Genomic DNA, 56854 nt, shown 5'->3' with positions numbered 1-56854 from the left:
ATTAAAATGTCTAATGATGTACAATCACTAATTAAAAATTGCTGGGATGTTATTAAAAATTTAAAAATCTTCATTCGTTTTGTTTTGGTTATCAATTATGAGGAAAACAATTAGGTTCCTTTTAACAGAGTATGATGATTCACCATATAGACTATGACGATTGACGAAAACCGCGAAACTGTGTTATCAAGACATGGTCAATGTATTTAATTTACAACCTTTGTAAATGATAACTATTTTCCAGACAAATTCTATCTCTACAGGTTAAGAACTACAACCGCTGTCTAAATATTTGATGTATGTGTCATATCACAGAGGTTGTAAGCACAATCAATTAAGAACCTCGTTTCATATCACACGCAAATCGATCATTTAAAGGTTTATTCATCTGTAGCCTAAAAACTTAGGTTATTTGTTTAGATCTTAAACGATAATAAATCTGTTATTGAAGTCAGCATGCTCAGTTTCTCAAATTCTCAAGCTTTTTCTTAACGTATGGTGGGCTGCTTCGTGATAAAGACATTCTGGAAACAGCAACCGTTTTAAAGTTCAGGCTGTATTTGAAAATTTTGAAAAATATTTTAGTTAATTATCTTTAATACAATATCCAAGCTTTTAATAAACTCGCTACAATATTTTCCCAAATGAACAGCCTTTTGGCAACGGTGAGCCATTACAAAAAAGCTCAAATAGGGAAGCGGGAAAGGATGTGTCAATTTTAAACTCAAATTTATTGGACTTTCTATCTAACTCGCGCGTATTTGATATCTCGATAAGTCAATTTGGCATCAGCAAAGCCTAAAGTTAACAATGTCACTTGCTGTAATATATTTTACTTTAGATTGTACAAAAAACAAGGCTAATAATGATATTGTACAGATATTTGTAATTAAATGGTATCCCTATTAAGTAATAGATAATAGAGGAGATTTGGTTGTAGCCAAATATGACATGGCCAGTTGTATCACGTAGTAAAGTTTAAGTTTCCCTTATATCCTCTTAAAATTACCAACACGACAACATTACCAATATTGCATCAAGACATTTTTAAACGTGCTTAAAATAATGAACAAAAAAGGAAAAATTACTGGCTGGTGTAAAGTTCACATGAACTAACTTTGGCTGGTATCCTGTTTAAAAAGAACAACGTTGGTGTCAGACTTGTTCGTATAATGTAAAAGGTTGATTGGAAAAGGAAAATCATAAATTGCATCTCTAAGAAATCAATAAAAGTTAAAGTTGTTTAATCCATGTATATCCGGATTATAATTTTCGTGTATTCTATAAAGTAAGGAAATAACAAACCAGTTTATATCCGTGTTTTTGTCACAGGTGTCCAACATTAGAGTATTTTAAGCTTTTTTTTTTACCCGTTCAAAAGTTATCTATATATGGAATTATCATCGAGCCCTTTTGAAACAGGCGTTAGAGGAAGGAACGATTTAAATGCATTAGGAAGTTATTCTACTCATAAGTTAAATAGTGTTCCCGGGTAGTCTGAAAGGTTAAGTAAAAAATAATTGAAACGAATTTCAACGAAGTTCTTTTGATGTCTTACTTTTAGTCATACGCTGTCATGCAAAGCAACTCAATTGGATAGACTTCTATCCACACTTAATCAAATTACAGCTAATCAGTTAACGACTATGGACTATCTGATTTTACATGTTGGTGGCTTGCCAATGTTTGAAATTCTGTTCAATTCGTATCTGCTAGATGTCATTTGGAATCTATAATGATTTTTCAGGTCAAAAGGTATTTATTATAGCACAGGGTTGCATGTACGAACACGTTGGTTCATGAGTGAAAGCACACCATTTATATAAACAGCAATTTTAAAAAACTAATTTTCTGAACTTTGCAAAAACACTGGCTGAACTTTGAAAAAACACTGGCTTAATCCCACAACCATTTGAAGCACACATAATCCTAATGTAAGCATACTTTTAACACATATAGGTTCCCTCTAAAAGTTCAAGGAACAGATATAATGAGATATACATTAAATTTGAAAAAAAGCAAGGGCAAGCAAGTGACTAGCCGTAATATTGTTTTAGTACAAGAGACTGCAGACAATTACGTTACATTGTTTGCTGTTATGATAAATTTTCCTATGACCTCAACGTCGTCCCGCTATAATCTAATTGTCTATTAATAAATAAACTAAATGCATCATTCTCACAAACAATAATATGATTTTGAGGTAGTTGACATTATATTATTCAATTTAATGACCTTTACTTTGATTATTACAGTACACGTCGTTGGTTTAGTCATTTCAGCCATATTTGAATAATCTGGAATAGTCCCTATAATGGTTCTGGTAAACAAATCGACATATTCACTCATAACATATATTCTTCTCTACATTATAATAACCGTATTTTGTCTGCGCATCAGAAAAAATTCGTGTAACGGAAACACTAAAATATTAATGATCATCATGATCATGTCACGACATCAACCTGAAATTACATCTCTTTCTGTAGGAACAGTTGATATTTTGAATTCTAATAATGTCAAATTGTTAGGAGTTTTTATAGACTCAAAATTATGCTTTGACTTACAAGTAAAAGAAATGTGTAAGAATGTTTCACAAAAAACGAAAGCTTTTCGCACGCATTAGTAATTCTCCTAATCCAATTTAACTATTGCCTTCTTAGCGAACTCAATGGATTCATCCACGGGCTATTGAATTTATTTTTCATACAAGATATGTCTTTTCAGGATCGCGTTTTTTTAAATTAAACATAAAAAAAATTCTAATGGAAAGCGTTTTTAGATTGATGCCCTAAAAGTTGTCTAACAGTACAAACTGATCAACCGATATCTGAACCATTCCAATTAGTTAATTTCCTTTATATTTATGAATAACTTTGATATCAAATGTCTCAGTCTTAGCCTTATAATTACCAAAACGTCTAGGCATTCATATCCAGTCAATTTTATGTAGAAAGCAGTAAAGTTAGAGATGCAAATAATAACTTCATTTCATTTTATTTACTCTAGATTTATTTACGTATCTTCTTTAGTCGCTTTACTGTTAATAACATGTTAGATGGATCTAGTAAGAAAATCTGGGCCAAACCTAAATGTTAAGTTAAAACAAGGGGATCTTCCCCTAAATTTACAATTAGGTGGCGATCGTGGTTAAACAGACGAAACCACAGCGCCGTGTTTTCAAATATAATCCAAAACAAGAAGCTCAAGCGGTTTTAACACTCACACTAAGGCAACAGATAAATAAATTTCTTGAAAAAAATAAATCGATACGGCGCCCTAACTAAATTTGTTGCTACCTCTGCGGAAATTTTACCCTAACGTATGCCCAATAACCCCATCAAACAAGTTGGCAGAATGAATCGAAGCAAAATAATTTACTCATTCAATGCTTACAATAATACAATACAAACTGTTTTATCTATCTATTACGTGAGGTCAAAAGGATAGTCCGAGCTTTTGACATCGATTCGCTAACCAAGGGTAATATTTCTCAAAACAGTTCATGTTGTGTTAATTAACTGATAGCTATCTTTGAAAAGTTTGTATTACTTTCATCGGGCAAAAATTGTGGTGTTAGCCTTATTTAAAAATGCCTGTATATGTGTTGGTCATCAATGCGCTGGAATAAACTACTTAAAATGGTAAAAAATAATAAATTGATAACTGATATTTGGTCCTTAGCATCAAATTACAATGATTACGCCGAACTATTTAAGTTTTTAAATTTGCGAATGTTTTTCACCCTACATAGAGTTGTATTATTTTATACGTCGATCGCTTCTGGCAGCTTTCTTTTGACATCCTTAATATTAAGTTATACCTGCAACTACTTTAAGGGAATTTATTTTTTTAGTAATTAATTTTCGCAAATTTTACGAGTCTATGTCAATATCTTAAAGTTATTGGGAAAGTTGCTATTCGTCAAATTTGCAAAAATTGATTCTCGTAAAATTTGATTTATTTTCAATTTTGAAAATTTGGTTCACACTATTTTTTTCTACTGATTCACCTAGAACAAAATATAATATGTATGTGAATTTCAACTCTTCACCAGAAGCTTGCATAAAATTCTGTGAAAAACAGTAAAAAAAAATTCGCAAAATTTATGTAGCGAGATATTAAGACTTGCTAAGTTAGTTAAGAATATTCACGCGAAACATAAATTTTATCCTTGTAAAAATTTCGCGGAAATTAATTCTGGTAGGGCAGTTTAAAAAATTAAAACCCGATTTTCCGAAACTACTTTCTTCGACATTGTATCAGATACTTTAAATAAAATATCACAAAGATTATCTAGATAGAACAACTAGCTACATGAGCACAATTTGCGATCATCTTCGACTCAATACTTTCCTTTCTCTGTGGATAAACAACATGTTTCCATAAGATACATTGGATGCGCATGAAAGGCTTGGTAAAGGTCTGCTACATTCTAATGTTCTCTACGACGTTAAAATAAAGTAGCGAAAAACCCTGGTTTATTTACTTTGACTAAGAAATGAAAAAGCTGCAAACCAAATGTCCATAGTATTTTCTTATGTGAAGGAGACTGAAAAAACACCACAACTTCATTTCTTCCTTAAATTTTGTATTCCTTTACATGTCATACTTTATAAAGAAAGATTACTGACACCAACTAGCATATCGATGAAATCTTTTTCTGGTTACGAAAGGAGCATTCCACTCTCCCAGGTGGAACTTGCGTCTTCGGATTGGTTGCTATTGTTGTTGAGCTAGAAGCAGTTGTTGTTGCTTTCCGCGACTTTGTTGTAGTTGGCCTTCTTGTTGTAGTCATAGTTTTTTTCGCCGTTGTAGTCGGCTTTTTCGTTGTGGTTGTCGTTGTTGTTGTGGTTGTTGATGGTGTGGTTGCTATTGTCGTTGTTGATGGTGTTGTTTTTGGCATGGAAGGGCATTCGTAAAACGCATTCAATTGATATATGTCGCTGGCAGTTAAAACGTTTCCTCCAAGTTTTCGCGATGGATCAATTTTCCAAGTAATTGTAGGTTTTTCATTTTTTGAGAAAGCGTTTCTAAACACAAAACTTGATGACTTAGGCACAGTTGGTATACGATGAAATAAAGGGACAAAAAGAAGAAACAAAAAAAAAAGAGTTAAAAGGAAAAATAAGTCGCACCTTGGATAATGCATTATGCTATCTGGATCGTACGGTGAATTTAGGCTGTTTGTATTATGAGAAGAAAATTGTTGCTCCTTTCCTAAAAACCCGTACAACACTATTAGTCTGTACTGAGAGGGGTTAGTGCCGTTATTATCAATTCTATAGAAACTTGAAAGTACAAATGGAGCACAATACAGACGTCCGTCTCCTGCTTCACATGTACTGTATAATACTTAACGTTTGGTTAAGAATAGGTAAAGCACTGTGAAAACCAGTGAGTGCTATATTATAAAGGCCAGGCTTGAATACATTTTTTTACCTTTAATAATGTTTTCTGTATGTATATTTACGTACTGATCTCTATCAATTCGTGATTGTTCGTGAAACATCCCCAAAGCATGCAAAAATTCATGAGTTGCAATGGAAGGAAGCGTGCACGAAAAGATTGTTAGTGACAGCTCTTGACCCACTCCAGGACCGCTATTCTTTCCGATATAAGACCAACAGCTTTAAAAGAAATACAGTATTAGAAGTACACAGGTCATTTAGTAGTACAGGCATTACAGGCATATACGTTTTCAATTTTCCATAGCAGAAGAGATATATTTGCATTTGAACTTGATTCAATATGAACCTGGTACTCGTTTTTTAAAATGAAACAAATTTTATTGAAAAAAAAAAATTGTGTGCTTTGAGGACATTCACATTTTTTTCCACAAGAACGCCTAAATATCAGCTGGAGCTTGATGTTTTTATTTTTTTACATTTTCCCAGCCCCAAATGTTCTTAATGTTCCACAGGCTTAATATAAACACGGTAAAAGAATTTGAATTGTTATATGGTAGCAAAATTCAGTGGTACATTGCTGAAGATGGAGAAACCGATGACGAAACTGATCTTGAGTGGGAAATTGAAAAAAATTATTATACCTTTAACAAAGCATCAGAAATAATAATAGTTAAAAAAAATTTATTTTTTGCTTATTTGCGAAAGTTTTTCCGTGAAATTTGTTCAAAAAACCGCAAAACGTTTTTTTTTTTATATACAAAAGTTTCTGCCTTTAAAGTCTAGTTGATTTCATAAATGTATATCATAACTGACCTCACATTTAAATAAAATATTATTATCCTTGACTTAAAAAAAGATCCGTTTACATGCAGATGGTGATAAAGAATTTGTGGATGGGCACTTACGTTGTTGTCAAAAATGTCTATTCGTGAAAAAAGGAAAAAATCTTTAGAAATCTTTATTTTTAGAATTTGCTGACTCGCATTATTATGTTCTTAATCTAGCTACATTGTATTTCAAGGCTGATTCGGTTTTTAAAATTTTTGCGAAATCTTAGCTTATCAACTAGTTTCTCGTGAAAAAAAATGCAACATATTGTTCGTCGTGGATACATCTATACGATATGCCGTACAAGTAAGGACGGGCATGAAATCATGCCGGCATGAAATTTCATGTCGGCTTCGACGTGTGAACAGTTATAGGTTTTCCTTAAGACACCGAAATGAACTCATGCCGGCAGGAGTTTCATGCCGGCATGAAAAAATGCGTGTAAACGGGGTCTAAATACGGTTGTGTCCAATACATTGTAGCAGTGCGAATTACCTGTAAAATAAATATCTATTAAAAACGACAAATTTCAGAATTGAAATTTTTAATACCTGTTTACTAATTTTCATCCACATTTTTCGAAATTGAACTCTAACTGCCATTAGAGTAGATAACAACGGTTAGAAACAAGCTAATGGCTTCTCATGTGCGGGTAACATAGGCCCACCTGGGAGTAGGTCTGCTATAGTTTGCTGAAGTGGAATGAATAAACCATGGCATCATTAACCCCAAGCATCTTATTCTATTTTTATATCATATATTTTATATCAACGTGTTAAAATACCGTATTTACTCTATCATTTCTGCATTAGAGTTTCCACCTTTGAGATAAAGGCTGGTTTAGTAGAGAGGCGGAAATATTAGAGATGCGGAAATATTAGAGAGGTGCAAAATATTAGGGAGGCGGGATTATTAGAGAAGCGGATATCAGAGAGGCGGGATTATTTTTTCAAAGCTTTTACAATTAGTTTATTTTCACACACATCCTGTCTCGTTGAGAGTGTGTTTTCGCTTTAGAAAACTATAGCATATCCTGTAGAATTACAAGAATAGGCAGACTTACCCATCACTACTTAAAATGTTAAGGTAAGGAAGACTAGTTGGTGGCGAAGAATATTCTCGAAACTGAATACAGCTGACAGCTTCTATCCCACGCATAGCTTTCCTGATAACATTTTCTTTTTGATCTTCCGCTAGAAAAAAAATGCATTGGGAATATTTAAAAAAAATATTGCAAAAAAGCATTGCGGAGGCAAATTGATTCACAAAATGATGCATTTTTATTTACCTGAAATTGATAAGGACAAACAAAGGAACTATAATGTTACATCTGTTGAAAACAATACATCAGTTATTGACACATCCGTTAATTGTTACATCTTATAACTGAAAGAAGCACTGCATATTAAAAAGCATAGGCCTCTTCTTAAGAACGAACTAAAAGCGTCTAGGGAATTTTTCTTATTTTCTTAATTTTATTTCGTCACTAATTGACCATTTTATCGTCTTTTTAAGCAAGCCTTGTTAATAGATTTTTAGTTGCCTGAAAGATGTACACGTTGTTGTATGAAATATAGCTTTTTATAAAAAAAAGTTTCATCTCGTTGCTTTCAATATCGAATGCAGATGAATTTATTCGGACTAAGTTTTCTACTATATTGGTTCAAATTATTAGCTGGTTATGGTTTTGATAAACCATTACGTTGGAGTTTTAATTCACCGATGAATTCCTAAATTACTAGGGAATTATAACTGCCTAAGTCTTAAAACACTAGGAAAATATGACTGCAAATCCTAATTCACTAAGGAATTATGACTCTGAAGTCTTAATTCCCTGCTTCCTTATTCCCCATTACACCGGATGTGTTGATTTTTCTGTGCTTAAAATTTTGTGATAAGGAAAGAAAAAGGTTTGTGAAGCAAAATGGTGACTAACATTTTTTTTTCAGCAGAGCTTTTGTCAAAGGAAAAATGCTCTCGATTTATTCAAGGGCAGTAAAAAAAAATTATGACTCATTTAGGGATCCGAAATAAAGTTGCGATGCAGTCATTATGGGCAGAGACAGACGACTATTGATAAGAAGTGTCCCTGCTGACAGTCAATGAACATCCAGCTTCATATACTACGAAATATATAACGAAACTAAAAAGTATCAAATCAAGTATTTGCGCTAGCTATATCATACTAGTCGTTAGCCCGTGGAAAAATTTACGGGTTTGCCCGTCCTATTTATACCGCATTGCGTGCGTCTCCCTACTTATGTAGCTAAGCTACCATTTTGCTTGACAGACAGACAGACAAACGTATTACAATAAGGGTATTACAATATAGATGTATAGTATGCAGTGTTGAAACCTAAAGAACAATATGTACACACACAGAAGTACAATGCACGAAATTCCATAAACATAACCATATACAGTGTCTATCATCATTGGTTCATTATTGTCTAGAAACAATTATTACTGATACTGTTTTATGCAGGTACAATGCAGAAGCAAAACAAACAAACTTACTATTAGCTTCAATCTCTCTGGAGATTTAAATAAAAATCTTAAATTTGAAGGACAATGTTGCAACAGGGCACTGGTAGAGAACATGGAGACACTAGCAGAGAAAAAGGAAGATCGCGCTGGTAGAGAACAAGATAGAACTAGTAGAAAACAAGAAAATACTTGTAAAGAAAGAAGGATGTAAAGAAGGATTATATGCGGAAAGTATTGACTAAATATCTTGCAAAAAAAAGGTTCAAAAAAACCACAGGAACTCGCTTATCGCTATAATGTCGATACAAAATATACCTTGTTTGCTATTGCACGCTTAAAATATGGGCTAATGAATGATATTTTCCATTCATTTCACTCTAAGTGTGACGCGTAAACTTTAAATCATCCAACCAACTGCGCATGTAAGAACAAAGAGGTGTGCACTGTTTATTTTAGAAACCGTTTCAATAATTTGAAAAATTCATAGCTTTGTGATGAAGGGCTGTTGTTTGATTATTACACATTTTGCGTTCGCTGTTTTTTTCTCTATCCCCATAACAAGAGGCGGAGAAGTAAATGCATAATATATACTTTCAATTTTATATACTTTCAACTCTCAATATTGTCAATATGTCAAGAACAGCAATACAGGGCAAAAATTATATTTTACTTACAAAAATCATCACTTATTACGTACGGTACGACGCCATTTTCCCATCTTAATTGCTTGTCGCTTGAAAGCCCACGTACGCTAACATTATCAGATTTTCTTTGTTCGTTATCGACACGTCGGATGTCACCTTCGATAACATTTTTCAAATCTACCGAAAAATATCCCTTGTTAAGTTCCAGTTAACACTCTTAGAACATAGGTTTTTGTAAGTTTTAACTACCTGGGTCCCGTTACACGTACAGTTTCACCCTAAGTTTAAAAAAATTTAGGTTGATATGCGAAATGAAAAACTTTAAGAGGAGAAGAAAGCGGTGTGGGTTTTTTTTAATATTTTGTAAATTTTTTTGTTAAATATTAGTTTTAAAATTTACATTATAGAACAACTGTAGAGTATGGAGCAAAAACTTACCAGTGGTGAAATGTTTATAATTTCACCACTGGTAAGTTTTTTTGTAACCCAAATCCCAGGGTGAATCTCAACCCGTCTTCATGTAATGGGCCTTTTTGTGTGGAGTTTTACACATAACCTTATTACAAGGTAAAATTTGCTAGTGTAAATCACTTATATTTATGTTTTTAAGATTTAGAAAAGGAACAATAATTTGCAGTTTTAATACTTGCCTTTATTAACTTTCTCTATTACCTCGAATGGTGAACTATCCTTGGAAATAGGAAGAGATGCACTAACTAAAGGGAAAAGAGCAAGGTAAGAATGCAAACAAGACGATAGCCTGCTGCATGGCAGCATAATATTTTGGTATTACAACAGATATATTTGTGTATAACACTTTTCATTATATAAATACATCTGATGACTGATATTAAACCATATCTAGATTTCTTTTCAAAGGAAAAAAAATCCGCAATGTTTTAAGGGGTGAAGGCTGCAATTGTACCCCAATTATTAATTATTTCAATTATTTCATCTTTTTCCTTTATATATTTGCCTAATTTAACTTTATAATGTCAAGGATAAATATATTTACATTAGAATAAATCTTTTTTTTATAAAGCTGTATGTTAGAAGTGTTATAACAAAAACCAGCTTCGACAAAAGTTAAAAATCCCATTTTTGTTTTAGTGGCGTCATAGTGTAAAGTGATTTGTGGTTAATCCTAACATGCTACTATATGTAAATAAACATGCACTAAACTTTCAAGTGTTGCAAAGCTGATGGAAAGATCTAGTAAGACTTGATCCATCATCTTTGCAAGTTTACTTGCATCTAGCTCAGGGGATGCAATTTTCTTTCGTGATTGTTTCAAAATATATAAAAGATTACTAAGGGGATATACCACAGCTAAGTTCTTTATACTAAAGATTAATTGTCTGATTTTAGGAACGAATTTACCACCAAAGATTAAAGGGTTATGTTTGATTTGTTTGATTATAATTTTGCATATCAGAATGTAAGGCTTGATAGTAGTGAATCCTTTTTCTCAAGGCTAGAGGTCTTATAAGGTAATTTAAGAATTTGTTAATCTGCCCTTCAGTTAATACGCTAGATTTAGCTGCTTCGCCATCGATATAATCTTCTTTGATCAAAAACTCAAAGAAGTAAGTTCTCCTTGATAGTAGTAGGAAATGAGTCAGCATTCCAAAAAAAAGTGTATCAAGACTTACAATGAAAACAGATTGCCAGTATAAACACGTTCATCTTTGAAACATACACCTGTTGTAGCCCAGCCTAAAACCACTCAAGTTACTTTAATTATCAGCATTTTTGACTTCCTTTACATTATTTATCATAGTAGCTACTAACTTCTCTAGCATCAAAATCAATAGAAAAATATCAATTAAATTTAATACCTTCCGAAATTATTATAAATTTTGCTCCGTCAGAAAACCAAATGGACAGTAAAACGGTACCAGTCTTTTAAAACGCACCTTGCAAGGGGTCTAAATAAAATATCGCGTAACAAAAATTTTTAAACTTTTTAACATGGTTCATCGCTCATGCTCGATTGTTCCGGTCAATAAACTTGTCCTTGTTAATGTCGTTAACATTGGTTTTCCATGCCGAAAGTAATGCCAAGCATGCGCAAAAAAACTTTCTTTTTAAGGCCTATTAATACCCGCATTCTGTCTGTTTCTGAGCGAGAGAAAAGTCGTCAAACGAAACACAAAATGCGATATATAAAGGACATTCAATCTCGTGGATTTATATAAAGACTAAGTGCTTGTGTATATATATACACAAGAAATCAAAAATGATCAGAGAAAAGCAGGAAATTGTATATCCTTAATCGAAAACACATTCAGCGGTGGTTTTTGTCCAAATATTGCAAAACTTTTTCGAGGGTCAAATTAGACCAATCGAAAATCTGTGATCGACTGCCTGAAGGCGGTCACCAGGTTGATCCGAAATCTCGCTTTGTAGCTAGGGTGCCATGTTACCCAAAACATTAGTCTATTGTTATGGAGATAAACGAGATTTCACGAAAACTTCTCACGAAAGGCAAATCTCCATCATATTGGCCGTTATTTATAGCCAATTGCACAGGACGATAATCAACGATAATTTTCACTTCACCCAGATAAAAAATTACCTGATGTCATTAGTTGTTGGTGGATGTCGCTAGTTATCGCTCAGTGTGAACTACGCTTTAAACTACAATATCTTTTCACACATTTAGGTCGCATATACACTTTAAAATAGAAATTTCCTTTTATTGGCAAGGCATTACCAAGGTGTTCTATTCACCGTATGAACTTTTCTACTAACTTTCTGATAACTGGAGTTCGATAAGCGGTCGTACCGGTGTTTTTACACTGCCCTAGTTTAGATTTTATTCAATGATTAGTTGCGAACGTTCTAGATCGTCTTTTTATCACCGAGGGGCGTAATTCCAGGATCTTTTTGACAATAGCGATGCGGAACATTAAATCAAGGACCACGAAGTCCGGCGTAATTAGCTTGTTACAAAAAAATTAAACGCATAACGGCTTAATAAGAAACAAAAAGGTTTTAAGGTCATATTATTTACGAAGACCACTGGAACCTTTTAAGTTACCATGCAACACTGAGTTGCGAACGATACCATAGCACCTTAGTGTGTTTTATACATTCTAAAGATTGTTTGATATGTGCAGAAATAGTTTCAATAGATTTTATCACTTACATATCTAAACTTTGGCAAGTGAAAAACAGAAGGAAATGAAAATTGAAAAGATAAACAGATTCGTCTGTCCAGGCATTCTTGTAGAATATTGATAACACTTTTGTTGACCAATCGAAAAATCCACAGGGATATTTCGAGCATCCGTAGTTTCAAGTAATAATTTACCTTTTTGGGGATACAAATTGGTAAAATCATATCGCATTTTCTATTTCATACATGAATATTCTATATATCTTTGACTTCGTAATCAAGCAGAGGAAAAAAGTAGGACTATTAATATAGAGACTAGCTGTATTAACTATCTTAATTCTGTAAATTCTTGAAGTCACTCACCTATGTGGAAGGTTTACAGGAGTACACTCATTAAGATAGGCCTATGTCCTTTTAATAAGTAGCATTCACGCAACTTTGGTATCTTGTTGTCAAACCATACTAATCTGTCAAGACAATCAAAGAAAAATATTGGTTACATAAGCACTTAATGGGTGCAGCTACTTAGCTTGTAAAAGCACAAGAGACATAATTTCAGGGCTAGCTTAGCTATATTCTAAACCCAAGCTAGAGCTTAGTTAAAGTCAGATTGGTTAAGATAACACAAAAGGAAAGAGTGAAGTTGCCTTGAATAAAGTGCCCTGATATCTAGCTAAACAAATAACTCTGGCTAGTTAGTTCCTAATCCATGATATGCATTTGTTTATCTGAATCTTACATTGCGTCAACTGAAACTTTCAATAAAGCTAGTAAACGCGATGAAACGTCCATCTTAGCATGTGGAAACATAAATACGAAGAAAAAAGAGACCTTCCCTAAACAATCCACACAACAACTTTTAAAGAAGTCATCGTTATGATAGGTCTGATTTCTGCGTGTTTATGGCGCGAGAAACAAGCAGATTGGCTAGCTTTAAGAATAGGATTATACACGGTATATGCAACACTTGTCGTTTTGTGCATATATAATACTATACTATATACGAGTAATGAGATAAAACGAATAGGCTGCTTCTTCTCTTGGCTGAGTAAATAAAATTCTGATACAAAATGATAGTTGCCACGTCAAAAAACCTAGACACTTGATAAATCCTGAAGTTCAAAGCCTTCCAAGCCTTGACAAACAAACCTGTTTCTTTAAATTTGTTTAGATTTAAAAAGCAATAGAAACTAGGCAGTAGCACGTGGAAAAATCCACCGGAATTCGCTTGTCACAACAAAGTGCATAAATACATATCGCATTTGTTATTTCTTGTACCCGTAGCACAAATTTTTTTTCGCTAAAACTGATATCATATCATACGGATATTTTTAACATAGGGAATAGAGACATCATCACAAGTTAAAATCTCCCAATAAAAATTACAACAGGCATATCCTTGTTTGGCGCCTGTTGGAATAAAGAGTTTTATTTATTTCAATTACTTTCTCTTTCTTCATTATTATAAAAACAAAAGTGATAAGAAAGTACGTATGGTTTTAAACCAGATAGCGGAAATTTTAACTATCACGGAAATCAATACATAAATAATTAATGATGCGAGTACTTTGTTAAATCGTATTTAAACACAATAAAGAAGCCACGATTCTTTTTTTGCTGGGAGTGAGGCTCTTGGAGAGTCTAATCATGGCTTCTATGTTGGGACTGTGTTTAGCAGCAAGCTTGATGGCAGATTTGAGTAAGCGAAGCTATTTATACGTTAAAATACTGCATGTTATAAAATTAACAAAAATGTGTTATTTTTTTAACTTTTTCTTTTCCTGTTAGAGTTTCCTGTTAGGAAAAACATTTCGCAACACAGAAAGTTTTTCTCGAAGAATGTTTAATTGCTGATGTAAATAGCTAGTTAAATTAAGAGAATTTCTGACCATGTATTAGGAAATAAATGTGCTGTAACAAATGAAAAAATAAGTAAAAATAAAGAAAGTAAAAAAATAATTGTATTCTTGTATACACAGAAAATTCTTGGTTAGGATTAGCTATCATCCTAAAAATAAGTCACAAAATAATTTGGTTGTGACGAAAGTTTACGAAATTTTTCCGTGACGATATTTTTTTAAAAAAACGGTGTCTCATTTAAAGTCGCTTTTACCTTCTTTTCTTTTTGCTATGGAATCATAATTATTAGAGTTATATAAATGTTTGCATTTATTTACATGAATAGATGCAAATACAAAAAAAAAGAAAAAAAAAGTAAATGCCAAAACAATATCTCACCACATGCCCCTTTATTATCTTTCGAAACAAGCGCAGACACTATCTACAACGTCGGTGTTAATAACTTTTCATGAAAGCTCGTTATATGAAAAGTGAGCCAAAAATAAAATGAAAGCGACAACGTGAACAAAATCAAAATAAATATGGCTGCTGTTCAAATTGCAAAAGAAATGCAAAACTGACAAATATACTTTGAAATACACAAACTTTAGAAAACTATATACGCTTTCTGTGCGTGTTTTTATCAGAAATACTTGCATATATAATATTATAATTTAGTTAAAATATTTGACTTTCTACCCGCAAACCTAATTTTTTTATTTCGAGCCATATAGAAAATGACATCATTATTATTGGGGGTTTACCCTGATATGCGCATGCGCATTGAAAAAAAAATACATAAATGTTTTCTCTGTTGTAGATAGCCCTACTAGGTCGCTAAAACGTCGAATTTTTAATATAAAAATTTTACTGACAAAAGCACGGAGAAAAAAGTTTCTTTGTCAGTTTCACACTTTTTTTTACAACATATGACAATAGCCAAGTTAGTTTTGATTTACTTCACGTTGCATGCGGAAGCAAGTATTTTATTAGTAAAAAAAGGGGTTAGAAAATGACCAAGTTGTTTTTCACGGCTAACCATTTACGTCGATTATATTTTTATGCCGATTTTTGTTTTTCCTTTTTATAGTACATTTTTAGTTTATACTTTGAGTAAAAATTGTTTTATTAGAAGGATGGTTGTTTACTAACCATTTCCATTTCCAAGGGAACATATTAAACAAAAACAATGGTATTTTATGAATTATTTGGAAAAAGGAAATGTGGCAAGTGACTAATATTTTTGCCGACCTTTAGAGGCGAGTTTTTAACCGATAAAATAAAGTTTTCTGGATAATGAAAAACTAACCGCATAACTCTTCCTTCAAGGCAAAACCACTGTTACCAGCAGGCTGGATTTTGTACATTACAAAGATATGAAAAGGTTAAGGTCTGAGTTCCTACATTGTAAATGGAAGAATATTTTTTTAGATTTAGCTATACGATGCTATGCTGGTGTTTCCTTTCAAGCAAATCGATTATTATCTACTGTAAAGCAACACAACTGCTCGTTCAGCAGCGATAAATGTCGCGCAACGACGCTGGTTTATAACGATAATAACGCTTATGGATTTGAAACCCACACAAACTTCATATGCGATAAAAAAAGATTTCCTTGTGACATGTGGTGTCAGATGCAGATGTCCATTGATCATACCATCCAAACATGCAAGGTAAACCTCGTAACCAAATCTTTTATTTACAACTAGTCGTTAGCCGTGGAAGATTTCACGGGTCTGCTGGTCCTCTGATTTCTGCCCGAATTGCATAATTCTCGCATCACCATTTCGTGCATCCTTGCCCGCCTGTTAGCACGAAGTAATTAAAGTTACTTAAAAGGGGTTGAAGGACTACATTAGTCATGTGCTAGTTCTATTTTGAGAATATTTTTTGAATATTTTTAGACCTTTTGCTGTAGTACGGATTTTTGTAACAAACCAGCCGATAACATCCATCTAAAGGGAAATACTTTCAAAAATAATAGTAAAAACAACGATGATGATGATGACGATAATAAAGATGATGGAGATGATGAAAATTTTAGAAAAGAAGAAAGTGATAATGGTAAGGAAGAACAAAAAAAGAATGACGAAGTAGATTATGATGGAGATAACGATAATAAGAAGGGTGATAAGTACAAGGGAGGTGAAAATTATAGTGGAGATACCAATTATAATAAAAGTAATGATGAAGATGATGAAGAAGAAGTTATTGAAGCAGAGATACCATTTCTTCTTGACAAAGACAAAGAAAGTGCCACCAAAAACCAAGTTACTGGAAATCAAAACAATTCGACAAAACACTTTTCCAATGTAACTTTAATTTTCTTCATGACCTTATATGTCATTATTTTGTAAAATGCGATACGACAAAGAGAAGACTTTAGTACATATTGTTATAGGAAGTATATAGCCCCAGTCTGCTATACATGCTATTTTCTGATCACGGTTAATTTTAGAACTTTCAGTAAAAGCTATTTTTTTTAATCCATTACGCCTTTAAGGGCGCAACATTGTCAACGCTCCGCCAAATTGTTGGCGAAATATCTTACCATAATAAGCGTGCGCCCTGTTTTTACTCTTAAGGTGACAGTCACCCTTTTTTGAACAGCTACATTATTTACTCAGTGTTTATGTATAAATGCATTTTTTTACTATTTCTCCAAATTATGGACGTTAACGCATACAAAAATGAATTTGACTTATTATTGCTGAGTCAGCAGAAATTTCCAAATTTTAAATTAGAAAAAAACGACAATCCCCAACTTTTTACAACCATTTATTTACCAGTTTCTATTTTTAAATGAATTTTGGGTTAACCAAGTTCAAAAAGGTGTGCGGAATATTTTTGTTCATTCTTAATTTTTAAACATCAGGAGGCTTTTGTAATTTTTGAAAGATTCTTCAACTTTTTTCTCTACTGCATAAAACGCTGTAAAAAGCAAAATATTCAAAGTAACATTCACAAAATTAAACTTTGATTTATTTTTTGTTGATTGAAAATTTAAAAACCATCTCTTAGCAGAGTATTAATAGTCATAAATGACAGCGGTGACAACAAGTATAATGGACTTTCCGAGATATACATTCACTAACGAAAAACGTCCAAGCAACGTATACAAGCATTAAATCCTGAATTGAATTGTAACTAAATATTAAAAGGTTAAAATAATTCTGTTCAATATATATTTGTAAATATGCTTTTTTTCACTCTCATTTCATTTGAACCTTTGAAATGTAATGTGATGATGCTTAAAAATATTTTGATTGTTTTAATGGTAAGACAGTTTTTTTCTTTGTTTTTCATAATTGCACATTTAAATTACAAATAATTTATTAAAACTAGTCGTTAGCCCGTGGAAGAATCCAGGGGTTCGGCCGTCGCAGCTAAGCTACCATTTTGCGTGACAGACAGACAGACAGACAGACGTATACGGGCATTATAATATAGACTAGTCGTTAGCCCGTGGAAAAATCCACGGGGACGCCCGTCCTTTAAATTAAGCCGTTGCAACAAAGTGGACAGAAATATATCGCCTTTGGTATTGGTGCGCATTTTAAAAATTTCGTGTTTCCGTTACGGGACACGGCTTTCGCGGACACACAGACAGACAGACGGAATACGGCTATTATTAAAGAGATATTTCACAACTAAGTATCTACATATCTTTTTAACAACAATTTGATATAATTTCTATGACTGTATGGGGTGAAAATAAGTAGGTTTTAGATGTACTTACCAGTATTTATCAAAAATAAGATTTTTGACTTGAGATAACTAATAATATTTTACGTACTATAGCAGTAACAGAATTTTATAACCTTTGTTTAAGTTTTTTTAAACATAAGAAATATCTGTAACGAGCAACAACATTTTTTTCATGTTTTGAGTCTCTTTTCCACAACATACTACGAGCTTCGAACGATAAAGTTTGTTATAATGAGATGGCGCTAAATTTAAATAAGTATACAGACCGAAAACATTCAACAACAATATCAATTTCTTCAGTACGTTCAGTAGTAAAAAGTAATAAAAATATTTTATCACATTCTGTTTTATATTTTTTGCTATTTTGTTTATTCTGTTTCTTGATTCATTATTTTGTGCGTATTGACCTGTTACCATTACAACAAGGAGAAATATATTTCATTGTTTTTTAATTTAGACCCCCGTTTGACAAATGTCTAAAAATACTGTATTATAAATAATTCAGCACTCCCAAAGATGTAACCAAAACTGTTATTTTTAACGGACTGTTTTATATTTTGGATCTAGTGTGTTGTTGTTCTGCAAAGTTATAGGCAACAATTTTACCATTTTAATGTGAGAAACATCAATACCTTAAGAATATTTTCAATATCAAAACATTCTTAGTCTTTGTCTCTAGATTTTTTTTTGTTATGAAGGCTGAAAATTGAATTATTATGAAGCAGACCAAGCCAGCCGGTCTGGTCTTTAAAATCAACACTGTGATCATGAACTTTTACTCAGCAGTTCACCTCTCCTTTAACTCGCTTTTTTATTTGGTAAAGGTGATCAGGAAAGTTGATGCATATCGTAAGTATATTTTATTTAAAATCAAACTGACATTGTATTGGCAAGAGACATTACACTCAATTAGTATAACACCATTGTGTACTATCATACTGTTAAAAACATGTAAAAGGCAAAAGTGTTGGGCTTTATCAGCCACGTTCAGTGCATCAGATTTAGCTAGTCGTTAGCCTGTGGATGATCTACGTGAGTTCACCCGCACTACTTTCAGCTACCATTTTTTAGCTCACCAACAAAAAATTGTCAAAGTAACATAGACTAGTCGGTGGTTCGTGCATAAATCCACGGCTGTGCCCGTTATTTATATAACGCATTGGGTGTGTCTCGCTACTTGCAATGCCATTTTGCGCAGAGAAAGACAGACGATGCTCTTATTAAAGAGACTAGTCGTTGCCCGTGGAAAAATCCACGGGCTCGCCCGTCCGTTATATTTAGCCGTCGCAACAAAGTGGATAAAAATATATCGCATTTGATATTCGTGTTTCCTTAACATCATTTTCTAACTCAGCGGGGGGTCCGCGCAGAGACAGACAGACGACGGCTATTAATATAGAGAATAGTCGGTGATGCTTGAATAAATCCACTGCTTTGCCAGTCCTTTATACACTGCATTTCGTGTGTCTGGGTACTGCGCTACAGTTTAGCGTAGAGACAGACAGGCGACGGCAATTATTATAGAGATATACACAAAAATTAACACTGCAAAATGATTAGTATGAAACCCAACAACATCTCACTTGTTTCTGAACACAGAAAGTGTTACGTCATTTTCTGTAACATCTACGCTGTTTGCTGTCTGTGAGCAAAAGATTGTAGCAGCGACTAGCAACAGGTAAATCCATACGAATGTTTCCAGCGACTTACGACTGCGTAATACAAATAAAATGGAATAAATTATTTATGTAATTCACCGTCCCAATGAAATACGTTGACTAACACAATTCTCCATAAATTACTTATGAACTAAAAGCTCTATTCAGCATACTACTTCCATTGCAAAAATATTTTTGCGACATATTTTAGGTTGTCTTTAAACTTGTTATAAGACCACATGAAACATTTTAATTCCAGGCTGCCACCCCTTCTTTCCCTTCTCTTGTCCATACTTTCTTTATGTCCTGTTTAAATAAAATGTCAATAAAGGAATAAAATGGTAGCTATCAATAATTGCAGCACTGTTTCTGTTGCGTCATCAACTTTTGTTCTAGAACGAACTTTTCGCATTCTGTTTAAAGATTTTGACAAACAAATAAAAGTTATTTAACATATTTTCACGGTTATACTTAGTTTGCATGGCACAATCCCAAAAATCGTCAAAAAAACCCTAGTTTTTCTTGATTTTCGAGTAAAATCTTAATAAAGTATTATTATTTTGTTCAAACATTTCACTGCAGTTGTTACTTGACCAGCCATAGGCAATAGATAACAGATCAGTTTCGGCTTTACCTTTTACATCACTTTAACTGGTGCAAAACGCGCATCTTTCAGGGCATAATATTTTCTGGTCCAAGTTTTGCTGCAGTCCAGCTGGTGCAAAATTCTCTTTAACCGGCTGACCAATCCAAGACCATTATTTGGGTGATTCAGACATACACTTGTGAATTCGGTGAAGAAGATGGCAGTCGTGAAGCTTCGTACACTCTACAAGTTGACATTTCTATACTAGCACAAAATGGCTGGATAAGTTAGTTTACAAAGTTACTAGTATCAGGTATATTGTTTATGCTGTAAGAAAAGAAAAAAAAACAATTTTAAGTGAAAGTAACAACTTTGCCAACTTAGATGGATAAGCTTTTCATTTGATTTTTAAGCCAATTCAACTGCTAGGGTGCGTTAATTTTTGTGCACTGACACGGACCCGCTGGGGTAAGCTTACAACGCCCCCCCCCCCCCTCGAACTCCAATTGGGCCTTTCCTCGAAGCTAAGCGCTGAATAGGTATTACATTATACCGATTTCAAGGATTTTATTTAGGGCGTAGTGGCAGTGAAATATTGCTTTTGCAAGTGTGGGAACTAAAAATTTGGTAGGTCTAACAGATCAGTATAAAAATCGGTAAATAGTATATTTAAAAGTCATAACAAAGAAGGCTAATCAAAAGGATACTGGCTGCAAGAGAGAAGGTAGGCGGCAGAATTCCACAGTGACGAAAAATGCTCGGTACTAGAGGAGCTGTTGTTTCTCGAATACCGATTTGGTATTTATATTATTAAAAAGAAAGAGTAAATGTTTTTTTTATCATTACTCTTTTTTAACACAATGTTTGTAAGATATTTTTGTTGGTGATTTACCTCAAGTTCTTTTAAATTTTAGCACAATGCGTCGAAGAGGATGGAATTCCAGTTGCTGCAAGAATTTATAGCAAAGGTGCTGATACTATGACAGAATGTATTAGTATTTGCTATAGATACCAAACGGAACATTATAATAACTTTTACAATGGGATTTCTTATCACCCCAACGTGTGCAGATGCTTGGCCAACATGACGGATATCATACCCATAAGTCCAAATGGAACAAAAAACATGCATTTTTGGACCTCATGTTGAAGGTAAGAGAATGTTGCTAAAAGCCAAATGTAATTAGGAAAATAAACAAAAGCAGGCAAAAAAAATTAAAATTGGGAAAAACTAAAATTTTAAGAAATTTAAAATTCTTTTTATGTCTTTTGAAAAACACTAGAAACAAAAATTTCAGCACAAATTATAAAGCTGCTCTTCTCCAGGCGCCATATAAAAATAAAACGAGAACACCATTGTAGCCAGCGTGGTAAGAAAAGTTACTTTGGTGACTTTTTGGCGTCGTAAATTTACAGCTAGAATCTTTGTGATAATAATCTTAAACAACAAAATAGAATTCTTTAATATTCTCATTATGTTCCCTCGATTGTAAATGGCTTCTACGTTTTATTCCGTTTAGTGCTATTATGGCCTCCCTACCGTACTGTTTGCATTCGATGCACAGTCATCAGAATTGCGAGCCAGAGACAAAAATTGTACGTTACACACTACATGCCTCTTGACGTGTTAAAGTTAGACTAATAACATGCTTCCATTCTTTAGAGTTATCACTGACTTTATTGGAAATGCCTGAACAGTATGAGATTGAAGCAGGAAGAAAGAACACGTCTTTAGCATGTCATACACCAATATGCTTAATCCTTCGTATCAAGTACTCAATATAGCATCCCTGCCTAACAAAAAGAGGCGATGTAAGTATGTTAGAAAGGAATGATAGTGAATTTAAAGTAACAGCATGTTTAAAACCGTTTATGTTGATACAAGGTAAAAAAAGTCAATATTGAAAATCTCGACTTGCTGAGATCAGTTGAATGGTACTTCAACTCTTCAATCGATTTCAACAAATTAACTTTTAGCAAGCGAATAATTTTCATCATATTTTACATATATCTTTTGTGGTTTAGCGTCCTGGTGTCTACTACCCCAATTTACTTAGCAACATGTGCCTACTTATGTCTATTTTATTCAATTTATTTAAGCTACAATTTAATTGGCGAACTTATGCACTTTTGTCTTCTACTTTTTCCACGTTCCAATTTTCTTTTGTCTCCCTGTTTTCAGCCTTTTCTCAGCGTTCTGTTCCAATTACCATGTGTCTTGACTTATCTTAAGTGTGGGATTTTATAGTATTTTATTAATTGTATTATATGTATAAATTTATCATAACTTATTTGCAAATAACTTTTAACCTTTTCTCTTTTTTTTTTTTTTAAGGAGAAGAACCATTTGTAAATAATGGAACCAAATACATGATGATGATGATGATGATGAAATTAGCCTAGAAAAAAGTTAGCAGATAAAAAAACCCAAATTTGCGCGCAGTAAATATTTGTGCATCGCTACTTGGTGCTTTCTAGGCGCAAGGCTGTGAGTTGGCATTTATTCCATTTGTATAGGAATTTTTTTCTCTGCGAGAGGACTTATAAATAGTCTAAAACACGAGGTGCAAGAAAATTAAAATTTTAACAAAAATTAGGACCGAGTAAAATTTTGTTACGTATTGAAGTATGAACCTATGTGCTACTATTATAAGATTTAGAAGATTTTGACCATAACTGAAAACAACGCTCTGTACATGTTTGCTTCCAATGTCATTACTCTCATCCGTTTACGGAGAAATAGATTGGTTTAGCTGCTTTTTCTCCGTTTTGTTGTTTTCAGTGGAATAAAAAATTTAATTTTTCGTCTTCTCCCGCGTATTTAAAAACCCCAAATGGCGATTTAAAAAGTGACACGTAATTTTGAAACTTATATGGGATTTTTTCTGTAAAAAAATCTTCTGGAGAATATTCCTAGTTACATATATATTTACTTTTCTTCACATCCTTTAAATTTTTTTTTTAATAAAAAGTTATAATCTATTTTCCCTAAAAATAGTTTGTATATGTTTCAGGGCTTTAGCGATGTAATATTTTCAGCAAAATGCAGGCATTGCTCTAATTGAAAATTTTTATAGTGCATCTATTGTGAGCCGAATATGATAGCTGCCAGTAGCTGCCATATTTGGTTGGATTTTTCCTTAGGGTGAATTTCCGTGGATTTCCACGGGCTAACAACAAATACTTGTAATTAATTGACCCAATTTTCAAACGTTTGATATTTATTGCTTCTCGTTCTTTTCCCGCATTTTTTGACATAGCAGTCTATAACATATCGTTTGTGAGTGGAATATTCACCAGGTGGAAATTTGAATTTTTTTCAGCTTTCTGTGCCATAATCACTAAAAGGGTTAAATTGACCCAACGTTATTAAGTAACTGTGTTAAGTAAATTTTAGAAACAGTATGACTTTTAAAGAATTTATGCTTTCTTTTTTGATTTAGCATCAGCCATAACTGGTCTGGTTTACATATATAAATATGACTATAATCTTCCGCGTATAAATGGACGCTTGTATACTGCAGCAAATGATTTCGGGGTAAGATACACATACAAGGCGTCAATAGGGACCATAAATTTGTTTAACAAAGCCAATCTCACTGGTAATCAGTTGCGCTATAGAACAAAGTTTGAGGTAAGTTTCCTCGTAAAATCTAAAGAATTCTGTTTCGTTAAGTTAGAACCATATGATAGCAAAAAGCAATACTTTATTACATATTGAACAGTTACATAACAGAAAAAGACACAAAACCGGTATTTATGACATACTGATATACACTTTCGGGTTTATTATGTTGTCGTTTCGCAAAACTCCGAAAAAATACATTCAGCTTCAGTCTAAAAACCCGTGTAGATAAACAAAATATTTCTACTACTTAATTCTGATAAGTAGTACCAACAGTGAACACTTAACGAAGCGACTAACCAACAGCATAATAAATACGATTTCCTATTTCTATTTTTCAAATGGGAGACTCTTCAGAAAACATTGACATACTATTTGTGGCTTTTATTGTGAAACACCGAAATGATTATGGAATGTACATTCGTCATGCTTTTGTGACTCAAATGCAAGCAAACGACCAATCCCGTGCAACATTGAAGCCTTTCCCTTTGTTTCATTTTAACAGAGACCAACAACCGATTGGGTACGTAATCATCTAAATTTTTTTATTTATATCAGCAAGATGAATTTACCCTTGATTTGCGTAAGGAAATTTGCACACCATTTACCGAGCATACGCACCAAATCTTAAAGGGGATTTTCACGAAGCGAATTGAACGGCGAATTCGACGGCGAATTGTATCTGAGCATGCGCAGTTTTGTTTATTTTGATTGTGCATCGAAATATTCGCTTCGCTGAAAAGTAGAAACAGTTCCTACTTTTTCGCGGCTAAAGGTTTCGCTGCTAGTTTTTGACCAATCAGAACGCGGTTAACTAATGTAAACAATGACTTTGGCGCCTATTTCATTTTGTCGTGAAAATTGAAAAGCGAATTCGCCATCGAATTCGCTGTCGAATTCGCCGTCAAATTCGCCGTTCAATTCGCTTCGTGAAAATCCCCCTTTAAGGAAGACCAACGTACGAACGAATAGCCAGACTAATGTTCTTGATAACATCTTTATTATTATTATTATTAATATTATTTACCCAGGATAGCCTCTTCAGTTCCTATTGGTACTGCTATCAACGAGGGTCCTGCGAAGGGGTCCTAGCGCATTTAAAGCTCCCATTTGAGCTACGAAAGTCGTGAAAGCACAGCAATCGCTCAACTAGACAACCGCCTAAGATATCAATTCTATTCTCATGCTGAACGCTAAGCAGAAAGGATAGATTCACACTTTTATAGTCTCTGGCATGACTCGGCCAGGGTTTGAACCCAAGACCTCCCGCACTAAAAGCGAACGCTCTACCACAAGGCTATCAGTCGGGCTATCTGTTTATTTTTTCTGTGGCGAATTTAATAAATTAAATTGGGTTGATTTTTATTCCTAGGTTTGAAATAGAGAGGGGGGTAGTTTCTCATTCAAATGGTGCTACACGTCACCTTTGAACACATCATGTATTTGAGTTATTCTGAATTTATTAGAAAGTTGAGTGGGGTTAATAAAATTAAATCAAAACTTTTCGACAAGTAAGCGACTGAAAAAGAACGTTGCACTATAATGTATCTTTTTAAAAGTAAATAAACTTCTTGTTTTAGATATACAGAATCTATCTCAGACATACATATTAGCAACGAAGGGAATGCAACGGCGACAAATTATACCTTGGAATTACTTTTTCCGTCGATTGTTAATTTGAAGGATTTGCCTGTAATATCTTTTGTGAGTAATTGTGGATCGAGTGTCAAAATTGAGGATGTACAAAAAAAAGCATTGCGACTCAGGGTATGAGAATTATTTCGACTTAACTAAACTTAAACGGTGTTTAAAAATAAGAATTTGACTCTTATTATCCAAATGCTATTTTCATGTTAGTAATTGTCAAAGCCAAAAATTGATTTTCGATTTGTTGTTTAGTGGGCTACCTTGCAGAATCAATAAATTCACTGTATGCTTCTAGTGTTTTTTTAGTGAAGTGGTTGTTATCTATTTCGTTCTATACTGCCTGTCTTTTTCTGCCTAAAAAATATGGATGGCAAGAAACTGCATATATTTATAGACCTTTTTTAATGTTTACATTTTCCGCGGTAAGCCATTCTGGCTCTAATAACTGTGTGCCAGGCAGAAAGGTGCGAAAGCTTGCTGATGAATGGTCTTTCTCAGCTTTTTTCTATTCAGCGGAAATGTTCTTGAGGCTTTAAAATATCTTCCAGTGTTGATGGACAACTTCTGATCGGCATAAATTCATGTAAAGTCGTAATAATACCTTTGTGCAATGATACAGACTAGCGCTGGTATTGTTTTGCCTGCCACGCAATTGTTAAAGCCGAAAAGGCTCACCGCGGAAACATTCAAAAAGGTCTATATGATCCGCGGTAAAATAAGATTGCACCGCAGAAAAACTCAAGGCTATGTCGTATTCCGAGTATTAGATTTAGCCAACATGGACATGTTTCAAACAAGTTTATTTATTGATGCTATAGCATAAAGTTACCAGCCATTTTGAACATACAGCTGAAATCTGGATGCTAATGTAAGAAGCCAGTTGTTAGCTCGTAGTTTGTGGGAATCTTTTGTTAATTAGCAAATATTTCTTGGGTTTAAGGCAATAAATAACAAATTAAATTTGATAAATTTTCTCCGTGATCTTTGTCAGTGCATCTTCAGATCACAACTAAAAACGTCTTTCAAAATGCATGTACAAAATGTTAAAAATTCTCTTGATAAAAATAAAATGTATAAAAATCGTTTATTAACAATAAAAGTCGTTAAAATTTATAATATGTTTTCCCAAATTTCAGATAATCGTCTTATTTCATCTTTTTTGTTCAATAAATCCGATTTGTGTTGTTTAATCGCTAATGCCTCTTTAAATTTTCTTTTAATAAAATTGTTTTCCCTATAGATAATTTCTATTTTCTCAAAGTTCATTTCGTGTTTTGTTTCTTTAATGTGTTTGGACATTCCAGAGACGTGTTCTTTTATTCGTGTTGTCAACTTCCTTCCTGTTTCTCCTATGTAATATTTTCCACAATCTACACACGTTACTTTATATACAACACCTGATTCATTGTCTTGGTTTCCGTTTTTTAATATTTTGTTGCCTTTTACAACATTTTTTAGCGCTTTGTTTTTCGTATGTGTTAATTTTACATTAAATTTCTTGCATACTCTGGCGATTTGTTCTGAGATGCCTTTTTCATAGGGTAAAAACAATCAAATTGAATTCGTGTCGTCATCTGTCTGCTTTCTTCCATTACATTCTTTGTTTAATGTTTCTTTTATCGTTTTTGTTACGATGTTCTTAGGAAACTCATTTAATTGCATAGTTTTTTGTATATAATTCAATTCTTCTTTGAGGTCTGCTTCTTCTGTGCAAATGGTTTTTGCTCTTCTCGTTAAAGTTTTAATTGTCGATAATTTTACGTGTAAAGGTTGGTTTGACGTATAATTTGTGTATTGTCCCGTATGCGTAGGTTTTTTATACACTTTTGTTTTCACTGTATTATCATCTTTTCTCATTATTAAACAATCCGAAAATGGGATCTGGTCATCCTTTTCTTCATCAGCTGTGAATTTTACCTTTGAATGAATGTTATTCAGCTCATTTAAGGTGTCCCCGGTTTTATGTTTTGTAACAGTGAACGTATCGTCTACTTTTCTTAGCCAAATTCTTGGTGCGTGTAACAATGAGTAGATACTATTTTCTTCTATTCCTTGAATGTAGATTTCGGCAAAACATGGCGACGCAGGTGATCGGATGAAGAGACCATCCGCCTGGTTGTAGAATTTGTTTCCTATTTTTTTGTTGTACATCATTTACATATTCCGTGCATCTTTTACATATTTCGTGCATTTTTTACTTACTTCGTTCCTCTTTTCCATATTTGGCGTGTAAAGCCAACAGCCAGAAGGTGGTTATTTTCGTAGGCTACACTCGTGTGCTTAATATTTTTGGAAAAAGTCAGTTTTTAGCTATTTTTTGAAATGACAAAACATCATCTGCTGTCGAATGCTCTGCAGGAGAAAGGCTGCGAAAGTTATGCTTGGGCAGATACGTTGAGCGGGTAAGGAGAAAATGCGCTAGTCACAGGTTGCCTGTGAAGGTTCAGGAAATCGAGAAAATGGATCATGCTGACGTCAGAAAAAATTATCACAGTTTGAGGTTTCGGATCTAACCATATAACCTGATCCTAACTTTAAAGCGCGTGAGTGTAACATGAGGCCATAAGTCATTGCCCATGGATGTTATTTTTGAAATTAGGCAGTCATTATAAAAATTTTTGAACACGATTGTGGAAGATAACTTGGCATAATGAATTGCTTGGATCTAAAGAAAGCTGTGGAGAACCATTTTGAATACACAAACTGAGAACGGCTATTAAACCATTGACTAGTCGGTAGCCCGTTGATAAATCTACGGGTGTGCCCGTTCTTTATATATCGCAAACGTCGTGTTTTCATAGCACGAAGTTTTTCTTGCAGGCAAGCAGAATACGGCTATCTTATGTAATAATACGAAGTGTATGTGACGGTCAAAGTGAATGTGTTTATTTTTTTGTGAAGTCGCCGAAATTTCTTTGAAGTCGCCGAAAAATGCATGTCTAATATGTTAAATTTTCTCACGTTACGGCGCGACGTCAATAATACTACTTTAACGTCAATCTATATAATTATACGCCAATTCCGTGTGTCTGTCTGTCACTTTTGCAAAGTCCATTATATTTTTCATAATTTTCTTTAACAAATTCTATAAAACATCGCCTATAGAATTGTTCTACTTTACCGTTAAAATATAGTATTAACGTCAAAGAAAAGTATATTAAATTAATGAAGCCATTACAGTGCACCTAAAACTTTGAGGGCTAATAACTTGGAAACGAGGTGGTGACGTCAATGCTTTTTCACTGCATGGGTAACTAGGGACCACCTGGGATCAATTTGGGTAAGTTTCCCGAACCTGGGTCCCTAAATCCGTTTCGGAATGGACGGGTTGATGACGTCATCAAAAAACCTTTAAACCTTGATATCTCTGCAACCGTTTGTCAAAAGTACATAATCCTATACATTATCTTCATCAGCGTTTCAAGATCTATACGGTGAAGGCAACAGGTATACAAACTTTTTTTAAAAAAAATTTCGGTTTGGATGGGGTCATTGCTGACGTCAGCAAAATTTTTAAAGCCTTATATATCCTTAGGTTTTTGTCGAAAATATATGATCCTATACATTATTTTGATCAGCGTTTCAACCTCTACACATTACAGGCAACGAATAAACTAAATTTCGTCGGTTTTTTTGTCTAAAAAAATCTAAAACAACCTATTTTTTTATTGTCGTTCTGCTTAAAAGGATTTCTCCACGGGCTTTATTGACCAGTCTTATATAATAATGCGAAGTGTATGTGACGGCCATAGTGGATATCTTCATTTTCCTTTGATGTCGCCGAAATTTTCTTTGAATTCGCCGACAAAATTATGTCTCAAATGTTAAATTTCTGACGTTACGACGCGATGAAAATAACAGGGACCACCTAGGACCAATTTGGGTAATTTTTCCAAACCATGAAGGCAGCAGGTATACAAATTTTCGGTCTTGATGGGGCAATTGCTGACGTCAGCAAAGTTTTTAAACCCTTCCTTATATCTCATTAACCGCTCATATCAAAAGTACATGATCATATACATTTTCTTGATCAGCGCTTTAATCTCTACACAATAGATGCAACGTGAAAACAAAATTAATGGATAGGTTACTGACGTCATCAAAATTTTTATCCTGCCTCAGTGGATTTTTCCATTGGCTTTATCGACTAGTATCTTATATTAAATTGATGAAGCCATTACCATGCACTATGTTTCTTAAAAATTTTGGGGGGGGTTTTACGGGCCATTGCTGACGTCAGCAAAATTTTTAAACCCTTGTATTTCATTAATCGCTCATCAAAACCACACGATTATATACATTTTCTTCATCAGCAGTTTTTAGTGTGTATTTGCATTGCTGACATCAGCAAAAAATCTAAAACAACTTATTTTTCCATTGTCTTTCTGCCTAAATGGATTACGCCGCGGACCTTATCGACTAGTCTATATAATAATACGCCCGTTGTCTGTCTGTGACTTTTGCAAAGTGGATTATATTCTTCACTATTTTCTTTGACAAAGTCTTTAAAACATAACCCATAAAATTGTTCTGTAATTTTTACAAATTTCAACGTTAAAATAATATTAAGGTCATAGGAATGTACATTAAATTAATGAAGCCATTACAGTGCACCTAAAACTTTAAAGCCAAATAGCTTGGAAACGAGGTGGTGACGTCAATGATTTTTCACCGCGTGGGTAACTAGGGACCACCTAGGACCAATTTGGGGACGTTTCCCAAAATTGGATCCTAGAATCCGTTTCAGAATGGACGGGTTGATGACGTCAACAAAAATCATTTAAACCACCATATCTCCGTAGCCGTTTGTCAAAAGTACATGATCCTATACATTTTCTTGATCAGCGTTTCAAGACCTATACGATGAAGGCAACAGGTATACAAATTTTTAAAACATAATTTTGTGTCTTTTCGCGGGTCTTTGCTAACGCCAGAAATATTTTTAAACCCTTATATCTCACCAACCATTCATCAAAATCACATGATCTTATACATTCTCTTCATCAGTGTGTCGTCGAGCTCTACACAATAAGGACTAAGGATTAACTGAATTTCGTCAATTTGTTTTTGGAAATGCACTGCTGACATCAGTTCTCTTTGTTCTTATTCCAATGTACTTCTGCCTAAGTGGATTTTGCAGTGCAAATTTCTAAATAATTTTTTTTTGCATTTTAAAAGACTTTACTGACGTCCGCCAAATTTTAAAACACTTATATATCCTCTTGCGTTTGCGAGAAAATATGATTCGGCTATTATTAAAGAGACTAGACTGGTTGTACTCTGCGGGCCATCGCTGGCAAATCAAAATATAAATACATAATTACAAGGTTTAAAATATATGTGACATTTGTTATTACGTACGTAAACATGTTTTGAGTCGTCTAGCAAAAATTGCGGAAAGATCACAATAATTTATGCTACCATTTGAACACAAAGATAAAATAAGGCTATTAATAAAGAGACTTTAGCAGTTTATAATACTTGGATTTTGAATTATTTTTTTGTCCTTGAAGAAAAATTACTGACTTTATATCCTTATGTTTAGTTTCAATACGTTGATCCTGCTATGAACCATTGCGAACTTAACTTGCGATGGAAAACTGATGCGGAAGAGCTGAAAACCACTCGAAAAGATATGGATTACTACATTCATGGTCTTGTCACTTACTGTCCCTATCGCGAATGCAATTCGGTAGTTAAACGAGCTGAAATGGAGGAATTCAAATGGGCATTTCGAGTATATGAAAGGAACCAATTAGGTATGATTTAATTATTGTTTTAAGGAAGAAATAAGCGCGATAGAAGATCAATATATGTAAATTTTGTAGAAAAAAGTAGTAGAACCAAGCCAATATCAATTGATTATCGAAATTCTTTAGACAAAGAGAAACTAATTAATGACATAATTAAAACATACGAGAGTCATATGAGTATTATCAAAATTAAAGCCTGCAACGAAAATAGAAATTTTTTTAACTTTGAAGAGGTAGATGACAACACAATCAAAAAGCTTTTTACTAAGTTAAACATAAATTCCTCTCCAGATAGAGACAAAATACCCCCAAAGCTTGTTAGCTAGTAAATATCTGATTGACCCATTGAAAAATGCTATAAACAGCGGCATAAAATTGAATATTTTTGCCGATGGAGCCAAACGTGCGTGCTGGCACAACACTAGCCCTGGAAAAAACATTTACAATATGCATTCGTTTTTCGGGCGTATAAACAGCAAATACGGGCGTATCACAGCATAAATTATCTAACAAGTTTCTATAATCAAAAGAACTTTTCTATTGTCAGAGTTTTTCTGTTCTTTTTTATTAACAAAAAATCAAGCAAAATCGGAGAACGAGAATGAAAAAAAACAGGCTCAGTTATAAAATTGTTCTGTAATTTTTACAAATTTCAACGTTAAAATAATATTAAGGTCATAGGAATGTACATTAAATTAATGGAGCCATTACAGTGCACCTAAAACTTTAAAGCCAAATAGCTTGGAAACAAGGTGGTGACGTCAATGATTTTTTTGTGTCTTTTCGCGGGTCTTTGCTAACGCCAGAAATATTTTTAAACCCTTATATCTCACCAACCATTCATCAAAATCACATGATCTTATACATTCTCTTCATCAGTGTGTCGTCGAGCTCTACACAATAAGGACTAAGGATTAACTGAATTTCGTCAATTTGTTTTTGGAAATGCACTGCTGACATCAGTTCTCTTTGTTCTTATTCCAATGTACTTCTGCCTAAGTGGATTTTGCAGTGCAAATTTCTAAATAATTTTTTTTTGCATTTTAAAAGACTTTACTGACGTCCGCCAAATTTTAAAACACTTATATATCCTCTTGCGTTTGCGAGAAAATATGATTCGGCTATTATTAAAGAGACTAGACTGGTTGTACTCTGCGGGCCATCGCTGGCAAATCAAAATATAAATACATAATTACAAGGTTTAAAATATATGTGACATTTGTTATTACGTACGTAAACATGTTTTGAGTCGTCTAGCAAAAATTGCGGAAAGATCACAATAATTTATGCTACCATTTGAACACAAAGATAAAATAAGGCTATTAATAAAGAGACTTTAGCAGTTTATAATACTTGGATTTTGAATTATTTTTTTGTCCTTGAAGAAAAATTACTGACTTTATATCCTTATGTTTAGTTTCAATACGTTGATCCTGCTATGAACCATTGCGAACTTAACTTGCGATGGAAAACTGATGCGGAAGAGCTGAAAACCACTCGAAAAGATATGGATTACTACATTCATGGTCTTGTCACTTACTGTCCCTATCGCGAATGCAATTCGGTAGTTAAACGAGCTGAAATGGAGGAATTCAAATGGGCATTTCGAGTATATGAAAGGAACCAATTAGGTATGATTTAATTATTGTTTTAAGGAAGAAATAAGCGCGATAGAAGATCAATATATGTAAATTTTGTAGAAAAAAGTAGTAGAACCAAGCCAATATCAATTGATTATCGAAATTCTTTAGACAAAGAGAAACTAATTAATGACATAATTAAAACATACGAGAGTCATATGAGTATTATCAAAATTAAAGCCTGCAACGAAAATAGAAATTTTTTTAACTTTGAAGAGGTAGATGACAACACAATCAAAAAGCTTTTTACTAAGTTAAACATAAATTCCTCTCCAGATAGAGACAAAATACCCCCAAAGCTTGTTAGCTAGTAAATATCTGATTGACCCATTGAAAAATGCTATAAACAGCGGCATAAAATTGAATATTTTTGCCGATGGAGCCAAACGTGCGTGCTGGCACAACACTAGCCCTGGAAAAAACATTTACAATATGCATTCGTTTTTCGGGCGTATAAACAGCAAATACGGGCGTATCACAGCATAAATTATCTAACAAGTTTCTATAATCAAAAGAACTTTTCTATTGTCAGAGTTTTTCTGTTCTTTTTTATTAACAAAAAATCAAGCAAAATCGGAGAACGAGAATGAAAAAAAACAGGCTCAGTTATGATACATTGATTCCGAACAGGCGCGTATTAAAAAACCTTAAAAAAACATTTTCGTACAAAGTAGATAAAGGTTAACTTAGCAATGTTACGTTAGAGAATTTTAGCGATGCGCCTTCATATTTGATTAATCAAACAAAGCTTCGATGAATCAAACAGATCATAAGGTCGAAGGACAACATTGTTTTTCCAGAGCGTTTGGCTGTCGGTTGGGAAAGAAATCGTCCTCGTAAAATTTTAAACTGCAACATTAAGGCCGAGGTAAACCAGTCCAACATTTCATCCAGCATACATTTCTTGTTGTGTTGAATGAACGGTCAAACTTTCAAACGTTCAAATGTTGGATGAAAGAAGTACCCACAAACCTATAATCCTACTTCATCTAACATAAAGTTTTTCATCCAACATTTTATCCAACTTGGGAGAAGCGTGTTGGATGAAATGTTGGATTGCATTACCTCGGCCTTAATGTTGCAGTTTAAAATTTTACGAGGACTATTTCTTTCCTAAACGACAGCCAAGGTTTTGTTCAGGTTAAATAAAGTGTAAAATTGATACAAAGAAAGAACAAGTAGGTTTCGGACGAATCTGTCATAGAAAAGTTCACGTCAATACGTCTAATGGTTAAAGATGATTTTTTTATCATACTGTTTATTCGTATCGGAAAAGTCAAAAGAAAATCGTCAAAAATTTCAATTCATATATCTAGCTAATCCGCACTTATTAAAAATTAGAAAAAGCTGTAAGTAAAGCTACCTTTCCTTGCTTGTGTCTTAAGTAGAAAAATTTAACTGTACAAAGACTAATCAAACTTTATTCGAACTACTAACCTCATTTATCGTTCATTTTGCGATGGTGCCATATAATTCCAATTATTTGTTGTTCTTTGTAACGTAATTACATGTGCTTTTATTACATAACACCAAATCTTAAATGCACAACGAAAAACATTTTCAGTTTGTTTTGTTTTTCACAGTTTTATTCGAATGAAATTTTCGAAAAGATTTCTTATGGAACAGTTTTCTAAATATATGGGACAAACACCTCAAGCTACCCAAGACAAATTTAACACAATTCAATTACCGATCACCCATTGATTGCATAATTGGATTCGAAAACACCTAGTATAACTTTCTAATATGCCTAGTACCTGGAAACATTGTTTCATTGACTTTATCTCATGTATGTATATATTTCTAAGTTTTTATGTTTTAAAAGTAATAAATCATTTTTTAGATAAATTCAAGCAGTTCCGCATCAAGAATGTGAACAACGGACGCTGTTGGGATGTACGAGATGGCGATTACCAAGTCGAAGCACACACTAAGTGTCAAACTAAATTCAAATACACCAGTGACAGTTACATAGTTGATGCAAACTCTGGCAGAAAACTTCTGACCTATGAAGTTATAAAGGACAAAAAGTACAGTTACATAGCGCACGTATCAAACGGCAGACAGTTCTATTATACAAGAGACAAACATTTTGTTCAGTTTAATAACAAAGATTCTTTGTTTTGCGTAATGGCAAACGCAACCGAGATATTCCGAATCCATAAGAATAGACGATTAACAACAAAATGTCCGTCATGGTATGATGTGGAGCCAACTATAATGAAGATACTGGAAGGTATTACTAATTACAGCTTACTTTTATCTTTTTTTGCGTAGCAATTTAAGACCATTCTTTGCTTAAAATTTCTCTAGATTTTTTATTTTTTATTCTGTCTGGCTATTAGTATAACAAGAAGCTCTAGAAAGGTACGTCACCAGGATAGCACTTTACAAGCTTACAAGGAACTGAATAACCTCAAAAAGTTTTAAAATTTTTGGTATATTGACTGGCTTTATCTGCCATGTTCTACTGTGCTTCCAAGAAAATTTAAAATAAAATAGATGCAAAAGTTAGAGCATTAATGTAAAATGAGGTAAACGTTAAAATCAATGAAATTATGGGTACCAAATATATATACAGATAGTTTTACTGTCACTTTGTGCTGTTCGCCCGTCCTTAAAATATCGCATTCTGTGTTTCCATAGCACGGTGTTTTTCTTGCGGACAGACAGACAGAATAAGGCTATTAGTAAAATAAATATTAATAAGAGGATTTAAAGCTAAGTATTGTGATCCACATTTTTTGTTTCATTTTTATTACTTAATCTTTTTTAAAATTCTTGACTTTACCTTTACTTTCTTGTTTATGGCATCAGGTTGGGATGATTACAACCTTGACATGAGATCTGTACTCAAAACAATAACTCCACTTGGTGAAACTATTTTTATATGCAACCCTGGAGGCGACAAGTGAGTGAGATACCTTTGTCATACATACTATAGGCTGAAAATTTAAAATAAAGTTGGTAAAATTGTCGTTGGGTTCACTTCTTTTCCTTCGCGTGGACCATCGTGACAGTTTCCCGCCAGACCGATCCTGGATTAGGTGCGAGACGACGTATATCTACATGGTGACAGGCGGCACGTGTTGCTTTAACTGAGATGTTATCTTGTACGTTCTGCTACCAACCACAAACAAAAAAATGAACAGTGCTACCACATGTTGTTAAGTACGCTACGCTATCAAGTTTGTCAAATAAATTCACACTTTTCAACCATTTTTGGCTATGCTATTGCTAGTAATAAACGACAACTGTTTAACGCTTCAGTCAAGTATTCAACTACGAGTTCTTTACGCAAATTATCCCACACAAAGAGTCTTTGTATTCAGTTCTATTTGATATCAATTTAGCCGAAGCATTGACAGTTTTTTGCATCAATGGAATCTATTCCCAATACATCCACACAATCATTTAGTATAAATTGCACTCTTTTGCCAAAAACAGCAAATGTTTTCATTTAAAGAATACTCATGTTAACCATGCCCCCAACGTTTTTTGCACTACCAACAAGCTTAAATAGTAATTTTGCACGATAGCTAAAACTAGTACCTGCACTACATTTTACTACGACCCTCTTATATAACGCAATTTTGCATCTTTCCATATTCCACATATCAATTTAACTGTTCTCCTGAAAACAACAAATGTGTTCATTTGAAGTATAGCCACGTAAACTATGCCTTCAGCGTTGCTTTGCACTGCCAACAACCTCGAATAATCATTCTAGTTCAGACTAGTTTCATCCAGTCACTAATACTGCCAGTGTCTTATGTAACGCATTTTTCTACCTTTTCATATTTCACATAAAGCTTTCACAAGTTTCTCAGTTACGTTCAACTTCTCATAATTTTCTTATGACTACACTGTAAAGCGAAATCTTTGACAAACTTCGTTTAAAGCCATCTAAATGTCTCCACTCAATTTTTCCACCCAACTGATGCACTATTTGTGCAAAAATTCGTCAAAACCGTCCCTACTTCATTACTAACTTCCATCTGGGAGGCGGTCGTATCGGAAGGCGGGCGTATGGAGAGGCGGGCGTATGGAGAGGCGGGCGTATCGGGTGGTGAGTGTTGGGTGGTGGGTAGTGACAGGTGGGTGGTGAGTGGCGGGTGGTGAGTGGTGAGTGCTGGGTGGTGAGGGCTGGGTGGTGAGGGGTTGGTGGTGAGTGATGGGTGTCACTTTTTACGGTCCTTGGTTCTTACACCTAATCTGTCGTATATTCGAGTCACAATGCCACAGTCACAAGGATAACACTCACTCCCTGCCACACATATCGCATGAACCATATTAAGTTGACCCCACATCTAGTCGTTTGCCCTCTCCTATGAACCGTCCTCTGCCGTCCTTTCGCAATACAAACAACTTTACACAATCATTTACCCATCCACCGAAGCTCTTTTGCTACACACTAACACTACGATCCTCTTATTGTATAGCACAATTTTCCACCTTGGAGCATCAAGAACATAGGCACTTGTGCATAACAACATCTCCTACCTCTTATATCACCAAGACACACAGCCGTACTATTTATTCCCACATTTGGACGCAATCATTACGTAATGATTTCACCTTTCTTCAGAAAAACGAAATGTTTTCGATTGAAATGTAACCACATAATCTATGCCTCTGCCGTAGTTTTACACTACCAACAACCTCACATAGTCATTTGACCCATCAGCCGAGGCAATACCATCTACACACTAGCGCAACGACCTTCTTATTATATAGCACAATTTTCCACCTTTCGGCATTAAAGCTGGGGCTTTGGAATTTTGCGCCAGGATCGTGGCGTACATGATCTATAACTGCACGAAACATTTTAAATAAGCCTTACCAACTACAACTTCTTTAGTAAGAAATGTTCATTTGCATATAAAGCATCTAAAAGTAACAAAAGCGCAACCTTAGGATGCTAAATTTTTTTTTACCATTTTCGTCATTTTTGCTTTAGAGGGTGAATTACAGAATTTTAAACTCTTAATAACTTTTCTGCAAGTAATTTATACACCCATGTTTCTTATTAAATTTTCATTCTCTCTCGCCATATTCTACAAAACTGCACTTTAAAATTCAAAAGTTTTACATTTTTTTTTGCGCCCTGCCAAAAAAAATTTAATTTATAGGAGTTTGACTGGAAAACGAAAGATAATTATCTTGGAAATGAAGCCACCCACCACCAAACCTCCTTAGCCAGTTTTCTTAGTTTAATTTCTGGCATCATTTCCACCTTATCCATACCATGGTTTAAAAATATTTAGAAAAAAATATCTTGTTATGACAGCTTAGCTACAAATGTGAGTTCGACTGTGACATTGAAACGGCCAGTGACGTGTCACTGATCGTTACCGGAAACAGAATGTGACGAGTAACCATACGTTACTGGTCACGTATTGTTGGATTTCTTTGCTATTGTGATTATCCTTTTCAAACTTTGCTCGGAAATCTTCAAAGTTTTTGTCAAAATAATTTATAATACTAGAAAGAGAAAGACTTTTCTGAGCAGATCTGTCTTCTCTCCGTCTTTTCTGACCTCTTGGTACACGTTCGCCACTAGACATGGTTTCTTCTTTGTGAATCGTGTAACCCGTACGAATAGAATTGACTTGCAAGTAATATTGGGTGGGAAGTTCTATTTAAGCATGCGTTAGCAGGCGCATGCGTATCCTGCCTCGATTACTACGAAAATAAGTGACAATAACGGTACCTTTAGCAACTAAAAATAAGATCCAACGCCGGCAAAAAAATAATAATTACAAATGATGTCATTATTTGCATACCATTATGATACATAGAATTCTGAAAAGGGTTCCAGTGGATTGAAATCTTCAAGGTGCAGTCTTATAGTCAGTTTTTGAGCAAAATCTCTTCCGCTTTTATAGAATATTTTCGTAAAATTGTGTCTAAATTGTTTAAATAATTAATTCTTTTTTTGACATTATAGAGGAAACAAGTACAATTGCTTTTATTCCAACAGCAGTGGCAACTCGTGGACAGGTAAATTCTTTGGCTGTTGATGTAAGGCAGATAAGAGACAAATAATTATATATTTTCGTTGCCAATTTCTGCTCATAAAAATATCACATGTTACAATTATAATCACTATCATCACACACAAAGACTTTTTATGGGCAAAAAAAAATTACAATTTAAAGTGTTAGCTTAAAAAAATAGTTTTAATGAACCAGTTTTTGATTATTCGCTTTTTTAACAACCTATATGAAGTGATGTACCAAATTAAAGATTAAAAAACGTATTGAAAATGGTTGAGGTATTGTTTCTCGTGATATTGTCAAAACAATAACTACCCTTTCCACAAAAGCAAAAACGCCATACGTAAAGTGGCTGCTTTAAATGTTTGCACATAAAGTTATGGAAACAATTCTCCTTCCTGTTTTTCTTGGAAAATAAACAGCTTTATATTTAAGGGTTCACATAAAGAGGTCCGCGTATTTCTTATATCAATTAACAAAACGGCGAAAATTTTATTATTTATTTTTTAAAGAACGATTATTTAATTCTAAGGCTCATTTGAACACACTTTAAATAGAAACGAAATGATTTCCAACTGTTAATAGAATGGTAACTTAACAACACACAAACAAATCTTATACTGTGAAACTTGATGAAAGCCTTTGATCTCGTGCTTTCTATTTTACTGCACAACAGCATCTGTTGAATAAACTTTTTCAAGTTCAGGATGTTTTAGAATGTACCTACGTGCATTATTTAGCGATGGATGCTCTCATTACAAATATCCGCTTCTACTCACCTAGTTCCGAATCTGTTTACGGAACAATGAATAGGGGAAACGGTTACTTTCAACTGTTATTGGCAGACGGACGGTTCACACATGTAAAACCTCTAAGTGAAGTTGACTACAATGCTGTGTTATCACAAGAAACCAACATTCACACGCAGCCATTCAACAATGTTAATCTTACGGAAGTTAGAGTTCAAAGTTTGTTTGGATCAGATGTTCAAGGTAGTTTTTCAAACATTGTGTTTCAAATATAATGATGCTAAGCTTTGTCAATATTTCATTGCTATCCATTTTTTATTTTATAGTTTCGTCACATGGAGTTCACCTTATGGTAAATGGTGTCCTCAAGAAAGTATTTGTATGGGGATATTAAATGTGTGGTGTTAAGTCGATTACGATAACGGTCTATTTCACATTTCGCATTGTTTAACAATCCAAATAACGGAAATATCGTGCACAAAATTACTGATTCTACTTTAACCACGTTCGATATGAACGATATGAACGTGGTTAAAGTAGAATCAGAAATTTTGTGCATGATATTTCCGTTATTTGGATTGTTAAACAATGCGAAATGTGAAATAGACCGTTATCGTAATCGACTTATATGGCGTGCTGTATTTATTTCTAACCAAGAAAGTTAGCACATTTTTTCTTACAGACATTTTAAGCATTTTTTTTTTATTATTTGTGATGTGAAAGTGAAACAGTATATTACTGAATAGCCATTGGTTCTGATTGGTCTTTTACTAAGGTAGCTGATATCTCTGCGACTGACCTTCTTACACCTGTTACTAAATAACAAAGATGATTACGATCATTGCCCGTCGATGACAGCTGTAGCTGTCGAAACGTAGCCTAGAATAAACTCGCTTGTTCATGACATGATAATATTTATATTATTCAATGACTAAATAACCAATTTAGATAAATTTCATTAAACATGTTTTTCTATAAGGACTAGGCAAAAAATGCCCAGTTGTCTTTACCGGGGAATGTCACGAAGTTCTTTGCTAGACAATGCACGTGGATCAATTTCTATGAAAATCAAATGATAGACACGGCTGAAATGATAACGCGGAAAGTCAGTTGCAAAGAAAGTAGAAGAAGAAAGTAAAAGCTTTTATTTATATGATTATTGATTTTGGAGATTTATAAATTGTTCTGTGTGTTTCACATCAATTTAAGGTTAAATTTGCGTCACTAGTGTTTTGTTTTACTGTGTCTAATTTCACTGCACTTTGTTACACGCTATTTAAAAAAGAAACCAACGATTAAAAGTTTCTTAAATTTTAAGCAACTTTTACCAGGAAACGTTTCTTAACAAGTTTCTTAATTGTCACAGGGATTAATAAGAGGGAAATTCAATCTAAAGCTTTATTTTAACACAACAAGGAGAACTTCATCAAAGACATGGCCTTTCTCGCTTTTATTCCAAAATGATGTCCGTTCGGTTAAAATTGTTAATTGATGGGAGCCATGCGTAAAAGAAGTCTTGTTCTTATTTTTTGGCACGCGACTAGTTAGTTTCTTGCAAAGTGGTTTCTTGGTAAGAAAAAAAAGTGTATTAAGAAAAAAGTGGAAAAAAGTCATTTTCTCTCAATATTTATGAAACGTGGTGTTTTGGAGTTTAATAAATTTAACATTTAATTGAAAAAACAAAACAAGCAAGCGAGAAGGGTAAAAACATCAATATTTGAAAGTGTATCATAACTAAAGAAGATGTAAATTTTAACGTATAATGTAAGTATTAAAATGCTTTATAAAAATATAAGAATAAAAACCATCTTGCAGATAAGGTAAATTGACCTGATATGTAGAAATAAGATGTGGATATAAAGTACGTAAAATTTTTAACACAGCTCATCTGGACAGACCTTTTTGGACAAAATTTATTTTAAAAATGGTTTTCTTACATAATTTTATCTTTTTTTGAAGAAATTAACAACTTACCGAGAAAAATTAGGCCTTGGCAATCAAATAAAAACTTTTTAAGTTTAAGGATTTTTGAATGTTTACTGTTATTAATCATACAACTTTGTAATACGAGTATTATGTAATTTACTCTAATTATATTATTAGACGAATTTGTTAACGATATTTATTTTCAATGTTTTCTTTTATTACTAATTTTTCACTGTGTATATATACTTAAACACAAAAAGTGGGTTTTACGAAAATGATGGTATATTATGTTTGCTGTGTATTGCATGTTATTATATTGTATGTTTACTAGTCGTTAGCCCGTGGAAAAATCCACGGGTTCGCCCGTCCTTTTTATACCGCATTGCGTGCGTCTCGCTACCTGCGCAGCTAAGCTACCATTTTGCGTGACAGACAGACGGACGGGTGGACAGACGTATACGGGTATTATAATATAGATAACTCTGGGAGAATTGTGCATTCGTGAATATTAAAATTGGCTTTAGATCCAATCTAAAACATTTATAAGAATAAGTGTTAATAAGGCCAATACAAACCAAAATAAAAAACAAAAAAGATTTTTTTCAGAAATTTAATAAAACGTAAGCCCGTGATAAATTTGGCTGTCACATATTTTTCCTGCATTTTTTTGGTGCTTTTTTCCCGCCTAAACTAATAGAATTTACGAATTCAGGGTTATTACTATGAATATATGCGCTCTTCGATTAATAACCTCCCTGGTTTCTAAATTTCGCGGAGATGGCTGATGCTAGCATGGATCCATCCATTTTTATGAGTTGTTTTTAAAATTTGGATATTTTTTGCAGGTATTTAATTAGCGATTAGGACTGATCTATTTTTTCAGTACTGATCCATTTTAATTTTATATAAACGAATCTAAAATAATTGTTTAATATAATACACACAACAAGCAAGATCGTACGCTGTTTCATTTTGCTTGTTTCGCATATTCAAACCAATATGTGATAGCGACAACAACAACTTTAGACCTGACCATTATCAGATATGCTAAATGTAATGGCGTTGTTTGTTATTGTTTATCTTGTTAATATTTGTGTGTCATGATTAATTAGAACTTTTAAAACATCTTGATGACCATTATACAAAATGGAAAATAAGAGTTTTCTTCGTAGTATATGCTTTTGTCATTTAAAGATACGAGTCTTCGTAAAGTTTGATGTGCGTGTATCCTTCCATTGTTAATCAAAATCCCAACACAATTCAAGATGTACCATTGTTGCCTGTAAGCAAAAACTGTATTAAGTATTAGATACCCTTATGGTTAAATTTGAAATCATCAGAATGTCATAGTCACAACAAAGACGTAAAAAGGCTATATTAATTGTACGGACGGACGGACGAACGGACTTAGTTGAAATTTTACTTGCACGGACCCAGTAAAGGCAAATACGAAATTTACAGTTCAATATTTTCGCATTAAGTTTTTGAAATCAGTTTACCATTACAAAATTAGAACCAATTTTTATGTTTTAGCAAAGATGAAAATACGACAAAAAATAAGTTCCAGACAGGGAATGTACACAAAGCATTTGTTTTAACGTTGGGGATTTTACCAATTTCCGCAACAGTACATAACATTTCATTAGAAATTTATCAGAATAATTTATTAAAGTGTTTTAGACTAAATTTGGCATTTGAAGTGAAGCTTTAGTAACCTTACTTCATTTACAACGATAAAAAAAGAACTCAGACGCGATAGAATTATATCGCGTCTGTTCCTCACGCTGACATAAACATTATAAAAGCCTACGCACGAAGCTATGAATGAAATTAAATGTTGCTGCATAATCTGGAATTTCTTTGCGTATAATCAACCCTCCCACAATGTCCTTTTTCAGGAGCGACAATAGATTTCATAGTAACGCTAATCCATCGGCATTTGAGAGCACATTTCAAAACATTGAAAATGAAACAAACTAACTTTTGTTTAATAACAGATAAAGATTTTAAACACGAATTGTTAAAAACAAAGTTCGATTTCCATGGCGACGATTGAATATGGGCGAGTGAATGTTGCCATAGCCCCCGGTTAACCACAGCCATTTACGGGAAATTGAGGAAATGGGTGAGATCGCACACTGTGTGGAACGTCGGATGTTGTATAGGTAGTTGAGCCAACCCTAATTGGGTCTGCGTAGCTTAAAATTAGTATTGGATAGGACTCCTCATTTAAACCTTGGCACCTCCTGGATATAATAAAAAAGTTATATCCCTCGACATTTGTGTGGCTAGCTATATAAAATATGCATCATCTGTCTCTGATATACGGAGCTAAATTCTTTTGAAATTGTTTTAAAAATTTAACGCAATAAAAATACCTTATTAAAACACAAAAACCAGGATGAAAAACAAAATTACGTTTTAAAAAAAATCAAAGTTAATAGATTGAGATTAGTTAAGTCCGTGTTTTATTCCAGACAGGGAATGTACACAAAGCATTTGTTTTAACGTTGGGGATTTTACCAATTTCCGCAACAGTACATAACATTTCATTAGAAATTTATCAGAATAATTTATTAAAGTGTTTTAGACTAAATTTGGCATTTGAAGTGAAGCTTTAGTAACCTTACTTCATTTACAACGATAAAAAAAGAACTCAGACGCGATAGAATTATATCGCGTCTGTTTCTCACGCTGACATAAACATTATAAAAGCCTACGCACGAAGCTATGAATGAAATTAAATGTTGCTGCATAATCTGGAATTTCTTTGCGTATAATCAACCCTCCCACAATGTCCTTTTTCAGGAGCGACAATAGATTTCATAGTAACGCTAATCCATCGGCATTTGAGAGCACATTTCAAAACATTGAAAATGAAACAAACTAACTTTTGTTTAATAACAGATAAAGATTTTAAACACGAATTGTTAAAAACAAAGTTCGATTTCCATGGCGACGAATGAATATGGGCGAGTGAATGTTGCCATAGCCCCCGGTTAACCACAGTCATTTACGGGAAATTGAGGAAATGGGTGAGATCGCACACTGTGTGGAACGTCGGATGTTGTATAGGTAGTTGAGCCAACCCTAATTGGGTCTGCGTAGCTTAAAATTAGTATTGGATAGGACTCCTCATTTAAACCTTGGCACCTCCTGGATATAATAAAAAAGTTATATCCCTCGACATTTGTGTGGCTAGCTATATAAAATATGCATCATCTGTCTCTGATATACGGAGCTAAATTCTTTTAAAATTGTTTTAAAAATTTAACGCAATAAAAATACCTTATTAAAACACAAAAACCAGGTTGAAAAACAAAATTACGTTTTAAAAAAAATCAAAGTTAGTAGATTGAGATTAGTTAAGTCCGTGTTTTATTCCAGACAGGGAATGTACACAAAGCATTTGTTTTAACGTTGGGGATTTTACCAATTTCCGCAACAGTACATAACATTTCATTAGAAATTTATCAGAATAATTTATTAAAGTGTTTTAGACTAAATTTGGCATTTGAAGTGAAGCTTTAGTAACCTTACTTCATTTACAACAATGAAAAAAGAACTCAGACGCGATAGAATTATATCGCGTCTGTTTCTCACGCTGACATAAACATTATAAAAGCCTACGCACGAAGCTATGAATGAAATTAAGTGTTGCTGCATAATCTGGAATTTCTTTGCGTATAATCAACCCTCCCACAATGTCCTTTTTCAGGAGCGACAATAGATTTCATAGTAACGCTAATCCATCGGCATTTGAGAGCACATTTCAAAACATTGAAAATGAAACAAACTAACTTTTGTTTAATAACAGATAAAGATTTTAAACACGAATTGTTAAAAACAAAGTTCGATTTCCATGGCGACGATTGAATATGGGCGAGTGAATGTTGCCATAGCCCCCGGTTAACCACAGTCATTTACGGGAAATTGAGGAAATGGGTGAGATCGCACACTGTGTGGAACGTCGGATGTTGTATAGGTAGTTGAGCCAACCCTAATTGGGTCTGCGTAGCTTAAAATTAGTATTGGATAGGACTCCTCATTTAAACCTTGGCACCTCCTGGATATAATAAAAAAGTTATATCCCTCGACATTTGTGTGGCTAGCTATATAAAATATGCATCATCTGTCTCTGATATACGGAGCTAAATTCTTTTAAAATTGTTTTAAAAATTTAACGCAATAAAAATACCTTATTAAAACACAAAAACCAGGTTGAAAAACAAAATTACGTTTTAAAAAAAATCAAAGTTAGTAGATTGAGATTAGTTAAGTCCGTGTTTTATTCCAGACAGGGAATGTACACAAAGCATTTGTTTTAACGTTGGGGATTTTACCAATTTCCGCAACAGTACATAACATTTCATTAGAAATTTATCAGAATAATTTATTAAAGTGTTTTAGACTAAATTTGGCATTTGAAGTGAAGCTTTAGTAACCTTACTTCATTTACAACAATAAAAAAAGAACTCAGACGCGATAGAATTATATCGCGTCTGTTTCTCACGCTGACATAAACATTATAAAAGCCTACGCACGAAGCTATGAATGAAATTAAATGTTGCTGCATAATCTGGAATTTCTTTGCGTATAATCAACCCTCCCACAATGTCCTTTTTCAGGAGCGACAATAGATTTCATAGTAACGCTAATCCATCGGCATTTGAGAGCACATTTCAAAACATTGAAAATGAAACAAACTAACTTTTGTTTAATAACAGATAAAGATTTTAAACACGAATTGTTAAAAACAAAGTTCGATTTCCATGGCGACGATTGAATATGGGCGAGTGAATGTTGCCATAGCCCCCGGTTAACCACAGCCATTTACGGGAAATTGAGGAAATGGGTGAGATCGCACACCGTGTGGAACGTCGGATGTTGTATAGGTAGTTGAGCCAACCCTAATTGGGTCTGCGTAGCTTAAAATTAGTATTGGATAGGACTCCTCATTTAAACCTTGGCACCTCCTGGATATAATAAAAAAGTTATATCCCTCGACATTTGTGTGGCTAGCTATATAAAATATGCATCATCTGTCTCTGATATACGGAGCTAAATTCTTTTAAAATTGTTTTAAAAATTTAACGCAATAAAAATACCTTATTAAAACACAAAAACCAGGTTGAAAAACAAAATTACGTTTTAAAAAAAATCAAAGTTAGTAGATTGAGATTAGTTAAGTCCGTGTTTTATTCCAGACAGGGAATGTACACAAAGCATTTGTTTTAACGTTGGGGATTTTACCAATTTCCGCAACAGTACATAACATTTCATTAGAAATTTATCAGAATAATTTATTAAAGTGTTTTAGACTAAATTTGGCATTTGAAGTGAAGCTTTAGTAACCTTACTTCATTTACAACAATAAAAAAAGAACTCAGACGCGATAGAATTATATCGCGTCTGTTTCTCACGCTGACATAAACATTATAAAAGCCTACGCACGAAGCTATGAATGAAATTAAATGTTGCTGCATAATCTGGAATTTCTTTGCGTATAATCAACCCTCCCACAATGTCCTTTTTCAGGAGCGACAATAGATTTCATAGTAACGCTAATCCATCGGCATTTGAGAGCACATTTCAAAACATTGAAAATGAAACAAACTAACTTTTGTTTAATAACAGATAAAGATTTTAAACACGAATTGTTAAAAACAAAGTTCGATTTCCATGGCGACGATTGAATATGGGCGAGTGAATGTTGCCATAGCCCCCGGTTAACCACAGCCATTTACGGGAAATTGAGGAAATGGGTGAGATCGCACACCGTGTGGAACGTCGGATGTTGTATAGGTAGTTGAGCCAACCCTAATTGGGTCTGCGTAGCTTAAAATTAGTATTGGATAGGACTCCTCATTTAAACCTTGGCACCTCCTGGATATAATAAAAAAGTTATATCCCTTTCTGTCTCTGATATACGGAGCTAAATTCTTTTAAAATTGTTTTAAAAATTTAACGCAATAAAAATACCTTATTAAAACACAAAAACCAGGTTGAAAAACAAAATTACGTTTTAAAAAAAATCAAAGTTAGTAGATTGAGATTAGTTAAGTCCGTGTTTTATCGAGAGCTGCAAAAAATGTTGTACGGATGGCATGACCATTATGTTACCACATTTTTTTGGATTAATCAGAGTTTATGGGGAGGATTTGTAAGCGAGTAAGCAGGAGTAAGCGTCCCCCTTTCCGCACTCAAATATATAGATCAAAGACTATGTCAAAAATTTTAAAGAGCCTTAGCTCTTACTCCGCCTCATGGGCTCCAAAATACATGACATTTGATACATATTTTTTTTTTTCGAATTGATATTGTACAAGAGTTGTTTTTAGCACTGAAATAGCATGAGAGAATTTATATGACCTCACAACAAGGAAAGAAATAGTCAAAATAGACGTTCACAAGGACCCTTAACCACGATAACAAGTTTATTGACACTTGATTCTTGGTCAAAACTGAGTGTTTTGAAACAACCTGGTGGTTTTTCTCTAAAAAACATAACAAATATAGATAATCACAAGCTGTTCACAAACGGCTTGTGATTATCTATATTCAAGTTTAAACTAACAAGTTTGTCTATTGTTGATAATACTAAAAATAGCTTTGTTGTTAGACGTTTGAACTTTCAAAACGTCAGCGGCCACAATTTCATAGACCGTTCTACTTAACGTTAAAGGCATCACTCTTACCCATTTCGACCGATTAAGCATGTTTGAAGGTTTTTTTCGGACTTTTCTGTGGTGAAAAAAATATATCTAAGAAAAGCAAGAACATTTCCTTTCATTGAATATACAGAGGGCCCAATTTTGTCTGTGTTCTACTTTGATTGATTGATTTTTAAGATGTTTGTTTCCAATTGGAGTATTATTTTTACATTATCAAGAGATGCTCAACTAAGGAAGTTTAAGTGAAAACAAGTGAACCGCATAGACTGTCAATATTTCTTTCCGGGACTTTGTTTGTACCAAGCTCAAGTAACCTCAAGATTTACAATTTTATATGTTCCACTAACGTCAAATTATTCTCTTTTAAAATATGTTTCTTATTTTGATCGCGCATCTACATCCTTCAATGCTATTTGGTAATTATTTTTGCCAATATTTTTTCAACCCTGTGCAGGAGTTTTTGACGTATAACCGCAGGGTATGTAAACAGGAAAGTTCTGGTTAGCTGTCAAAACAATCATGGATTGAATTGAGATGTACACCGTAGCTTATAACTTTCGTGTTTGTGACCAGCGTTCGATTTCCGTTGACAGCGATCCAATGTGGGCGAGTGAATGTTAACAAAGCCCTGGGTTGACCCAAGCCAATTTGGAAGGTGGCACACTGTTTGCGCTGTTCGATGATGCAAGTAGTTTTCTGGTAGTGCACGGACCCTAAGTGGATCTGTGTAGGTCAAAATGAGCATTTAATACTCTAGAAAATCGAAGCTATGGTCCCTCCTGTAAATAATAGACATGGTATATCCATCGATTTTTATGAGGCTATATGTACATCCATCAATTTCTCCATTTATCCAAGAACGAATTTAACATGCTGTTTTACTGTTAGCCAAATAGATGTTAATTAACACATTTTTTTCGTTTTAAAAAAAATTTGCATAAACGGGCCAAACATTTCCTGAGAATTCATTTTTTTCCAAATTTCGCGTAAAATCCAAAAAGGGGAAAACCAGGTGAACTAACGTGTCCACACTTTGCAGAATGGTACCAAAATTCATACTAAAAAAAGAGTGATTGTGAATCAATCGGCTGGAGGGTGGGTAGATTCTGCCAATCCTTAGTATATTTGGTGTTATTCCTACGACTCATAATGGTTATACGCTTATTTTTTATTACTTTTTTTTGTTCTGAGATTTTGCCTAAAGAAATTAAACATACTAAGAACGTACTCAGTATTGGTTAATTTTATTGGTTAATTAAGTTTAAAAAAAGTTTGTGTGTTTTTCTTTTGTTCCGAAGCCAACCACATTCTACTTTAAAAAACGGCGGAAAGTCTTTTGATGATATTAACGTGTTTTCACATAGCAGCCACAACATAACATTGTCATTAAGTTTAGTTATTATGCTAATGGAATTAGCAAAAGAAAAAGTGAGTTAAAAAAGAGTACAGGTATTTTTATGTAAGTATATGTTTTGATGAGTTTTTTAACTAAATGCTTCTTAAGTTTTCCATAAGATTGATTGTGTTGTTGATAGTTTCTTTTTATATAACAAGCAGTACAATTTTACGTTTCCTTGAGAGGGGTTAGGGTATTTTATAAAGATAGATTTGTCTTTGGCGAAATGAATCAGTTTTTAACTTGCGGAATCAAAATATCTTTAAAATAAAGCTCATGTTACCTTTGATTTTCATAATAACCACACATCGAAAGGAAACTTGAAAAATAGTTACATAGATATAGATATGTTTTGCTGATAATAAAAAGCTTATATATGCGTTAATTTTTACAATAAAATGGCACAAGCAAGTAGACGGCATTGAGCTTTATCACTAAATCCGTAAATAAATAACGGGGAAAAATATTCTTTACAGATACATGGATTGGTCTTAACGGCCGCCTTATAGTTAGTGCAATATTAAGTGCTTTTAAAGATATTTTGCTGATAGCTTGACAGCCAACTCGCCCAGTGAAATTGAATTAAACTCTGTAGCTAATTCACTTTTTTCTTAATAAATAGGAAGGGGTAGAATTTAAAACCGCTGTGCTATGTTAATTTTGCCTCTCAGCTGGCTTGCAGGAGTGTAAAGTGTGAGCAAGAGGATAGCATTAACTTAACTCATACTTTTATTTTACTTCTTCTTCCCCAGGTCGATATTGTTCATAAAAAGTTATTGGATTCAGATTAAAAGTTTTTTGTTAGTATGGCGCACTAACGTAAGGTGAGATGTTAGTGTTACTTGCATGATAGGAGACACATATGTCACATAAAGTCTGAGAAATAAGGATTCGTTACAAATCAAAGTTGATAACTGCACTTTTAAGGATGATTTTGTAAATTATCGTAAATTACTTGTCTGATTTTCCAGATCAATTGAAAATATACCGGGTAGTTAAGTCAATTAAACGTGCATATTTTATAAGACCATATCCAGTGACTGTGTTTTGGATTTATTGTGTAGGGTGGGCTAAATACATTGGCATCTGGCGAATAAAACGTTGCGATAATTTAATATGGATAGCACTTGGGGGAAAGAATACGGAAGGAGAAACAACTCTTTTTTAATTCTATTGAAACACTGCGTGAGGTTCTAGTAGGTGTCTGTATAGAAACTTAATTTGAAATTTTGGCGGTTGTGTGACTAAATTATTCGTAAATAATAATTCGTAACTATGATTGGTTATAAAAACAATTAGATAATTTGATGATGAATATGATAATATTATCAAAACAAGAAGCCATATTGAAATCGGTAAAATTTCTTTTGTTCTTATGTTAACATAATTAGCGACGAAGCACATGCTCGACACTTTTGTAAACAAAAAAAAAAGTTTATATCTCGTTTTAAAACGACGTTCTGTTATAAGAAGTTATTTCTTTAGTTAGAATAAACATTAATCCAGCAAAAATTTTGTAGGCATTCGTCCGGTGCATATCTATCTCTATTGTTTTAGATGATCAAAGTGGCATATAAGCCTGCAAAAATAGGTTAATATCATGGTGAAACGCTTATTTCTAAACGAAATGTTAAAGTTTTAACAGCAATGTTTACCAACTTATATTAGGCACACTTTCCATACAAATATCACGTGCCTGCAGCGTGTTACAGTCAGATTTCAATAGAAAAAAGTTAGGCCCTATTAAAGGAGAATATGGAATTTGATCATTTTTTTGCGAAAAAGACTCGGTGGAGCACCTCATGCACTGATTCTTTTGAAATTAAAAACAATAGAAAATTCAATACATTGAAAGCGTACAGAAATGAAGTTGTTTCTCCTTCCGTATTCTTTCCTCCAAGGATAGTACTAACCGTTCAGCTAGCTTTTTAGTTGTGAGAGGTGCAAATCTTTTATATTGTCGGAGTATTCAAAGGGTTCCATATCCAGATTTCAGTGGATAGTTAACGTGATCTTTTAATGTAAGGCCACTGTCAAATTATACAATGATATTTTTTTAATATTGTTTCGAACAATGCATTGCATTGCTTAAGGCTCAGCCTTAAAAGGCCAGTATATTTCATACTGTGCGCCTTAAAGATCATTTTAAAATCATTAAACGTAACGAGAAAGGTAACAGACAATTTAAAGTAAAGTTTGCTCAATTAGCTGTTTATTTAAATAAAGTTCTGAGTGTGTCATTACTGGTAAGCTTGTGTGTCCTTCTCAAATGTGACGCAGAGACAATAATAACGCTTGTTTTACTATCAACAAAAATTATACATAGACTAGTTGACCACAGCAAACACGTTTTTTTTATAAAGGAAGCATTTAAACGGGTCGTATCATTGGCATATTTTACAGGGAGGACATGACAATGGCTTTAATAAGACAATGACGTAGCTATAGATTAAAAGATACGGGACATTTAATGGTACCTCGTGGTACACCAAAATGATTCACTAACATACTTGATAATAAATCGTCCACCTGAACATATTTCGTTTTCTATTTGAAAGATAACTGTACAAAACTTCATTTCAGCGTAAGTCAACAATTGAATATCTCGTATTTATTTTTACTAAGTCGTTACTACTAAATAATCTTTGATCATAAAAGTTTAAAATTATTCCACAAATGACCTCAAGCTTTGCCAACAAAAACAGTACATATTTTTAAAAAAATTTCTTAACAACCAACAGCCAATTTTATTTATTCCAAAAATGAATAGTTGTAATAAGTTAATCATTACGTCAATCAGGTATGCGAGGTATGTAGACTTACCTAAAAATGGCAAACACGTATGAAAACCCGTTAAAAACTTTTGTAAATAAAGAAAAATCTATCCACGTGTTTTGCCAAAATGTAAGTTCGGGTTAGCAAAAAAGGACAATCATTCTTAACCGGATCTTTCTTCTGTTGCAATAAAAAGCCGTTTTCTTCATTTTTTTTCTTTGTTATGGGACTCTAGAGGTTTTTAAGAAAGGTCTGGAGAAGAGTAATCGATTACTTTTAATAATCATTGCATTACTTTCTTGTATACATTCCATGGTATGTTTTTTATTGGTTATTTGTTCAGACGAAGGTTATTAGAAATTCTTAGCGGCAATCAGACGTAAATTAAATCCATAAATTTAATAATTAAGTATTAGTTGGCACAACATGTGGTGCTTTTTAAGCTGAATACAAATTGTAAGCTTGTTAGATTTGAACAGGTCACGAAATTTAGCATACAGCGCTTATATGTTGCTTTGACATGAATAAAAAAATATTCCTTCGACAACTAAACTGTTTGTAAGACAAAAAAGAATGTGTGTATGTTATATCTCGGTATAGTACAGTAGACATGCTCTAGCAACAGAGAAACAAAAGATGTATGTCCCTTTCCCCACTTCCTTATGTTTGCAAAAAATGTTACTATAACTAATTTTTGAATGTTTACAGCAATAATTTCGAAAACTTTAGTGCTGTCCTGAAGTATACAGCCTTTACGCAGAAAATGACTTCATACCGACCGGGAGTTTGACACCGATAAGAAAATTAAGTTTCTTAATACAACTACTGCTATACGAGTACGTCATTTTTGATACACATACGAAAACACAGATCTAATTTCGGATTGTATTGTTTACATAGAAATCATAAAACCTCGTATAGCTGTTCCATGTAATGATTGTTTTTAACTTAGTACATATATTCATTCTTAGATTAAATAGACATGTGGTTGTTTAGAAGTTTTTTTAAAGACACCTACTGCGACGAATGAAATTAATTTAAAACTCACTTATTACGTCTAACTTCTTTGTTGCTTTCTTTGGCAAAATTCCAATTGTCTACATTACTGTTAAAAAATTTAAGGTCATTGGAAAATTTTTTAACGTTTGTAAATTATTTGATGCCTAAAGTCTTTAACGCCCCTTTTTTGATCGGAAAACGGGTTAAAAGAGGGGGAAGAGATATTGTTGGGCAAAAAAGGCACTGTCCCTATAACTTCTGAACTATTATCTTCTTGTCCAGATTACTTGCCATGTTAATTATGGAACACAATAACTTTTAGTCGTTAACCCATGAAAAAACCCTGGGTTCGCCGGCCCTCAGATTTTCGTCGTATATATTTCTAGCATCACCTATTAACACGAAGCAATAAAATTACTTGCTGGAGGGAGGGGTTTGTAACAATAAAGCTAGAGCAAGCATTTTTAACAGAAAACGGCTACCATTATGGGGGTTTAATATAGAATAGTTATTATTGAGCAACTTTTCATTTTGGAATTTGTGTCACCTAAAATAGTTGGAAGAAATTATTATTACTATTATTATTCTCTGTACGTGTGTTTAACCTAACACTAATATGTAGCCTGACTGCTAAAATTGTTGGAGAGTTCTCCGTGCACAAAAAGAATACAGAACGACACAGCATACAACCAATATTACGTGTTATAACTTGGCTACCTATAAATATTTACCGACTTGACTATGTTTGCGAATATTCTCTAAATAACTATACTTTGCAATCCGCTTTGCTTTTAGAAGTAAAATACCTTTGCATTACTATGAAAGTAATAAGATAAAAATAGATGACTTTATGTTGATAAGGATACTTTTGTTTTTGCATTATGTCAATGTGTTAGAAATAGGAAATGTGAAATCAAAATCGTAAGGAATATAAGCAACGACATGCATACTTTATTGATCCTGTAAGTTGAAATTTTGAAAAGTGTAAAACTGATTTTCAAACGTACGGATATTTTTAAAAATAAGTTTAGCTTAAGTATTATTATGTTTGGGGCGTTTATCATTGATTACAAAGTAATGAGAATGACAAACTTGTACAGCAAAACATGTCAGATTCTAGGTTAGTATTTAGAAAAGATATTTTTTAATCGGTGCTGTTAATATTAGCTATACCAACCAAGAATTTTGTCTTTTAATGAGAAATTAATTTACCAATTACCAAAAAGGACACTAGGTGTTAAACAAGTGTGAAAAAAACCCCGAAAATTTATCATTATCAGCTTGCCTTAGAACGCATAAATATTCACAATTAATTTTAGGCCCTATTTGGGCCTAAATAAAAAATGATAAAAGTTGCAATAATACGATAGTTCTAAGTGAACATCATTTTAATTTTAATCTTATGACAAACGGCAATGACGTATTGACATAAAGTGTCGTTATTTACTAGAAGGAACGCAAAAGTAAACCCTTACAAACAAGTTATTTTCACACACTTATCCATTAGAATTCGTATCAAGGGTAATATTTGAAACACAAACACTTTAGCTGCCAAAGTGAAGTGTTCAGAAGTGTATTACTAATGATGTCTGAAGTAGTTATTTGATGTGCGCTGAATTGTAAATACACTTGAATAGCTTAGCGCACAATTTTCCATGAGAGTAAAGTTTGTGGGAATATTAGAGATTAAGGCTTTGGTCTTCTTAGAGTTACAGCACCCACTATTACTTTCCTGAAAGCCCAGAAGGAGTGGCTTAATGTATAATTTTTTAATAATAGGTAATATTAGGTCAGTTCTGAAGGTATTTGGACTTTGGTGCAAGAACATACTCATGTTGAAAATTGAAATAAAAGAGAAAAAGAGATGATATTGCATTACCGTACTATGATTGCTTTTGCTTTCACCAGTCAATGCTACATGTTTATTCTAGATCAAAGAATAGACTAGCTTTAAACTAGTTACTGTCTCAATTTTTTTTAAATTGTTCCGTTTTATGCATGAACTATATTATATTTCAATAACTAATTGATTGCGAAGTGTATCAGAGCAACTTTTCTTTGTAAAAATTAATCTTATTTTTCAGTTTTATTACCATTTCCAGCTAATCATAGATCCACAGTTCTTATATCTACAAATGCGCTCATTTAAATTTTACATGCCAAGGGATTCAACTTAGCTATCTCCTCAAGTAATGGGCTCGGATTTTGTCTTCGTTATTGACACTATCAAAGTTTTTAATATTACAGTACCTGTTTGATGAAATTTGTTAGCTGGAAAAGCATTTTCTGGTTAATTAGATAATTCAGTTGTATTATATAACTGAGTTATCTAATCCACCCAGAAAATGCTTCACCTATGCAACTGTATGTGAATTGAAGATAAAAGATTGCGGTTTATTCCTCTTTTAAATAGATCAACATTTATAACATAAATAGATCAACATTTTAGCAAATAAACGGCGTCTGTTAAAAAAGAAACTTGATACCAAATAAAAATAGCATTTATCCAAAGGTTCTAAAAAATATTAGCATTCGGCTAATAATTTCTTTGTATAAATTTTGTTATTGCACATGTTTTAGGAGTTTCATTAATAATGAAGTATACTATAAAAAAATACTTATTAGATATATTTCAACCTAATATTTTTAAAGTTTAATGGCTTACTTTGTATCATGACAAATGGGAGAATAGATAGCTAGTATGTCTTTACCTACCATTGTACAGACGCCCGTCAACTAACAAAATATCTGACAGAATTTAATGTTTGGAATACTATGATTAGTTAGTTATAACAGTTATTTGCGATAACTCCGAACCCTTTGTCGATAAAAACACCGGAGGAGACTAAATGTCGCTGAAGAAAGTCAAAGGGCGTCGGATAAAGTGTGGTCTGAAAACACAATACGTTATAATTGAATAACAAACCAAAGAATAAGGTACTGGAAAAATACCGTCAAAATCGAAGACAACCCAGCTGTTTTTCTTCCTCACTAGCCCTAATTCAGCATTAATCAAGCACGGAGGAAACTGAATATCGCTGGAGAAAGTCAAAGGACGCCGGATAATGTGTGTTCTGAAAGCACAATACCTTATAATTGCTTAGCAAACCAAAGAATATGGTACTGGGAAAATACCGTCAAAATCGAAGACAACCCAGCTGTTTTTCTTTCTCACTAGCCTTAATTCAGCATTAATCAAGGACGGAGGAAACTGAATATCGCTGGAGAAAGTCAAAGGACGCCGGATAATGTGTGTTCTGAAAGCACAATACCTTATAATTGCTTAACAAACCAAAGAATATGGTACTGGGAAAATACCGTCAAAATCGAAGACAACCCAGCTGTTTTTCTTTCTCACTAGCCTTAATTCAGCATTAATCAAGGACGGA

At 33.5% G+C, this 56854-nt stretch overlaps 4 protein-coding genes across 5 annotated transcripts; 3 read left to right on the top strand and 1 right to left on the bottom strand.

Moving 5' to 3' along the window:
* Positions 1 to 4186: 4186 nt before the first annotated feature.
* On the bottom strand, positions 4187 to 9543 carry LOC130630277 (zinc metalloproteinase nas-14-like). 2 transcript variants are annotated; one of them, XM_057443824.1, is made up of 4 exons: positions 7303 to 9543; positions 5443 to 5630; positions 5139 to 5220; positions 4187 to 5033 (listed from the first exon to the last, which is right to left on the bottom strand). In XM_057443824.1, exons 1-4 carry the CDS (start codon positions 7515 to 7517, stop codon positions 4640 to 4642), a joined length of 879 nt encoding a protein of 292 aa, XP_057299807.1. In that variant the 5' UTR covers positions 7518 to 9543; the 3' UTR covers positions 4187 to 4639. The 2 variants fall into 2 exon arrangements, with proteins under 2 accessions (XP_057299807.1, XP_057299727.1); XM_057443744.1 differs by having other exon boundaries at positions 4187 to 5220.
* Positions 9544 to 13958: 4415 nt separating this feature from the next.
* On the top strand, positions 13959 to 16720 carry LOC130640275 (protein PFC0760c-like). The gene is made up of 3 exons (XM_057447139.1): positions 13959 to 14190; positions 15762 to 16003; positions 16235 to 16720. Exons 1-3 carry the CDS (start codon positions 14139 to 14141, stop codon positions 16685 to 16687), a joined length of 747 nt encoding a protein of 248 aa, XP_057303122.1. The 5' UTR covers positions 13959 to 14138; the 3' UTR covers positions 16688 to 16720.
* Positions 16721 to 23922: 7202 nt separating this feature from the next.
* Positions 23923 to 26222, top strand: LOC130640291 (uncharacterized). Its single transcript, XM_057447140.1, has 2 exons — positions 23923 to 24430; positions 25488 to 26222. The coding sequence occupies exons 1-2, from the start codon at positions 24249 to 24251 to the stop codon at positions 25678 to 25680; spliced, it is 375 nt and encodes a 124-aa protein (XP_057303123.1). The 5' UTR covers positions 23923 to 24248; the 3' UTR covers positions 25681 to 26222.
* A 4464-nt stretch (positions 26223 to 30686) lies between these two features.
* LOC130640259 (uncharacterized) lies at positions 30687 to 42077 on the top strand. Its single transcript, XM_057447138.1, has 7 exons — positions 30687 to 31313; positions 32725 to 32938; positions 34791 to 35183; positions 35765 to 35858; positions 38898 to 38950; positions 39687 to 39938; positions 40022 to 42077. The coding sequence occupies exons 2-7, from the start codon at positions 32746 to 32748 to the stop codon at positions 40087 to 40089; spliced, it is 1053 nt and encodes a 350-aa protein (XP_057303121.1). The 5' UTR covers positions 30687 to 31313; positions 32725 to 32745; the 3' UTR covers positions 40090 to 42077.
* The last annotated feature ends 14777 nt before the right edge of the window (positions 42078 to 56854 follow it).

This window comes from Hydractinia symbiolongicarpus, chromosome 1 (genome assembly GCF_029227915.1).
Source record: "Hydractinia symbiolongicarpus strain clone_291-10 chromosome 1, HSymV2.1, whole genome shotgun sequence".
NCBI classification, from domain to species: Eukaryota; Metazoa; Cnidaria; class Hydrozoa; order Anthoathecata; family Hydractiniidae; genus Hydractinia; species Hydractinia symbiolongicarpus.
The sequence above is the reverse complement of the archived record's forward strand: the minus strand, read 5'-3'. Positions and strand labels throughout refer to the sequence as shown.

Excerpts from the sequence above, each read along its gene's own strand:
- LOC130640259 (XM_057447138.1), top strand. The coding sequence starts at position 32,746 with ATGAACCATTGCGAACTTAACTTGCGATGGAAAACTGATGCGGAAGAG. Across the intron at positions 32,939-34,790 it reads ATATGAAAGGAACCAATTAG|ATAAATTCAAGCAGTTCCGC; the intron begins GTATGATTTAAT and ends ATCATTTTTTAG. Across the intron at positions 39,939-40,021 it reads GTTTGGATCAGATGTTCAAG|TTTCGTCACATGGAGTTCAC; the intron begins GTAGTTTTTCAA and ends TTTATTTTATAG.
- LOC130640291 (XM_057447140.1), top strand. The coding sequence starts at position 24,249 with ATGGGAGACTCTTCAGAAAACATTGACATACTATTTGTGGCTTTTATT. Across the intron at positions 24,431-25,487 it reads AGAGACCAACAACCGATTGG|ATATACAGAATCTATCTCAG; the intron begins GTACGTAATCAT and ends TTCTTGTTTTAG.
- LOC130630277 (XM_057443744.1), bottom strand. The coding sequence starts at position 7,517 with ATGCATCATTTTGTGAATCAATTTGCCTCCGCAATGCTTTTTTGCAAT. Across the intron at positions 5,631-7,302 it reads AACATTTTAAGTAGTGATGG|CTGTTGGTCTTATATCGGAA; the intron begins GTAAGTCTGCCT and ends TTTCTTTTAAAG. Across the intron at positions 5,221-5,442 it reads TACAGAAAACATTATTAAAG|GAAAGGAGCAACAATTTTCT; the intron begins GTAAAAAAATGT and ends ACGGGTTTTTAG.
- LOC130640275 (XM_057447139.1), top strand. The coding sequence starts at position 14,139 with ATGGCTTCTATGTTGGGACTGTGTTTAGCAGCAAGCTTGATGGCAGAT. Across the intron at positions 14,191-15,761 it reads AAGCTTGATGGCAGATTTGA|ATTTAGCTATACGATGCTAT; the intron begins GTAAGCGAAGCT and ends ATATTTTTTTAG. Across the intron at positions 16,004-16,234 it reads ATACCATCCAAACATGCAAG|ACCTTTTGCTGTAGTACGGA; the intron begins GTAAACCTCGTA and ends GAATATTTTTAG.